General features: G+C 31.1%; 6 protein-coding genes across 40 annotated transcripts in view; 2 read left to right on the top strand and 4 right to left on the bottom strand.

The window, feature by feature from the left end:
• Positions 1-1,713, top strand: part of LOC129314112 (DNA-directed RNA polymerase V subunit 5C-like) — a 4,104-nt gene extending 2,391 nt beyond the window's left edge. Inside the window, exons 3-4 of the mRNA XM_054957482.1 lie at positions 788-901; positions 1,542-1,713. Of these exons, the coding sequence (XP_054813457.1) occupies positions 788-901; positions 1,542-1,667 (240 nt within the window). The 3' untranslated portion in view covers positions 1,668-1,713. The remainder of the gene's footprint in view (positions 1-787; positions 902-1,541) is intronic.
• Positions 1,714-13,591: 11,878 nt separating this feature from the next.
• Positions 13,592-19,244, bottom strand: LOC129314389 (putative disease resistance protein At3g14460). Of its 4 annotated transcripts, XM_054957825.1 has the most exons (4): positions 16,830-19,244; positions 15,236-15,427; positions 14,032-14,094; positions 13,592-13,874 (listed from the first exon to the last, which is right to left on the bottom strand). In XM_054957825.1, the coding sequence occupies exons 1-2, from the start codon at positions 19,242-19,244 to the stop codon at positions 15,326-15,328; spliced, it is 2,517 nt and encodes an 838-aa protein (XP_054813800.1). In that variant the 3' UTR covers positions 13,592-13,874; positions 14,032-14,094; positions 15,236-15,325. The 4 variants fall into 4 exon arrangements, with proteins under 4 accessions (XP_054813800.1, XP_054813801.1, XP_054813802.1 ...); XM_054957826.1 differs by having other exon boundaries at positions 14,032-15,427; positions 16,772-19,244; XM_054957827.1 differs by lacking the exon at positions 15,236-15,427 and having other exon boundaries at positions 16,772-19,244.
• Positions 19,245-19,315: 71 nt separating this feature from the next.
• Positions 19,316-20,268, bottom strand: LOC129314391 (putative disease resistance RPP13-like protein 1). The gene is made up of 2 exons (XM_054957828.1): positions 19,922-20,268; positions 19,316-19,819 (listed from the first exon to the last, which is right to left on the bottom strand). The coding sequence occupies exons 1-2, from the start codon at positions 20,243-20,245 to the stop codon at positions 19,316-19,318; spliced, it is 828 nt and encodes a 275-aa protein (XP_054813803.1). The 5' UTR covers positions 20,246-20,268.
• An 8,515-nt stretch (positions 20,269-28,783) lies between these two features.
• Positions 28,784-40,970, bottom strand: LOC129312405 (putative disease resistance protein At3g14460). 27 transcript variants are annotated; one of them, XM_054954998.1, is made up of 14 exons: positions 39,011-40,970; positions 38,301-38,389; positions 38,118-38,191; positions 37,018-37,130; positions 36,794-36,898; positions 36,209-36,550; positions 35,549-35,671; positions 34,959-35,051; positions 34,493-34,570; positions 33,245-33,809; positions 32,443-32,643; positions 31,618-31,732; positions 31,152-31,231; positions 28,784-31,046 (listed from the first exon to the last, which is right to left on the bottom strand). In XM_054954998.1, exon 1 carries the CDS (start codon positions 40,968-40,970, stop codon positions 39,033-39,035), a length of 1,938 nt encoding a protein of 645 aa, XP_054810973.1. In that variant the 3' UTR covers positions 28,784-31,046; positions 31,152-31,231; positions 31,618-31,732; positions 32,443-32,643; positions 33,245-33,809; positions 34,493-34,570; positions 34,959-35,051; positions 35,549-35,671; positions 36,209-36,550; positions 36,794-36,898; positions 37,018-37,130; positions 38,118-38,191; positions 38,301-38,389; positions 39,011-39,032. The 27 variants fall into 27 exon arrangements, with proteins under 27 accessions (XP_054810973.1, XP_054810977.1, XP_054810969.1 ...); XM_054955002.1 differs by having other exon boundaries at positions 32,443-32,516; XM_054954994.1 differs by having other exon boundaries at positions 32,443-32,715; positions 33,622-33,809.
• A 2-nt stretch (positions 40,971-40,972) lies between these two features.
• On the bottom strand, positions 40,973-42,575 carry LOC129312407 (putative disease resistance RPP13-like protein 1). Its single transcript, XM_054955019.1, has one exon. The coding sequence runs from the start codon at positions 42,461-42,463 to the stop codon at positions 40,973-40,975; it is 1,491 nt and encodes a 496-aa protein (XP_054810994.1). The 5' UTR covers positions 42,464-42,575.
• Positions 42,576-55,968: 13,393 nt separating this feature from the next.
• On the top strand, positions 55,969-60,556 carry LOC129312410 (uncharacterized). 6 transcript variants are annotated; one of them, XR_008593551.1, is made up of 4 exons: positions 55,969-56,327; positions 57,291-57,360; positions 58,464-58,619; positions 60,167-60,556. XR_008593551.1 is itself a non-coding variant. In XM_054955034.1 (2 exons), the coding sequence occupies exons 1-2, from the start codon at positions 55,991-55,993 to the stop codon at positions 59,230-59,232; spliced, it is 465 nt and encodes a 154-aa protein (XP_054811009.1). In that variant the 5' UTR covers positions 55,969-55,990; the 3' UTR covers positions 59,233-60,556. The 6 variants fall into 6 exon arrangements, 1 of the variants encoding a protein (XP_054811009.1); XR_008593549.1 differs by having other exon boundaries at positions 59,105-60,556; XR_008593548.1 differs by lacking the exons at positions 57,291-57,360; positions 58,464-58,619 and adding an exon at positions 59,105-59,651.
• The last annotated feature ends 11,533 nt before the right edge of the window (positions 60,557-72,089 follow it).

The raw sequence follows: 72,089 nt of genomic DNA, 5'->3' as shown, positions 1-72,089 counted from the left end.
CTTTTTTTTTTTTTTAATGCAAAGGAAGGCAGAGCCTTAAGAAGAAGAGGAAAAAGATTAACCTGTAAGGGCTAACACATTCCGGATCATTTCGATCCACGTAATGTCCGTGCGTTGTGGCAGTGGTTCTATAATGATCATCACTTCGCCGTTCATATGTCATGAACATTTTCCCCAACCAATCAGCATACCTATTTACTAATCTACTGATGATGTACTCATAGGATGTCATCAAGTCCCGCATGATTAGTCCTCTTATCTCATTAGCGAGATTTTGAACACCGGGTGATAACCATGGCTTTCATTTACTCAGATGTCCCTTTTGAGGGCAATTAACACACTATTCTGAGACCTAGTGTGCCGATCCGATCAGAAACTTAATTTGCCTCGTTTAATTCTTTCCCTTCCAGCAGTGAGCTACCATTGGAATAGGCCTTTTGGTGTCTTTAGAGAAATTGGGTGTCTCAGTAGAGAAAGTGAGTTACCACTTGGGATCAATTTCTCCAAATTCACTTCAAAGGATTTGGTAATAAGAAGGATGGCAAGACTTTTGTTACATTATGTCTCAGTACTTGGGATCAATTTCTCCAAATTCATTTCAAAGGATCTGGTTTTTTCAAGGGAATTCCTACTTCTGATATACATGGTTTGAACAGAATTCATCCACAAATTAACATTCCAGGCCTTGTGTTTATTTAGTTATAAAGTTCTTTTTTGGTCTCAAATATTTCTTATCCTTGATATTTTATTCCATCTTCTGCTCCTAATATAATATTCTTTTAAATAGATAAATGACTTGCTGGTGAATATCTCAAGGCACTTATTACAACCTAAGTATGAGGTATTGACCACAGATGGGAAGACAAAATTGCTTGAGAAGTACAAAATGGAAGCGAAGCAGGTATTAATTGTGTTTGCTTGCTATATTATAAGTCGATCACTGTATTAATATGCAAAATGTAGATACACATATAAGGTGGCAGCAAGAATGAGTATAAAAAGATTTAAAAACATTTAACTCATATACATTTTAGTGTCATTCATTCATTTATTGAAGGAGGAGTCCTTTGTCAGATGATTCAATGATAAATACAAGGATAAAAAAACCAGCGGCTAGTCTGATAAAAACAAAAACAATTGCTTGGCTGATGAATAAAGGCAATGTAATTCTGCAGTTTTTTTAGGGGAATTATGTTTAGGTCATCCGCATAACATCAATTAAATATCACAAGATCAATTGACAATTGAGTTGTCATTTTGTAATACTCAGAATTATTAATAGACCATATGATATTTAATTGTGTTGTGAGAAACTTGATTGTAATTATCTGTTTTTTTTTCCCCCCTTCCCCCATACGAAGAGAGACTGTGGAAACTGAAGAATGAGACTTTGCCCATAACTTGTGAACAAAGTGACTCTTAAGATTTTGTATATTACTATACACTGATTACATTTTTTTTTCTGGTCGTTGCGATCCCTATACATGTGGAGTAATTTTATGAACTCATTTAACTTCAATTGCAATTGATGTATATATCAGCTGCCAAGCTTGCGAGAAACTGATGCGACGGCACGCTACTATGGGCTAGAAAAAGGACCAGTGGTGAAGATCATTCACACTGTTGGGCGTGTTGATTCCTTTGTAACTTATCGTTGTGTAGTTTAATATTTTTATTTGTATTATGCTGTCTCAGGCAACAATGAGGACAAGATTTAGGAGAAATCTGAACAAAATAGGTATCTCTATTTGGTAAGTTCGAGGTTTCTAAATCCTTATAATCATCATGAGGCATGATGCTTCTCATCGCCTAGCAATTTATCTAGTTATCCATAATTTTAACGATGTCAATGCATCCTAGAAGCATGTTCCAATCAATTCTATTTGTAAGTGAGGGAGAATAGCATTCAGGGCCTTGGAAGAAAATTTATAATATGAAGAGCTCAATGCATTGTGAAATTACATGAAGGACCCAAAGACTTTAACTGTAATTAAATTATAGGAGTCATTCAATTATCTAAATAATGCTGTTGTTTTCTTTTTTTTCTTTTTTAAAATACAACCAGTAGTGCCGAAGCTCTGATATTGGCAATGTGATTGAGGGTGGTCAACCCTAAAAGGACCCGAGGGATTTGAATCCAAACCCAAGACCATTCCCCAAAACATTGAGGACCATTAAGCCAACTAATTCATTTAGTTATACAATATTAGGCTGTGTTTGCATGTTGTACTTAAGTTAGGAATTTAAATTTAAAATCTTATATTTGAAATCTCAAGTTTAAAATATAAATATTTCAAATTCTTTGTTTAGATGATATAAAAAATTTTAAATTATAATATTAAAATCTTTTCTTCGGATTTAAAGTAAAATTTCAAATTTCAAATTATATATTTGAATTTAAAAGAAACTTAGACAATGTCAATAGTCCGTTCCTGGTCAAAATTGATGGTCCGTATAGCCAACTTCTACCGAAACCAAACTGTGAACACTAACTGGGACTATAGCACCAGCGACAATTGGGATTGAATGGCTAACTTTTACTAGGAGCAGATCGACAATGATGATCGAGATTGGACAGTCGACTTCCATTAAGACTGGACCTATGATGATGACTGGGACCAGACAGTCGACTTCTATGGGATCGGATGGTCGAGTTTCACAGGATTGAATCGCCGACTTCAACCAAGAAGCGACCAAGACTGGATGGCCATCGTCAACTATGATTGTGCCTACAGCCAAGATTGAGTAACCTACTCCCACCATGACTAGGTCGACAACTTTGACTGAGACCACTGACGATTTGATCACGATTAGTGCTCATGGTTCAATCCTAGTCACAAGAGGTCGTTTGATCCCAATCAGCACAGGCCGCTCGATCTCGATGGAAGTTGGCCATCCGATCCTGATCATCGCCATAGTTTCGATCCCAATGAAAGTTAGTCATCTAGTCTCAATTTTCATTGTCAGTCTAGTCTCGGTGGAAGTTAGCCACCCAGTCTCAGTTGTCCTATTCGGTTTAATCCTAATGGAAGTCAACTTAGGGGAAGTTGGGGGCCTGATTGGGTCATCATCGATGGTCTAATCCTAGTGAAAGTTGGCCATTTGATCCAAATTGTCAACTGCACTCAGGTCCCTACTGGCATGGGCGATTCAATCCCAATAAAAGTCAACCATCTGGTCCTGATTGTCATTGGTAGTGCAATCCTAGTTGGCAGTGATGGTCCGATCCTAGTCAATGGTGGTAGCTTGGTTCCGTCAGTTTTAGCGGTCCGATCTAATTACCATTGATAGGCCGATCAAGTCTTTGTAGATTTGGGTCAAATTATCAAAGAGATTGAATTAAAATTTGAAATAATAGGAGTTTAGAAAGGATTTTAAATTACAAAGAGATTAGGGCCTAAATTTAAATCCAAATTCATATGTCCAAATCCAAATTCATATGTATCTAAACTTAGCATTAATGCAAATTGCAAAGCAATGCATGTATGCATGTATATATGTATGTTAGTTAGTTATAAGTTTCATTTTCAACCATTTGCATAGGCTCTTGTTAAGTTTGGATGAGTTGTTTGTTAATATTCGAACTTGATTTGTCGGTATTGAAAGAAGAAAAAAAACAAATTGTCAATTGCCAAAGACTAGTTACTTGATTATTGACTAGTTACTAATATTATACTAAATACAACAATATATATGTTATAAATTTAGTTTTTTAAATATTTTCATGATAATAGTTAATCCTAGATAAGTTGTTAATACATGAATATTTAGATATTAACAAGTCATGGAATTGGAACTGTGTTATATCGCAGAAAAAAGGTCATGGAATTGCTCAAACTAAATTTATAACATGTATGTTATTTTATGGGCAAAACTTATGTATTTAACCTTATATATTTAATGTATTTTTATCCAATTAAATCAAAACAAGTGGATTTTAATGTTTTAAAATATTTATTGCAAGAAATTATTACAAAATAAATAATATATAAATATAAATAATACATATGTCTTAATTTAATTGAAAACAAATATCTTAAATATATTAGGTTAAGTATATAAGGTTATTCCTTATTTTATTTAGCATAATATTAATACTTTATCAATAATTAGGAAACCAGTTAGTTTTCAGAAATTGACAACCTATTTTTGGAATATGGACAAATCAAATCCCAATATTAACAATAATTATCAATGGTCTTACAGCCTAATAGTATGTAAACTCTTTTGTAAGTAGGAGGTCACAAATTTGACTCCTTGTAACCTCATGTTGTTGGTACCTACTGTAACATTTCAATTTAAATTTTAATAGTTAATTTGGATTAATAGAAATTTTGAAAAATATTTAGAGGTAAGCAAATTAGTAGAAAATGATTATTAAATCTAACTTAGGATATAATTCTAAATTAATTTTTTTTAAAAAAAATATTAATTAATTAATTAAAAAATATTATTAAATTATTATTTATTATTATTAAAAAAAAGACAAAAGAAGAAAAGGTAAGAGAAAAAAAGAAGAAGAAGAAGAAGAGAAGCACTTTCAGCGTCCCCCGCGTGCTACAATCATTACGTATATATAATAATAATAAAAAAAGGGAGAGAGAGGAAAGAAGAAATAATAAAAAAATGTGGGACCCACTGAATTTTTATAAAAACTCACCTGTTTCCTTCGTTTCTTCATTCATTCCTTCGTGCGCGAGCTGAGGCAGAGTGAGCGTGAGTCGCCGATGCGAGAGATCTAAATTTTTAAGGTAAGAGTTTTTAATAGGATATTTAGGGTGTGATTTTAAGCTTTTCAAGACTAAGTAAGTGTTCTGAAAATTTTTCTTAGTCATCTTTCTTCTTTGGTTTCTGAGTTTGTAGTGGTAGAAAATTTAAGATCTAGAAGATGGATAAATTTATGTTGAATAAATATGATTTTTGAGGTTGTCAGTAGTATAATAAATGTTGTAGAATATAAATTTGTTGATGATCTTTGAATTTGTGGCTTATGGATCAAATTCTAAACTAGATCCGAAAATATATGTTGATTTATTGAGGTTTAGATGATTATTTGGGATGAGAAATGAATTATTATGGCTATAGGATTATGATTTTAAGCTAGAGACTCAATTTTTAATTTTTGAATATTTTAGGTGCGAATTTATGAAATAAAAAGAAAATTTGATAATAGAAATTAGTTTAGAAGTTAATTTTTAGATTATTAATGTTTATTGATAATTAAAAAAGGAGTTAAAAATTTTACTTAATAGTATTAACTCTAGATTTATATTAAGATTGAGATTAAGAATTATATTATATTTTTAATTCTATTATTAGAATTATTTTATTAGTTTCAAAAATTAAAACTAATATTTATAAATAATATGTTATTTGTAGATTGTGTTGTTGGTGAAGATTGTAGTGGGAGAGAAATTGTAAGGAATAATTTATTGAAAAGGCCACGAGGTAACCATACTTTTAATTTGTGATTAGTGTTACTTCATGTTAATTGGGTGATTATTGAGAAAATTATGAATTTTATAATATTGTATAATTGTGCAATATTATTTTGAATTTGTTTGATTATTGTGGGAGGTGTTGGGAGACTTGCTATTGTTATTGTATTTATGTGCCACGTGGTACGCCCCTGTTGAAGCTCAATAGGTGGTTTGTAAGGGCTCGGGTTAATCTACCTTTGGCCGGGTAATTTAGCACCGAGTGAGGGCTACGGCTCGAGGTTAATGGAGGGATATAAGGATGGTTGTTTGTGTGTATTATAATATTTCTTATATTTGTTGAAATTATATTATTTTTAATTCTCACTTAATAAGCACACACTTAACTGTTTGTATATACTATCATAAATTGACTATAGTTACTAGGACTTTTGAGTCTCATTATGTGGTTAACAATTTTCAGGAGAAAAGCCACGAGTGACACGTGGAGGAGTCCCAGAGGCTTAGTGGCATAGATCCACTGTCTCTTTTGGGTATTTGATTTATGATTTATAATGTGTTATATTGCCAATATTATGGCCTTTTGTTTATTGACAATTATATGAATATATAAATGTAATCATGCCTTTCAAACTATTTCTATTTTTAGTACAATTTGGATGACTGTAATTTTAATATTTGGTTTACTTTGGATTGGTTAAAATGGCATGATTATGAAGCCAAATAACTAGCTTGTGTTGAAAATTGACTAAATCGTTTATTTTTCTTGTTGGGAATATAAGGATGGACAAATGTGATTCAGTTTATTTGTTGGAAGTATAAGGATGGACAAATGTGATTTAGCCTAATGGCATATGGAAGGTAAAAATTTATTTGAAATGTTATATTGTGTGAGTTGAAGCTAATTATAAAATATTTTATATTAAAATTATTGATATAAAAATGTGTTGGGTGACTGTAATCCAATTATGATTGAGTTAAATTATTTAAAAAAATTTTGGTGTGTTACACCTACACCTCTAGTTCATATGTAAATGCTTGAAACCAAAACTTATAATATATATACATATATATATATATATATATATAAGAATTAGTTGGCTCCGCTATCAAAGAACATGGAAAATGCTATCAAACAATTTGTTGGCTCAATGATCTTTAATATTTTGGGGAATCAAGGGATTTTGAGTTCAGAACCGCCTTGACCCGTCTCTGGAGTTGACCACATCGCCATAACTTTGGTGGTTGGGATGATGGCTAGGCCGCTGATGATGGCTCTAATGATGTCGAGGGCCAGTGATATTTAAAAATAAATAAATAAAGAAAGGGTATTTAAGTAATTAACTCCTAGATTTTAATTATATTTAAGAACTATTGGACTATTCATATAATTTTAGAATGCACTGGGCCTTTCATGCTATAAATTGTGTAACATTCCAATTTTTATTGCTATAATTTAAGTAATACTAGGATATAATTTATTGCATAAATTAAGGTTTAAGATAACTAAATTTATGTTATTTGAGATATAAAGGCTCATATGTTTTTGATTCAATGAAATAGAATTGAAATTAGGGAAAAATTCTCATCGAGATGAATTTATTCTAACTATATTCTTAAAGCATTAAATTATTATTTTATGAAAAAACTACACAATTGAAGGTAATAAATATTTATCAATATTGATTTAAATTTAAAAAATTATTTCATGGTTATTGAATTTTATCATATAATTATCTGAGGGAAAAGAATTACTCGAGGGATGTTATATATTTTAAGTTGGAATTAAATAAAAATATATAAATTATCTCTAAATTTAAAAAATAAAAACAAACAAACAAATAGGAAGGGAATAGTGGTGGCCACGGCCCACTTATTAGCACTTCAAAAAGGCAATTTGTTCCCTGCCAACATATCACACGCGGACGAAATTATTTTAACACAACACACACGCGTGAACAGCTATGAGCTCCCTCGTGCCGCGAACAGATCACGAGTGAGGAGACCAGCGACTGCGACACAGAGATTTTAGTAGCGAGGCTTTATGTGATCGGATATTTTAAGAATGATTTGAAGATTTTTAAGATTAGGTAAATTTTCTAGATATTTTTTGTATTTATCTTTTTTCTGTCAGTTTTTTAATTTCTTGATGAAAAGAATTTAAGGTTTGTTAGATTTCGAATCTTTGGATACTTTTATTGACTATTTAGTTTTTATAGAACTAATAATATTAGAATAAGAGTTTGTATAGTTTAGTTTTGCTCAAATAGTTGATTTGAGGAATTTAAAGTTAGGTTTTAGTTGAAAAAATTGTGATTTATGAATATATTAGTGATTTATTTCGAATTTAATAAACTGATTAGGGGTGATTAGGGTTTATTTGGCTTTAGAAAAAAAATGTTTGTAAGGTATTGAGATGATGATTTGCAAGGTTTATTTTGAATTTAATAAATTGATTATGTTTATTGGGGGTTATATTGAGGATTAATCAATTTAATTTTTTTGGTGAAGGTTTGAATTCACAAAATGAATATTTTGGATAGAGTACTAAGTTTAGGAAGTTTGGAATTTGAGGTTTATTATTAGATGTGAATATTAGTGATTTGTGTGGATATGATAAATGTTTGAATTTTGAGATTATTGTTGTTTAATATTTTGGATAGAAGGAAATTATTGTTGTTTAGTAACTCTAATGAGTATAATGAGGTTATTGAATTATAGAAATATGATTGGGATGAAGAAATATATTTGCAGTGGTGGATTGGAGTTTTTTTTTTTTTTAAAGCAAAGTTTAGAGAAAATTTGGGGATCTTTGGATGATTAGGGTTTATTTGGGTTTAGGAAAACAATCTTTGTAAGGTATTGAGATGATGATTTGTGGCTTGAGGCAAGCCCTAGAATTTTTGAAGTTTAATAAATGCAAAATTAAGGCTTCCAAGAAGTTAATTATGTTAATGAGAGATTAAATGAGTACATTAGAAGTGAATTAACAATAGAGATGATTAAGGTTAAAGATTTAAAATGTATGGAAGGGTGTTGAGTTAATTAGATTAATTAATCTAAGCTTAGAATGATATTATAATTAGTGTTTAATCACTAATACTAAATATGTTTGGCATTAAATATTATGTAGAGTATGGTGTTCTCGTTGTTGGTGGCAGTAATTTCCTTATTTGGGGAAATTTGCTTGTTAGGAGCAAAAGTAACCTTTACTATTATATTGTGATGTGTGTTGGGTAATTAGTTGTGTGTATTTTATTTAAATTAAGTGTTGTTTAGAAACTATATACTTTAGAAATGTATAATTATTGTTTGAAAATAAATTGCTAGTGGGATGAAAAATATTGATATATATAATTATGTTTGGTATGGAATTTTCATGTTTGGAAGAATGTATCATTATTTGGAATTCATATTTGCTCAAAAATCATATATGCATGAATTGTTCTATTGTGGGAGGTTATTTCTGAGATTTATTGTTTAGAAATAAATATACCTCATGGTATGCTCTCCTCTAATCCATGACTAACACTTTATCACTTGAACTAGCTTATCTTTAGTTGAATGAGTTAGGCATTAGGTGTGCAGTTCAGTCCAAGATAAAGGAGGATATAAAGTGGTAGTCTTACATCTATTGTTCAATTATGTTTGGAATTGTTTGGAATTTGTTTGAATTAAATTGTTTTGAAAATTGTTTTGCATACCCCACTTAATGGTCACATAATTAGTTGCATGGCATGCATTATTGCATATAGTTTTGGTTATTGCAAGCTTTTTGTTTCATTTTCCATGATTAATATTTTTACAAGAGTGGGTCCAACTGGAGAAACACTATAGGCTTAGACTTGGTGTATGAAACACCGGTTTGTGTTGTTATGCCTCATTTTGCGATTGAATATATATCTGCCAACTTAAGAGAACTTTGAATGTAATTGAGCATGTAGACCCTAGTTTTTGATAGATTCTGTATGTATTAATAATGAGAATTATGTCTGACACTTATGGTCTTAATTTGTTATGTTCAAGAATTTATGTGTGTTTTGAGCATGAATTTAACTATGTTTAGCTTTATATAAATTATGTTGGGTAGTATATAAATTATATTGGGTAACTATAACTCAATTGTGAATTGTACATTTGTGTTTTGTTGATGATATGAATTGTATATGATGAAGTGGATAATTAGGTTATGGCAATTTGTTTATACTAAATGCTTGTATTGGTTTGTTTTGTGAAGTTTATTATTTAGGAACCATTTTTTAGGCCCTAAATGGGTTTATGGATGCAGTTTTTTTCCCCATATGAAAATGTTTGAGAATCAAGCTAAAGCCAGCAAATGGATTTTGTTGCATATTTTAAAGTGGACACTTGAATCATTCATTTAGATATCTTGAAAATAATCATGTTATGTTTTTGATTAACTTACACCTGTAAACTCTGATTTTTTTTACTGTTGTTTATATTTTATTATGATATTTAGATTTCAAACTTTGTTTTGAAAATGAGATCTCATTGGGTAGACCTTTTTATTTTAGTCAACTGCTATTTACCATGGGAGGTCTGTTGACTAAAGTTTAATTTTGTCTAATATGATAGAATCCTCTTTACCATGATAGTTAGCTTCAAAAATGGTTTTATTTAATAAAGGTAAATCTTTTTCTACATTGTATAGTATGCTTTAAGCATGTTTAATTCTTTTATATTAATGTAAACTCCTTTCTACCATGGTAACATTTCTAAAAAATAAGTTGTATTCTTAATTACCATGGTAGATATTTGATTACCATGATATGTTTAATAAATATTGCTTTTAAAAGTAAGATATTAAAATTTGTCTTCCAATAATACTAAATGTTATCCTATAAGTTATTTTTGATTGCTTTATTGGAATTAAGAAAAGATAATTGAATAATTGATGTTGTTTGAAGGAAAATATTTTTTTTTACATTTGTCCTTATTAAATAGCATATTACATTTAAAAGGGAAATTATAACAAAGGACCTGAAAAATTAATATTTATTGGAGAGGATCTTAAATATAGTTATTAGGGAGAATCACATTCAAAGATCACTTAAAAAAATTATTCACAAATAAGGATTAATATAGAATAAATTATTATTAAAATGAAAACGTGACTTATTTTTTATCAAATGAGAATTGCTGTTAGTCTTCATTTGTGAATAATTTGTTTGAGTGATTCTTAAATATGATTTTCCCTATTTATTATTTAGAAGGACCAAATATCAAAATATAATTTTAAAAGTACTAGATTGCCTCTAATCATATCTTCCTCACAACATCTTACGTGTTGTTTTTTATAATTACTAACAAGACAGATTATTTGAGAGAAAGCTATTTTTTTATATAACAGAAAACGAAAACAAAGCTAAATTAATACCTAGGAACCGTAATATGTTAAAAAATTATCTCTCTTAAAAATTCATGAGTCTAAAGATTGAGATAGGGCATTCTTGATCAAATTAAATAATTCTTTAAAATTATATTGATTTAATTTTTAAAGTAAAAGATTATAAAAAAAAATTATATTGATCCAATTCAGGTCTGGCAAAAAGTTTCATATAATTAAGCCTAACCATAACACTCTCAAGCTTCAAACTTATTTGGATCAACTTGAATATTTGAATAGAAAATTTTTTTTCATGTTATACATCAAATTTCAAATTTTATTTTAAAACTAGTTATTTTTGTTATTATAAAAAATATAAATATAATTTTTAGAATACTTAAAAAAATGTAGAAGACTGATTTTTTTAAAAAAAATTGTGGACCTTAGAATTTAAATATCAAGATTAGAATACATTTTTAAATATTATTTTAAAATATTTTATAAATTAAAATTAGTAAACATATAAAAATATTAATATTTTAAGATATTTTATATTTTAAGAACATGTCTGCAATATTGTAATCAAAGAATTAATATAAATCTCTGTTAATATAAAATAATTTAAATTTTAATTAATATTTTATATATTTCTTTTAAAAAAATCTATTCGGGAACTCAACTCAAGTGCAATCCTAATTTTTTTTTGGAACTTAGTTAGATTAACTCAAATTAATGGCTCCAAGTGGTAGAGTCTTATAATTTATAACTAATCAAGAAAAGGAACATTGAGAATATAACAAAGCTTACAGTGTTTGATGTTGATATGTACGAAGGCGTGCGAATATTTTGGTAACTTCAGTCAACTAAGAATTGTATAATTTGCTCGTTTATTGATTGCCGAATCAGAAATGGACATTTGTTCCTTTTAAATTTTATGCATAAAACTAGATTTTTTTTAAAATTTTTTTGGTATATAGGTATTAGAAAATCATTCTCAAGACGTTATTGTTATGTACTACATGTAGGATTTTTACATGTGGCTCTCATATTGGATTCAAAGAGGCAACACTACTTGTGATCTTCCCTTAATTAATGTGAGGGAAAACTTTGAGATTAGGCTAAAAAATTAATTTTTTATTAAGTTATACTCTTTATAATTAATTGAAAAAGAAAATTTACTCCACAACAAATATTTTAGATATTTCACTATTTGCTTCAATAAATTAAGAATTATAAAAAATTAACTTATTCTCACATCCTGCAAAATAAAATTAGCTTGTTTTATTCTCTTTCAGAATTTGTTGGCCAAGGCATAGAAAAATGAAACATGTAATATAATGAATCATGCGCTATAATTTATGTGATAATAATATTTATAGATTATAATTATAAGCAAAAGTAAAACTAATTATGAGATAATAATTTTAAATTAAGCACATAGAAAAATCGATGTTATGGTACTATTTGTTAATTATGATATGCCAATGAAAAGAAAAAACAATGACTAATTAATAGATACCTAGAATGCGTGCAATAGAAAAAAAATTCATGCATATGATTAATTTTGAAGCATATAATTGCAATAATATTTTTTTTATTATAAAGCCGTAGTTCACCTTTATATATTGATAACAAATTTCTTACTTTATGTATTCTTTTGCGTAAGTGTAAGGAGTAAATTTTGTCAGACAACAAAAATAATCTTTGTCAAGGTATTGAAGGCAAAAGATAGATTTCTTTTAACTAAGTTACTACATACTACATTAATGAAAATTCAACCAATATAATAAAAAGTTCTATTCTATTTTGTTGTTTAACTTCGTATTTTGTTTTCCAATTTATTATATTATACATACAAATATAAAATTCAATCAACACTCATTTATTTTTTATTGTGGTTACCACATAATTTTTCAATACACAGAATATTTTTTAAAAGTAATTACTACTGTTCATATAACTTTAGATGGACCATAACAATTATATGTTTTACAGTGATATAGATTCAGTTGTTTTCTGACGCAATAGTTTATGTTTAAGTTGATTACTTGGTGTTGGATCCACGAAATAAAAAAATTGATAAAAATAAAGAGAGCGGCTGAAATTTTTGAATTTACAATTATATTTGATGTGACAAGAAAAATCTTTTCTGAGGTGAAAGAAAGAATGAGGAAAAAAATCATTTAAATGATTACAGAACTCAAAAACAATTAGTTTAATTAGTAATAAATAATCTCAAATTTAATTTGGAGGTCTTAAATCCAAATGCTAACTATGAGGAAAAAAATCATTTAAATGATTACAGAACTCAAAAACAATTAGTTTAATTAATAATAAATAATCTCAAATTTAATTTGGAGGTCTTAAATCCAAATGCTAACTCAAGGAAGATGAACAAATCATTTTGAATTATCTGATCGGAATACAAATAATAAAATAATCCATTCTGAATGCCAAATAATGAAAGAAAAAACAATGATGTTTGTTTATAAATAAAAAAAAAAGATGCAAGGGCAGCACATAAAAATGTATTAAGAAAAATTATTTGATAAAGTAATAATTTTTAGTAAAAAATATATTTTAATAATAATAATAATAATAATAATAATAATAATAATAATAATAATAGTTTTCTAATTAATTATCAATGAGAGGCAAACACCTAAAAACATAATATTTTAAATAAAAAATTTAAAGAAGCATACAAAATAAATAAATAACAATAAAGCTAACCTCACATAGGAGAATCAATTCCAGTGTTCAGTTATAATTTCAAAATGACCAACATTATATATTCCAACTGGTATTAAAGCAGCAGAATCAATTTCAATACTTTTATAGAAGTCAGAGTTCTTACAACAACTAATAATTTATTAAGTTCTCATTACAAGAGTTTTTCATGTGCGCCTCTTAATCCAAGGCTTGTTCTCTAACATCATAATGTCCAATTTCTCAGCATCAGTACAAGTAGCACGGACAGGAAAGCCAGCAACACAATTTGCTGGCCATTGCAGATGGAACAAAATTCCGCTTTGGCTATGAATATGGTCTCCTATATAGTAGCATTGCTCTTCAACATTTCCAAGCAGCTGGAAAATTAGCAGATTTAAGAGATGGATTTAATACAACACCATAGAACTCAAAAGCCAGGAATGAAAATTTTCAGTTCAATAAAATTACATGATTAAGCTTCTTGTTTGAGGAATACAAAGTGCCTAGTAACTGCATGAAGGTTTACATACTCACCATGAATGAAAAAATGAGTACAGGGATTTTTGCTACTAGCTTTAACAAGCATCTCTAGCTTTCCTGCATAATACAGATAAAGGTCATCAACGTCCTCATCCAACCATGCAATCAAGCCATGGACGGTGCTGAACATTATTAAACACAGTCATGCACCAAAATATCTGACTTTCATGAGGAATTATGAAAAAAAAAAAGAATTCCAAAAGCCCAGGAATCAAATTTGGCATGACTAGTTGTAGTATTGGGAATAACGTGTCAAATTTCATAAAGAAAAATGTAATTAGCTTAGTCTCATACTATCATACTACTGGTACTGGGAATAACTTCATAGCATATATAATATTGGATTTTTTTTGCTACAAAGTCTACTTGTAACGGATTTGAATTTGGTGCACTTCTCTAGAGAAATGCACTAGAACCATTTCCTAATCGTAATACCTTAAACAAGATTTCTAGCTTGCCTGTAAATTCAACAAAGTATCAAATAGTTGTTGAAACATTGGTACTATTTCACTTATTCTGGCATATCAACCAGCTCTTCTATGCTCCAAATTGAAGACGTCAAGATAAGAACCATCCAAGCTCAAGAATCAAGCTAGGGATGGTGGTGGAGAGTATTAGATTTGAAAACTATGTAGGGAACCAAAGATAGGATTTTCACCATTGAACTGAGACTTTTGCTGACAATACAGAACAATGTAATCAGTTTAGTTTCATGCTTTTGTACAATGTTTTTAGGAACAACTTCACAGGCATATATATTGGTTATCTGTTCCTCTCTATAATGTTCTGAGGTTAGGACATTCATAAGCGTTGAAGAAACCAAGCTGCAGAAGGAGATACAGCACTATCGGACCTTTGACCATGAACAACTAATTCACAAATTTCACTATTGAGTGCAATCAGTTTTAGCCAATTTTTCACTCATTCCAACATCAATTGACAAGCTTTGTGGTTTCATTTCAGATACCAATTCAACAACAGAAAAGTAAATGGTAACGGATGATATAATAGAAGCAGATGAAGGACATAGTAAGATTCAGAGGCTTAATGTCAACTATAAATATTAAATTAAAACGACAGTCTGGGGTAAAAGAAGAGAAACTTTTGAAGACAATTGATCAATCATTTGATTGATTTCACAAAATCCTTGGTTTGTGCCATATAATATCACCTTCCTTCACAATGCAAATAAACAGACCTCAAATAGAATGAATGCCAAAGTGCAATACGACCAACCAGATTTTGAACAGGAACACTTCAAGGTCAATTGATTCATCACTTTACACATTTATAGATGCCAGTGAAAAGGCATTGAAGAAAATGACTCCATCCAACAGAAATAAATTGATCTCAGATAGAATGAATGAACAAGAATGGGGTCATAAACTTCCTGCAACCAGAAAAACTTCAAGGCCAATCAATTCATCACTTCCAACAGTTTTCAAAAGCCAGTACAAGGCATTGAGTAAAATAAGCAAAAATTCCCGCCCCTCCGTCAGGCCAATTGTGATTAAGTTCTCAAGCATGACAGAAAGTGAAATGTCAATATGTTAGACAATTGTGTTTCATGATTTATCACAATCCTTCTCATCAGAGAACCATTATTCAAGTTTTTATCCTCATTTACAAAACTTCTTTCCATATAAACAATATTCCATATATTAAACCATATCCATTTAGCACCATCTCCTATCATATCATATATTTATAATAGTCATAATCTCAGTATCATGGATTTAAAGTCCTTCATTCATTGACAAATGAAATTAAATGAAAAATCATGTTTGTTAGCATTTACTATAAATTTCTTCAAACTACATATAATTTTATCTTAAAAATCAAACCTCCAGAAAAGAAGCCAAGCAGAGAAGAATTTTATTCTTTTTTTAAAGAATGAAAAAAAGTATCATTAGTGAAAAACATGATAGAAACAGCATAAAGTAGGATAAATATCTTTTTTGAAGGGAATAACACCAACGAACTTACTGAATTCATTCTAACATAGACTCAAGATTACCAAGCTCAACATATAAGTGGGCCTTTGAAGAGTGATTTCTTTTGAACTTGGATTAGGAGGCTTACTTGAAGGGAGAGTGGATACTGAATTTTTGCATGAAGGAGATTCTGACAAATGTCTATCTATACGTTCCAGTTTATCAACCTCTTCGATTCCATTAATACTATTTGTTGGTGTTTTCTTATTTGAAGATGTGCCAAGATTCAATGATCCTATCGTAGAGAACCCATGACTAGATGGTGAATCCTTAGAAAACAACAATAAGCAAGAGCACAAAAGAACAACTGCACCCCTTTGATGGAAAATGATGGGTCCTCCTTTCTTGCCCTTGTTGAAGAGCCGAAGAAGAACCAAACTGAAGTATCTATCAAAGATAATCATCAAACTAAAAGCAATAATGTTCATTTGTACTTTTGACAACTTCCTTTTGGAAGCACCATCAGATGCTAAGGAAAATGAAGACAAAAACTAGGATTATCATCACATGAAATTGCAGAGGGCTTAGAGAGAAGATGCAGGTTGGATAGTGGAAGCTTCGAGCATGTGGTTCTGTGGACAAGATTTTAGGAGAGGATAAGATCATCACTAATTTGCTTACCATAGATTGAAACTCAGGATTGAGGTGCATATGTTGTTGTAATAAATATGATGCCCTTGCATGAAAAAGGGAAAACTTAATAATAAAGCAAACATGTTAGTATAAGGTAAAAGAAGTACCTATATAGGCTTTAGAAGCTAACAAAACTCTTGGAGCGGAGTATTAGCTAATGCATACCCAAGGAATGTGAGAAATTTTGTGCCACTCTTGTCCATTCTTTTGGTACCGTTGTGTCAAAAATGGACAATTCCCATCAATAACTAAATAGGAAATGGACCTTGATAAACCTTCCTCTGGCAAGCATAGGAGATTTGGGCAGTTATAGATTCTTAATCCTTGAAGAGATGTGAGGGGAAGAAGGCCACTGCTATTTATTCTGATCAAATTTGAAAATCCTTCAAATCGAATAACTTTGAGATTGGATGGCAGCAAGCCCTCTTCTGGGAAAGACTCCACAGTTTCAAAATTTTCACCAATAGAGAACTCATGCAGAGAATGAAGTCTATGCAAGCCCCAGCTCATACGAGAAGCAAAAAGTTTAGGACAATCATGGATTGAAACTTGGACAAGGCTCAAAGGCAACCCTTTCTGAGGAACTGACAGCAGCTGTGGGCAGTGAAATAGTGATAGAGAATGAACACAGGGAAGGAGTGTATGCATGTCTTCATGTAGTGACTTCAAATGGGTCAACCCAGCAAGATGGATAGATTCAAGTTTAGGAGTAGAGAATGCCTTGGTAGGGAATGATTCAAGTTCCAAATTTCCACATTGTTCAATCTCTAGCTTTTCTAAACATGGCATGTGGGGAGGAAGTGACTTTCTTAACCAGGGACAATATCTTATAACAATCTCTTTGAGGCAGGGGAAACATGCACCATCAAAATGAATCCATTCTTTCAATTCTAACATTCCAGCAATAAACAAATATTCAAGGGATGGGAAAGGAACACATGACAAATTATTATTCCCATAGAACTCTAGCCCAATCTTCTTCAATCCCTCTAATTTAGAAATATGAACTGACTTGAGAGAAGGTAGTTGCCCAAGTGGTGGTAAACAAAAACAATATTTACATGCTCGCAACACAAGAGATACTAAATTGGGCAAATAAGGAGCATCAAACCAGTCTGCAAATCTTGTACCACCAAAGTTTCTAATAGCAAGCTCTTTCAAGTTGACATGAGGTTGAAGACCTTCCAAGGTGAACCTTTCTCTCTGTGAATCCTCATTGTTTCCACTCCATTGCAGATCCAATTTATATAAGTACTTCTTATCATTGATATGGGCTTCCCTAGCATCTATAATGTCATTAATATTTTCCAATTTAGAGATCTCAAGACTGCCTTGAAGATAATTGAGTTTCCCTAACTCCTTCAAATTAGACCCACCGTGCTTTCCCACATAAAAGCTAGTCAATATTTGAAGATGTTTTAACCTTCCCATGTTGTTTGGCATCTCCCTTATGCTAGTCCAACTTATATCAAGATGATGGAGATTAATGAGATTCTGTAAACCAGGTGGCAATTCAACCAAATATTGACATGCCTGCAGTTTCAATGTTTGTAAATTATGCAGTTTAAAAAGCGAATCAGGTAACTTGCTGATCTTAGTTTTAGAAAGGTCAAGATAATGCAGGTCCACCAATTTGTGCAAATCTGGAGGTAACTCAACAACTTGAGTGCAGCCACACAATTTCAAAGTTTGCAAATTATACAGTTTGCAAATTGAACATGGTAATTTTTCAATTCTGGTGTCAGAAAGGTCTAAATAACGGAGGTGCTTTGAATTGTTCATACCAACACCTGATTTAGTAATATTTTCAAAACTTTTCAAGCTCAAAATTCTCAAGTACTTAAATTTTGATAATATTTCACCCTCATCCATTCCCTCTTTAAAGGAGAATGCTGCTCGTTTAAAAGACACAAAACATCGTAATTGCTTACACTCATAAAAAGGCTCCAGCAACATTTCATTGCTATCAAGTAAAGCTGAGTATGAGAGGTAGCGAATCCTTTTATGAATATTTTTCACTTTACCATCCTCAATCCTTAAACAAAATTCTTCAGATATTGATTTTGCAAGATCATTGATGAGATCATGCATGACATACCTATTATGAATTTTTGACTTTTGGAGAAACGACCTCAATTCTAGTTCAACCAGGATTTGACTTCCCATTTCTTCCACATTTTTATTTCCTTGATTGCAATGCAACAAATCTTCTGCCATCCACATTTGGATTAGAGAATCCTTCTCAATTTTGTGGTCTTTAGGAAATATAGAACAAAATGCAAAACACTGCTTCAAATTAGAAGGAAGGTAATGATAGCTTAATCTCAAAGCTGGTATTACATCACTCTCATCATCTAGCAATTGCCATATTTCACTATTAAGAATGTCATTCCATTGTTTCTCTGATGATTTTGTATGCAAGAGGCCACCCAATGTTTTTATAGCTAAAGGCAATCCTTTGCACTTTTCAACAATTTTTTTACCTATTGACTCAAGATTTGTCCACATGCTATCATCCTTATTTCTGAATGCATATTCTGCAAATAACTTCCAACCATCTTCTTCATTTAATAAAGTCATGCGGTACACTCTACTAGAGCACACAACTGATGCTACTTTTTCACTACGTGTTGTAACAATGATCTTACTTCCTAATGTCCCATAGAAAAAAGGAACTTGAAAGGCTTCCAATCAGATTGGCGCTCATTCCAAACATCATCAAGCACCAGCAAAAATTTCTTCCCCACCAATTTCTCTTTCAATTTCAACTGAAGCTGATTAAGGTCTTCATATGCAGTTACTAAGCATCCAAGTGCAGAAAGAATTGTTTGAGTAATTCTAACAACATCAAATTCTTCTGAAATACACACCCAAGCTTTGAGTTGAAACTGATTCTCCACCCTATTGTTGCTGTACACTAATTGAGCAAGGGTAGTCTTACCTAAACCACCCACACCCACTATAGAAATCACAGAAACTTGGTTCCTACTCAAATCATCATTAAGCAAAAGCTCAATCATTTTTTCTTTATCACCATCTCTACCATATATGCCGGACTCATCAGCCACCAAAGATGTAGTTGGCAATCTGTTGAAGACTTTCCTAATTCGAACTTCACTACCACCACAGGAACCTTCCTTCAATCCCAGAACATCCTTTTGTTTTGCAAGAAACTCCAAATCGTCAAGTACTTGTTGAACCCTAGACTCAATATGTTTGTCAAATGGATTAACAAAAGTAGTAAAGAAGCCTCGTACCTTACTGGTAGCAGTTTCATTCTCAGCTTCGAACTTCAACCTGGTTGCCTCAGTAGCAATCTCATCTAAGAGTTCATCGGCCACATACACAACATGTTTGAGCTCATGAAGCCACTTCTTGATATTGGGCTTTGTGTATTGCCTTGCTTCTGCATCATCAAGCACTTGATTCAATGAAATGAGAGTGATTTCAATTTTGCTGAACAAGCTATCCTTGAGCTTTCTTGATTGAAAATAGTTTGTGATGTCAGAAGACGCCAGCCTTTGAAAAGCAACTTGAACAGCGGCAGAGAGAAATGCTCCACCCACAAGCTCAGCAGCCATGGCTTCCGGTACGTAATCAGAGGAGACCCCGGGGGGGGGGGGGGGGAGTACACTGTGAGACTGAGAACTGAGATGACAGCTTCGTTATCTTTAAAGTGTTGTTTATTATAATGAGAGTCCCGTGAAGTCAAAAGAAATTAATTGATTTCGTGGGGAGAATAGGATATTGATAGGTTGATATGACCATTATCATCTTCCAAAAAACAATTAAATAAATTAATTTTAAATTTACAAGATTGACCTAAATATTTAAAGTCATTCACCGATTCAAATAATATAAGATTACAAATTAAATTTACATAGACTATTTTATTAATTTAATCGAGAGAATTTAATATTGGCATGTTAAATCTCATTCCGTAACTCTTCACTCCCATCAGTGATGATGGGCCCGGAAAAATAAGTTGATGGGGCGTATTTTATCTTAAAATAAATATTAATATTTTATTAAAAATATAAATTTAATTATTTATAAAATTATATTAAAGGTATAATTTAATAAAATTAAATATTAAAAACAATGCATAAATTATAAAATTATAATAAAAATTATCTTTATATAATTTTTTTTATTTCTATTAGTTTCATGTTTTTATTTTTATTAAATTAAATCTATATACCTATTTTGTATGAAAGAGAATTAATTTGTGATAAAATTTTTGTAAACAAAATATTTTATTAAATTATTACTCTTCTATTGTAAAACTATTTCTACTTAAGGCACAGCATATAGATAAGATTTAAAGTTATCAAATTTTTAATAAAATAAGTAAAATTTTTAAGAAGACAAATGAATTTTTTAAAATGATGGGAGCAATTGAAATTTTTTGAAGGGGCAACTAAAACTTTTTAGAGTCAATTTGCATAATTTTATCTTAGCTTGTGAGGGCAATTGCCCCTAGTACCTCCAGACTCTCATCCCATTGCTTCCCTCTTCCTACATTTGCCATCTTCCCATTTCAATAACTGGTATTGATTCACACTTAAAACTAGTTAAATATGGTGCATTGACAATAATTAAAATCTCACAACAAATCACACTCACCATAATGGTAAAAGAGAGAAACCTTTGATACAACAAGCATATTTTTTATATGTTATTTAATTAGGTCAAATTCAAGCATTGTAAAGCTCAAGCTAACTCTCTCAAACATGTTTTCCTTGTTCATATGAACTTAAACTCAAGCACATGTAAAGAATTATAACCTTTTCTACTAGAATCAATACCAATTAATATGGAGCAGGCATTACATGAGAGAAAACTTACAATGTATTGGAGAGGTGAAAGAGGAAAAGGTGAAAAGCAACAGAGAAAAGATATGTCATCTACTTTTTACTATGTATTTTCTATTTTAAAATTTGAAGTTCAAAACAAATAAAAGGCATAGAAATGAAAATAAGAATATTTGTATTATAAATTTTGAAACTTAAAAAATGGGGTAAAAAAGAAAATCAAAAAGTAATACGAAATTCAGGATGGAGTCTATACGGTTCACCGAGCCATTTAAGCTAAATAACTTAATGAATAATGATTTGTGAGATGAGATGATAAAGTCATCACTAATTTTAGGCTTAAAATAAATAAATCATAAAAATAAAAGTTCAACTTTGAAAGCAAGATAAAGAAAACTTGTCTATCTATAAAACATTTGGATAAGTCATTTGTGTAAGGAAAGTCAAAGTAAGAAAGCGAAGTATGATGAAAAGGAGAGGGGTGGTGAAGAGAGATAGTGATGTAAGTAAGGTATTAAAAATTGAACTAGTCATTGAACCAATTCAAATCAAAGGTCAAGAGTCAAGAGTTTAATTGAGATTAAATTGGAATCAAACTGGAGTCAAATCGATCAAAATAAAATAATAAATTTAAATAAAAACACATTAATCTTAAAATGATCTTCCAAATTCAAGATTATACAACATACCAATTCAATAATAAAAACATACTAATATATTATACAACATACAATCAATGTTTTTAGAACTATTGTACTATACAATAATAATAATATATAATATATAATATAATATGAATATTTCTTAATCTAATCAAGGCACTGTGTTCAAGTAAATAAAAATAGAGTAGCCAAAATCAAATAAAGAGCAATGACACACCTATGCTTTTTACTTTCTCCTTTTACCCAACTGGCAATTACTCTCCCTCCTTTTCTTCTCTTTATCATTCACTTTTCAAACACCATTTCCTCTCCTTCACATACCATTTCCTTTTCTGTTTTTTCACCTCACTCCCTCTCATTCAGATGCTATTTTCCCTCTTTCATCCTCTGTCTTCACATCTCAATGTCTCCTAACCTTCATTTTAAATGCATTCAGCACTCAATATGGGTTTTGGGTCAATGGCTAAGAATGCTGAGAAGAGAAGGGAATCGCATATGAGCAACATTGCCACTAATGAGGGGGAGGAAGAGCAAGAGACTCAACGGTGACGGCGAGAGCCGAGAAGGCAACATGAATCTAAAAGCAAGGCAAAGAAGTGAAGAAGGTCGCTAATCTGAGCTTCTAATTTAGTTGAGTCAATCATTTAGGGCATTTTTTTTATTTTTTTCAAGAGCTAAAAAAATTTGTCCGACTACCTGATAACTCATGCGGTTGAACGGGTTAAACCCAAGTCACTTAGGTTAACCCAAGTCAATTGGCTTCCAATGAAATCACAAAACCAAACTAGACATATGAATGGTTCACCAAGCTAGCCGGTTTGGTCCAATTTGATTTTACAAACCATAGTTGTGAGGAAGTGAGCAAGGAGCAGGAGAGAGGGAAGAGAAACGAGGAAAAGAAGAAGGAGAAAAGTGGCACAAGGGGGGAGAGAGAGTAAAAAGTAATTAATTTGATGTATTTTGTAATTTAAGTTTGAAATAAAATGTTCTCTTTCTGTTATCAATAAAAAGTTAATAGTTTGTAAAATGATGTCATACAACAAAACCTAGAATAGTTTCAGTACTTATATTCTTTTCTAATGTGGTAAACTAGACTAAATTGCAACCATAGAGTATATTCAGAACCAAAGCTTTAATACTACTTAGGATCTATATGCCAAAAAGACCCAAGATACCAAAAGAAATGAGAAGAGGAACTTTAATGAAGAAAAAAATTATTTCAAACTCAAATTACAAAATATTTCAAAATACTGACTATTTACTCTTTATCCCTCCTCATGCCACTTTTCTTCTTTTTTCTCATTCTCTTTCCTCTCTTCCTCTTCTTACTCGCTCACTCCCTGAGGACATCTTCTTTCCTCACCGTCTCTCTTCTTTTCACCACACTAGGCTTTCTTGCTTCCACTTTCTTTATGCAAATAACTTATCTAAGTGTCCTATTTATAGATGAAAAAAGTGCTTACTCAACAAGACACTCTTCTTACTTGAAAGTTTCGTTTATCTTGCTCTTCAAGTTGCATTTTTTTTTATTATTTATTTATAGTTGGCAAAGAGAGAAGATTTTTTGAGAGGGGGAGCAAGGAGTAATAGAGAAGAAAAAGGAAAACAAAAAGAAGAAAAGTGGGGTAAATGAGAGAAGTAAAAAGTTAGTAGTTTGGTGTATTTTGTATTTTGAGTTTAAAATAAATTTTTCTCTTTTAGTGAAGTCTCTTTTTTCATTTCTTCTAATATCTTGGGTCTTTTTCTACTCATAGATCTTATGGAAGCTTGTATTCAATATGTAGCTTGAATGAAATCTATTTATTTAAGATATATGGATGATGATTCCCCCATTCAAAATGTTACACTCTTGTTAGAGTTGGTGCTAACTCGGCAAATCGTGGAGGAGTGGGTTGGCAAAAATGAGTTCATTTATATGTGGGTCGGGTTTTGACTCGCACCATATAGTTTGAACCTACAACAGGCTAACCCATGGTGTCCTCTTATTTTTTATTAAAAAAAATATGACTCTACACAAAACCCTCATCATCTCCTCCTCATTCACATTAGCAATCAGCTTTACTCTTTGTCAACATCAACTTGTCCAATATAATTAACTAATGTTATTTGATTCATATTTATTATATGTTTCCCCCTAATTTTAATAACACAAGTATACAACCTAGTAACCATGCATCATGCATTAAAAGAAGAGAGGCTTACAAAGTATAATACATGTAAGAAAATATGCTTGACAACCTCACATATATGAAGGATTTTATAGTGTTATATACAACAAGCACAGCATATACATGATAATAATTAAGATTTTTCATGCATATATGAAAATAGTTATTAAAATTATTAGACCATGCTCCACAGCTGTGCGAATAATTGAACAAATTAAAATATAGCTGGTAGGCATTATAACCCTAAATATATGATAATAATTCAATTTTAACATTATATCTAACAATCTGGACAGAGCTTGAAATGCAGTGGACCAGTGGATTATGACAGAAAATTTCTCTAAGTGAGAATGACAATAAAGTCTCAAAAGGATTATTTAAACAAAATTTCTATAAAATAACTATAAATATCAATTCATACAATTATAAATAGGAATTCAAGTTGCAAATTAATTGTTATATTTAGAATTTAAATATTGTATTTCCAATTGAAAATTTTAAATTTGCAATAGAATTAACTATCATAAATTTTTTTTTTTTTGGATTTAACTGTCATTCTCCCTTTTTATAACCAATCACCTAGTGCTATGCTTGGTAGGAAATAAAGTAAAGGGGAGAGAAAATGGGAGGAAAAAGCAGGGGGGGAACAACACTTTTTCCTGCTTGACTATGGAGAAAAAAGTGAAGGGGAGTGAAAAGTGAAAGAAAAATAACATGTGAGCTCCACATATTATTTTTCTCCCACTTTTTTTCTCCAAATATGAGAAGATTTTGGAGAGAGAATTTTATTTTCAAATTTACCCAACAATTTTTGCATTGCTGCCTCTTGCTTCCTTTCATTTTTATCATAATATTTGTAGTGTAGTTATATTTTGATCATAAAATTTTATGAAACAAGCAATATATTTAATTTTTAGATTAATTAAATAAATTATAATTCTAAATTTTGAGGTTAATTTTAAGTTAAGTATTTTGTATTTAGTTGTAGTTTTAAATTTTAAGATTATTATATATTTAATAATTTAATAAATAGAATTTTAAATTAAATAAAATATTTTTTATCAGTATTGGATAAAATAATTTTTAATTATGTTTTTTGTTCAGTCAATAATATATGGTAGAAGTTATTATATATATAATATGTTAAAAGATTAAATTTTATTATTTAAATATTTTTATAATTATTGTCCGTATAAATAATAAGGTTATTACTTAGCAAAGCACAATGACTCTCCTCTCATTTTCTCTCATTCATATTTTTCTTCATGAGTCAAGCACATCACTAGAGTGTCTAACCTACTGAAAAGCACTAAAAGAGTATAATGGTCATACTAGCCAACTCCTCAGTTCAATCCCGGCCCAAAGCTATATGTAATTAATCAATATCACAAGAGCTAGCTTGCTATGTGTATTATTAGATCAATCAAGTAAAAGGTGATTAATTTTCCAACATAATTAATTATCACTGGAATTAATTAGTAGAAATGAAAGAGCATAAATAAAACCATAAATTAGAGAGGGAAGAAATTGAAATTAAGCATCAAACTAAGCCGCTCCATTAAGCTCTAGGTCCGAGTTTTCAATCATCAAATCCATGCTTGGAGCTGATTACCAAAAGAAATTTAAGTTTCACAACTATAAGAAATGAAGTATGGCGGAGATCAAGATAGACAACTGAGGAGAGAGATTAGAGAGAGAGAGAAAATATGGATAGACAATTGAAGGGGGGAGGAAATTTAAAATTATGTATCTTAAATTTGTAATGTGTTTTTTTAATGATTTAGGATGAGTTTTATTGGTATTTGAATAATTAGTTTTCAGGAAGAAAATATGAGTTTTTTTACAATAAAAATATATTGAAAAGAGGTTAATTTGTAATTTTTAAAATTGAAAAAAAATGTAATGTGTGTGTGTATGTGTGTTTAACTGACGAGTTAGCGGTGTTATAGGTTGTGGGATGGATAAAAATACAATTCATCAAGATACAAGTTATGCTAACTCACACTGCACAACCCACAACCTGTAGCCTTAGGGATGGATCTATGTGTAGCTTCATGGGGCAACTGCCCCCACTAAATCCAATGAAATCATGAAGGGAAAATTTCATTTGTGCCCTCCATAAAATTGTCATTTGCTTCCCCTCCCAAAAATTTTTTGCTCTGAACACTTCAGTTTTTTTTGTTAAAAAATTTTTAGTTTTTGTGCATGAAAACTGATCCAATCAAGGAAGCTAATGCTACTTGTATTGCTAATTTTATAGTATGTAGAGATATCAATTTTAGCAACTAATAAAAATGTTGGTTCATATTATATAAATATAACAATATACTAAATATTATACAATATTTTTCTACTTATCAAAATAAAATATTAATCTTTGTTTTTTAAGGGTTATTAAGGTCAGATTTTTTTTTAATTTTTAATTTTTACTCATTCATACTTAAAGTAACACTTTTTTATTAGTATAAGGAGTAAAGTTGAAGAACTATCTTTAATTCTTTATATTGAAAATATTTATTCAAAAAGAGTATGATTTTTTTATCGAGAAAGAGAATCAAAGTATGATATTAATAGCTATTCTATTTATCCTAATTTAAAAGACACTTTGAGAAAATCACATATATCAATAAAGGTCATTAAATAATTTTATAAACTTATTTTTTCAAAAAAAAATGTAAAACTTTTAAAAATGTCATTTATTTAAGGGAAAATGACAACAAAATCCCTTTAAAATATATAAATGATAATTTAATTTTTTAAAATGTCATAATTTTCCTGAAGTTCCTAGGAACTGTTCTATTATTAATGAATTTATATAAATTACTAATTACACTTGTTAAAAATAAATAATTTATAATTTTATTTTTTATATTTGTAACTTTCTTTCTTAATTCACAAAATGTAACAACAAATTATAACTTTGAATGTTTAATTCTTTGTTTGCTGTTGCATTATTGTGAATATAAGAAGGAAAGTTGTGAATCATTTATTTTTAATAAGGGCAATTTAATAATTTATATAAATTTCTTAATGACAGAAAAGTTCCTAATGACTTTAGGAAAATTATGACATTTTGAGGGACAAATTATCATTTATATATTTCAAAGGTATTTTATTATCATTTTTTCTTTATTTAATACTCCATTTGCGAAAGAATATTGCAGAAAAATATAATGGGAAGGTTAATATTAAAAAAGTATCATTGATGAAACTTTATTTTTATCAAATGTTTTATATTTTAGGATACCAAATCTCCTTAAAAAATGTAGTGTTTTATATTTTAAGACATTGAATCTCCCCTAAAAGTATATTATAATTTGAGACAGAGATACTATTAATTATTTTATCATTTACAATATATTGTTTGCTTGTATTAAGATGATTTTATTTTTTAAGCTATTATAATTTTGTAGCTATTTTATTGCTTCTTATGCATTTAATTTCATGATTTTATTTTTTTTATTAATTTAATAAATAATTAAAATATATTTCAAAATATTAATATTTATCTTATATAAATTTTGCCCCCAATGACAATTTTCTGGGTCCGTCACTATGCAGACTCATGTTACCAGCACTCTAACTCCTATTCAAGTACTTAAATTTAACAAAAATTCTAACAAATTTTTTTAATAAAATTAATTTTTTCATGCTGAAAAAGAATTAAAAGTAAAAATTAACTAATTTTTCTAAATTTTGAAATTTACTATGTTGAGTAGTCATCATGAGTAGTGTGATGTTACGCAATTATTTAACTCTTATTATTATTACTATGTATATATTAAAAAATTCACTTATTTTGATTTAGTTAGATATATATACATATATACATATATATATATATACATATATACATATATATATATATATATACATATATATATATATATATAAATGTTGTGCAATTATATATATAAGGTTAAGCATTTAAATCTTGCCCAACCTAAATAGAGCTATTAGAGCCATCTTTTGCAATATTATACTAATTATGATTTCTATTAACTGATGCCTTGTGTGAATACTTAGTATCTTTGTATTAGTATTGTTATGAATACATTGACTTTTTGCAATATCAGATTCAGAAGGAATCTTGCTGGTTTTTCCTTAATCACATTACCATATTTTTTAAGATTCCATTTTTACAATGCTAAGAGAGAATGTAATTGCCTTTCTACTTTTGGTCAGTTAAACTCCTTCCATAAGTCTCACATGATAAGTAAATTAAGGTATAGATGAATAATAAGTTGGAAGAGGAGAGACAGTGCCGTGCATAGCTCATAAGACCTGATTCAAGGAAAATGTAACATAAATGCAATAAAATATTAGATTTATGAGGCATCACAACCAAAATTAGTTGTATCAGCACATGATAAATCAGATTCATATGTAATGGTTGTTCAAAACCAACAATTTCCTTAGTTGTAGCAACCACAACACAAACCCTGGATTCTATATTCTATAAAAAAAAAAAATAATTTTGAGAATAACCAAAAACTCCATTTAAAAAAAACATAGAATTTGGTTACCATATGAAAGTTCTAATCTCTTAATGACCAATATACAAACAAACATTATCATAATCTCCAATGGACCCCTTCAATAGGTTTCTGTGGCCCCAGCTAGTACTGAAGCAATAACAACAACAACAAACCTTTATCCCACTAGGTGGGGTCGGCTACATGGATTGCAAGACGTCATTGTGCTCTATCATTTATCAAGCTTTTAGGAATATTATTAATTAAGAGATCGCGTTCAACAACTTCCAAGAGTGTTCTCTTAGGCCTTCCTCTACCTCTCTTAATCAGACTCAAAGTTATATGTTCCACTCTTCTCACTGGTGCCTCCCTTAGTCTTCTTTGTACATGCTCAAACTATCTCAACCGATTTTCTATCATTTTTTCCTCAATAGGTGCCACCCTCACTTTTTCGCGTACGTGCTCATTTCGAATTTTATCTTTACGTGTATGTCCGCACATCCATCGTAACATTCTCATCTCTGCTACTCCAACTTTATGCTCTTGCTGTCCCGTTAGAGCCCAGCATTCACTACTATATAACATTGCCGGTCTGATAGCAGTGCGATAAAACTTTCCTTTAAGTTTATTAGGCACCTTACGGTCGCAAATAACTCCTTTAGTTTTTCTCCAATTAAATCACCCAGCTTGAATTCTATATAAAATATCTCCACTGATTTCGCCATCATTTTGAATAATGGCTCCCAAATATCTAAACTTTTCCACTTGAGGTATAATTTGATCTCCCAATTTCACTTCCAAATTATTATTGAATATTCCTTTACCAAATTTATAATATAAATATTCCGTCTTACTTCTACTCAGACGAAAACCTTTCAACTCCAATGTCCTACTCCATAACTCAAGTTTACAATTAACCTCTTCTCTTGTCTCTGCTATAAGAACTATATCATCCGCGAAGAGCATACATTTCGGGATTTCCTCTTGAATATGTTCCGTCAAAACATTAAAAATCAAGTTGAACAAATAAGAACTCAGAGATGATCCCTGATGTAGTCCAATCTTTATAGGAAAATCCTTTGTTTGACCACTAGGTGTTCTTATACTAATTTTTACCCCCTCATACATATCTTGTATGGCTTTAATATAAGCAATCCGTACTCCCTTTTTTTCCAACGCTTTCCAAAGCACTTCTCTTGGTATACGGTCATAAGCTTTTTCCAAATTAATAAAAACCATATGTAGATCTTTATCTTTACAACGATACTTTTCCATTAATCCCCTTAGTAGATAAATCGCCTCTATAGTTGATCTACCTGGCATAAAACCAAATTGATTCTCAGAAATACTTGTCTCCAATCTTAACCTGTGCTCAATTACTTTCTCCCACAATTTCATTGTGTGGCTCATGAGTTTAATTCCTCTATAGTTAATACAATTCTGAATATCTCCTTTATTTTTATAAACAGGAATTAATGTACTTCTCCTCCACTCATCAGGCATTTTCTTGGACCGTAAAATCACATTAAATAACTTAGTTAACCATCTCACCCCTTCTTTACCTAAACATTTCCACGCTTCGATAGATATACAATCAGGTCCGTTGACTCTATCATTTGCCATTTTCTTAAGAGCTTTCTTTACCTCCTTATCACGTATTATTCGATAGAATGATAAATTTTGTTCTCCTTCACCAGTTACTAAATTCTCCAAGTTACTAGATGAATCCTCTCCATCATTGAAAAGTTTAGAAAAGTAAGTCTCCCATCTATTTTTAATTTCATCATCTGTAACTAAAATTCTCCCCTCTTCATCCTTAATACACCTTACCTGTTCTAGATCTCTTGATTTTCTTTCCCTACTCTTGGCAATCTTATAAATATTTTGCTCTCCTTCCTTCGTCTCAAGGTTCTTATAAAATTCTTCAAAAGCTTTAGAACGAGCTTCACCCACAGCTCTCTTAGTTCCAGCTAGTACTGAAGCAACATAACTAATTTCAAGTACTTAAAGTAATTGTTATACAAGAAATAGCATCAACAATTTACAAGCTCCCTACATTATAAAGGCACAATGTTTAACTTCTCTGCTTCAGTACAAGTAGCATCAACAACAAAGGTAGGGCCACTAAATCTATTGGCAATTGCAGGATGGAGCATGATTCTTCTTTGACTTTGAACATGATCTTCTCCTATATTATTTGTCAACATTTCCAACGTCTAGAAAATCAGTGAATGAACAGATCATTCAGCACAACACCATACAACTGAAAAGCAAGGATTGTAAATTCAGTTTCCTAAAATTACATAATGAAGCTTCTTGCTTGAGGGATAGACAAAGTCAAGAATTACATGAACAATAGCATACTCACCATGACTGAATGAAGATAATTAATGGGATTTGCTACAAAGCTTTTTCTTTTTAACAGCTTTGACAGCATTTCTGGGTTGCCTGCATATTCAGAAAAGTATAAAATGGTTAAAAGTTGAAACATTGGCTACTTCACTTATTCTGGGACCTCAACAAGATCATTTATTCTCCAAAAGACATCAAGATAAAAGCTACACACCCTCCTCTATCCAAACAAAAAAGAAAGGAAAAGAAAACTACACACCCTCTAGAATAAAAGACATGGTTGGTGGTGAACTTAATTATTAGAATTGAAAACCAAGCATATTAGGCACCAAAGTATCCAATTTTCACCACTCAACTGAGATTATAGCAACAGATGTAAACATGATGAAAATGAATGAATCCGTTTCTCTTTGCAATATTCTTGAAAATTTATCAATCTTAAAGAAACAAAGTCACAGAAGGAGATAAAAGGACTATAGTACCTTTGATTACGAGCAACTAATTCATAAATTTCAATGCCATTAGTCTTTGCCAGTAATTCACTTGTTGCAACGTTGATTGACAAGGTTGAAAGCTTTACTTCAGATTCAAATCCAACTACAAATTAAAAATAGTTAAAAGTGAACAGATGATACAGAGTCGTATATGCAGGACAAAGGGAGTTTTAAGTGTTTAATCTCAGTTAAATAAATTAGAACACTTGTCAACTGCTGAAGAAATAAACTAGTGAGGACTAAATGAAGAGAAACTTTTGAAGGCAATTGATCATTCACTTGATTGATATTCAAAATTCTTGAGAAGTGCCATATAACATCTTCCTTCATAGGACAAATAAATAGAAAGCAAAATATTCCGAAACTTTTATAGGGTGATTGATCATGATTCAATTCTCAAGCACAACGGAAAGTGAAATTTCAATGTGTTGGACAATTGTGTTTATTCCCAATTCATTTAAGCATAGTACCATTAGTCCCGTTATGATCCTCATTCAGCAAACTTCTTTGCATATAAACAAGATTCCATATCTTAAACTAATTTCACAGAGCACCATATACTATCATATATTGATAATAGTAAGAAGATCAGTATCATAGACTCATATATTTCAATTATCTAGCAAATGAACTGAAAAAAGACTATGGCTTTTCATATTTACTATCACATCCTTCAAACTAAAAAAAAAACATTATCCAGAAAGTCAAACCTCTAGGGGGAAAAACCGAACAGAGAAAAAGTTCATTTTCAAGAAAGGAAGGTTCTTACAGAACCTCATTGAGCAAGAGTACAATAAAAGAAACCGTGAGCACCTGTCTGATGTGAAAACGATGAGTCTTATAGTTCTTCCTCTCATGTTGAAGAGCTAACGGTGAACTTAACTAATCTGAAATAACCATGGAAAATTAAGAGCATATAGGTCTCTCAATCTTGCAAGAATATTCTCTAATTCTCTGCTTCAATCTAAGCGGCATGAATAGAAAAGCCAAGACCATAAGATTTGTTTGCCATTGCTGCGTGGAATATAATTCTTCTTTAGTTTTTTGAATATGGTCTCCAATTTTATTGATCAACATTTCCATCAGCTAGAAAATTAGCAGATGAACAGATCATTTAGTACAACATCATAGAACAGGAAAGCAAAGAACGTAAATTTCAAGTTGGGTAATATTACACAATGAAGCATGTGTGAGGAATAGACAGTGTCAAGAATTACATGAAGATTTACATTCTCATAATGGTTTAAGGTATTGAAATTTTCGTTACAATGCCTCTTCTTAATAGCCTTAACATCACTAGCTAGCCTTCAAATTCAAGAATATATATACCATGGTTGAATACATCAAGATAAAAGGCATTCAGCTCCACAATCAAGCCATGGATCGAGGTAGACATTCTTAAAATTGAAAACTAAGCTAGGCACCAACACATCAGATTGTTTCTACTGAACTAAGACTTTTTCATAGAAAATGCAGTCATCATGAAAACAAAGGAATCCCAAGCGACCAGCAATCAATTTTTGGCATGACACATTTTCATGGGGAATTATGGATTGTAGCAAAACATTAGTGGAAAAGAATCATGTTGAACAATATATTCAGTTTAGTTTCATACCATCATACAATACCATTGGCAATGTTCTAGGACAGTAATCAATCCTGAAAAAAGTCTCATAGAAGGACATAAATGCACTATAGATATCTTTGAATTGAGCAACTCATTCACAGATTTCAATGTTTTGAAACCAATCAATTTCAAACAGTTGCAGCAATAATACTCTTGCTTATGTTTCAGATTGAAATCAATTAACAAATAAATAAGATTAGAAGTAAATAGATGATGTAGAAGGGAATGCTAATGCAGAACAGATTACGCTTCAAGTGTTAAATGTCAGTTATGGATCACTAAGAAAGTTGTCAACTTCCATTGAAGAAACAAATAGTGCCTACAAAAGTTGTTTTGAAAAGGCTAAATGCATCCCTGGAAATTACCATTGAAGTAAGAGTAGTATCATAACTGGCATCACAAGTAAAATCCAACAATGCAGCTTATAGAAGTACCATGAGATGCCAAGGAAGATGAAAATCACAACTAGGATTGGCAGTATAAGGGATGGCATATGATTCTAAGAATCTCATCAGGATAGCCTAAAGACTTGGTATCTTCTGGCATAGCATTCCTACACAATGAACAAAACTGAGGTTAAGTCAAAGAGATAGCATCATGCTTAAACCTGTAAACCAAGCTTAAATTTTGCTGCAAAATTAGATAATACTAAAGTTCCTATGAATGACATTTGTCTATGTGATAGGAGTTTAGGTTGCCAAGTAACGAAACATGATGGAGGGGCGACTTGACAATAAATTTTAGATATTTTTATTATATTAAGGATTAGTACAAGTCTAGCTAGCTAAGCTTATACATTTATAAATTTTCCCAAGATAATCATGGAATTATGAAGGAAAATTTATTTACATGAAATTATTTTATACGAAGAAAACTCTTTTCAAATATGATTACTATTGTCAAACTATAATCTTAACATATACAATTTAAAATCGTCTAATTTCTAAGTTTTGTGGGCAATGATTATAATATGGCATAATTTATTAATGAGTTACACAAATTCACTTTGCCTTGCAAGAATTTTATTGCTTACAGATATTTTAACACTTGCACATTGTTTTTAATTTTTTTTTGGGTCTGCCATTCGAGCTTGCAATCTGTAGGTTGAGTGTGTAGCACACTAACCACCAAGCTACAAGTTTTCATGGCATTGTTTTTAATTTTTCAAGACAGAGAAACTGCAAAAAAAAAAAAATACGTTAAAGCCAAAAAACACAATGATATTAAAGTACTAACCTTTAATTGAGAAGGAAAAACGGTGCAAAAACTCCATATGCATCATAACTCCCGGATAGACGAATAAAGAACTACAAACTTCCAACAAGAGATGACAGGGAAGTAAAAGATCCAAACTTCCAACAAGAGCATTATGAAGAAAAGAAAACTACCAAGAGATTGGGATGAGGGAGACAAAAAAAGGAGAGATTTAGGAGAGAAGATAAGGAGAAGTTCTCATTCATTTCATTATCTCAAATAAGTGTACATCACCTCTATTTATAGGACCCGGCATTAAAAACTAACCCAAAGAGTTAAAAGTACATAAAGAAGAGAATCAAGAAACATAATTGCACTACCTTCTTTTTTCCTCTTTTTCATCTTGTTCGCAACAAGGATTGTAAATTCAGTCTTATAAAATTGCATAATGGAGATTCTTGTTTGAGGAATAGACTGATAAGAATTAGATGAAGAATTGCGTACTCACCATGACCCAATGAAGTTAATTATTCGGATTTGCCACAAAGCCTTTTTCCTTCTTTTGGTTGTTTTAATAGCTTTGACAGCATCTCTAGCTTGCCTGCAAATTCAAAAAAATATGAAATGGCGGTTGAAATATTCCACAACTTCACTTATTCTGATAAGTTAACAAGCTCATTTATACTCCAAAAGACATTAAGATAAAAGCCTTCCACCCTCAAGAATCAACCCGTGAATGGTGTTGAGCATTATTAGAATTGAAAATTAAATTATGTCAGGCACCGAAGTATCCAATTTTCACCACTCGACCGAGATTATAACAACAGACGCAGACATAATGAAAATGAATGAATCCCAAAAGCCCAGCAATCCATCGTGGCTTCACTAGATTTTTTGAGGAATAAGGATAAGTAATAAAACTCTTTAGTCTTAGCAAGAAAGAGTCATAATGAACAATGGAATCAATTAGTTTCATAAAATACTATTACGAATAACTTCATAGTTATACACTAGTTGTCCTTTTCTTTGAAATGTTACAGGACAAATTTCAATCTTAAAGAAACAAAGCAACAAAGGAAAATAAAGGACAATATCTACCATTGATCGTTTGCAACTAATCCATAAATTTGAATACTCAGCGTGCCATTAGCTTTTGTTAGTTGTCACTTGTTGCGACTTTCACAGACAAGCTTGGCAAACTTATTTCAGATGCAAATCCAACTACAAATAAAAATTCAAAAGTGAATAGAAGATACAAAGCAAGCTTCAGGTGCTTAGCATCAGTTATAAATAATTTAAAAGATTTATCAATTTCTGCTGAAGAAGCAAACCATGAGATAAAAGAAGAGTATATAAAGAAGTATAAAGGCATATATAAAGCTTTTCTATGGTGATCAATTATGATTCAATTCTCAAACATGCCTAAAACTGAACTTCAATATCTTCACAATTGTTGGCAGCAGGGTAGTCAGAGAAGTTCTAATCCTCATTTAGCAAACTTCTTTCTAAATAAACAAGATTCCATAGCTTAAACCAAATTCATATAGCTCTGTCTCCTATCACATATTTTGTCATTTTAATGTGGTTAGATTGGAAGTTTCCTATTATTGGACAATTGAAAGTAAAAAAGACTATAGATTTTTGACATTTTGCTATCAAATTCATCACAATAATAAGTAACTTTATCTAGGAATTCAAACCTCTAGAAATAGAAACCAAACAGAGCAAAACTTTAGTTCCAAGGAAGGTGATTCTTACAGAACCACGATAAGCAACTACAATAAATGGAAAATGATGGGTCCTCCTTTCTTCCTCTCAGTAGAAAATTAAGAGCAATATCACAACTAGGGTAGTGAATAGAATCCAACCCCACTGTTCATTTGCACTTTTGACAACTGTCTTATTGAACAATGCCTGCCGAGGTAGATGAAGACCACAACTAGGACTACCAGCACATGGGAAGATGAGGTTGGATAGAGGAAGGTTCGACCATGTGGTTCTGTGGACAAAATTTCATGTGAGGATGGGATCTTCACAAATTTACTTTTCACACCTTGACACTCAGGATAGTCCAAATCCATGGTATTTGGCTTAGCATTTCTGCACATGGAGAAAAATAAAAGCATGAGAAAGAATCATAACTACACTGGCAAAAATGTCGGTTTTGAAATTCAAAATATTGCTGATGTGCATTAGCTGCTAGATAAAACAAAAGTAAATTTTGTCACATGATGTGCATGAGTTTCTATGTAGCTGTGAGGGCATAATTAACGACATTTATCGTGGTTGTAGAATTATGAACACTCAATGAATGAATGAATAATGAAAAAGTTAAGGTGCTACCTGATAAAATTCTTGAGCTTGTTGTTAAGACAAGTATAAGGGTTATAGATTCATGAAACTTTGCATGATGATCATATTATCAGGATTTTCATCTCCAAGAAGAGCCTACAAAAGTGGACCCTAAAAGGTTAAAACACATCCTTGGAAACTACCAACAATGTAAGAGCAATATCATTACTGGAATCACAAGTAGAATCCAACCATGTTGCTTATAAGAGAAGTACCATGAGATGCCGAGGAAGATGAAGATCACAACAAGGATTGGCAATACATGGGATGGCATATGATTCTGGGAAACTCAGGATAGTCCAAAGACTTGGTATATCGCTAAGCATTCCTACACAAGTAAACGATGAGCTTTTAAGTAAATGGAGATAGCATCATAACTAAACATGTACACTGAGCTTAAATCTTGTTGTAAAATAAGATACTCCTTCCCATCCTCAATGAAAGAACTAGATAACTAATTCACATAGATTAAGGAAATCAATTAAGTTGGTTGTTGTAAAAATCGTGTTGATTTTCCTGAAATGCCCCTCCCTTTTAATCATTTACTCCCTTTGTTAAAAAAATATAAGGCATTTAGTCTTAGGTTAGATGTTAAAAAATAAAGGAATTTTTGTAGATATAATCTATGTTATATGACCAAACCAAGCAAATAGCCCAACATTTATTATATTTTGCATTATGGTCAGTTTATTATATTTGTCAATGATATACCATTGTATATTAATGATAAACCCCGATAAATTTTTAATAATGAAGCGCTTGTATATCAATGTAAATTGGCCATACTCTCAAATTTTAGGTCTTGGACATAAGATTTTTTTTTTTTTTTTTTGCTAGTGAGCCAATTTATCCAAAAATATAAGGCATTTTTAGTTTTCAATACATAATTAATGAGTTTTTCTTTAAAAAATCATAATAAATAAATCAATCAATCTTCAACTATCTTACAGACAGCTAGAGAAATTTTAAAGTGAAGAATTTTTTTCCTAAAATTAATAATCACTTTCATGACATTAGATGATATTAATAAAAAAGTTTCAAATATGATTTTTTTTTTTTGACAAATGATTATTATTGTTAAAATACAATCTGAACACATGCAATTTAAAATCATCTAATTTCAAAATTTGGTTGAACAAGTAGCAACAATAACATGTCATCATTTATTAATGATTCGTACCCGTTCACGTTTTTTCTGCAGTAACTTTGCAGCTCACAAATACTTTTAACAATTGCACGTCATTTTCAATTTTATTAAAGATAGAGAAAGTGAAAAAAAAAAATACAAGAAACGCTATAATATTAAAGTTCTAACCTTTAATGAAGAAAGAATATTAGTAACGAAACTCAATATATGCATCATGACTCCCGGGTGAATGAACGAAGGAACTGCCAGCAAGAGATGAAAGAAAGGAAAAATATTAAAAATTTAAATTTAAGTATTATTTAAAAAATCATGGTAGAAACAATATTTTATTGGGAAGGGATTCGATTGTACAAAGCTTCTTATTTATGGGTAGGTTTGTGCACATTGTCCGAAAGCCTGATCAACCCTGCCCTGTCCGAGCCATTCAAGCGTACTCCAACCTGAACAAATGCCATTTTTTATTTTTTTTTAAAATTATATTTATTTTATGATATTATTTTTTATTGACAATTATCATGAACTATAATATTTTTACGAACTTTTTAGACATTTACAATTTTTTAAATCCCTTTCAAAATTTAAAATTTATTTTTAAATTGATATAATGTAAAAATAATTGATAGTTTTTTTTTGGGCAACTATAATTGATAATTATTGATCATATGCAATTTTTAAAAATTACTTTTGATTCTAATATTAATTTTACAAAGAATATATTTTCAATGATAATAATTATATATTTTTTTCAAAGAATTCTTTTAATACATTTTTCAAAAAATAAGTTTCAACTTAATAAAGAACAAAAAAAAAAACAAAAAGTAAATAGATGGAACCAAACAAGTAATTTAAAGTCCCAAAAAAAAAATAAACGCTATAATTTTTAATCCTAGGATTAAAACTAGGCGACTGGGTGTGGGTGCTTCTTGAGTCTAAGATTCCTATGTAAAAAATATTTTACAATGATAATTTCACGGATTTTGAGTATTTTTGTAAAAAGAAAGTGAAAATGTCAAAACAATGAAATCAACTTATTAATGGAAGGTTAAAATAAAATAAAATACCTGTAAGGGAATGCAGTTCCATCTAATCTATACGCACGTCTGTAATGTGAGAAATTTTATGCCAGCCTGGTCCATCCACTTTTTGGTACCGCTGCTTTAGTAATGGACTATTTCCACTAATCCATATTGAAGAAAGGGAGTTGGGTAAACCTTCCTCTGGCAAGCACTCGAGATTTGGGCAATCCCTAATCTTTAGCCATTTAAAAGATGTGAGGGAGAGAAGGCCATTGTTGTTTATTTTTGTCAAATTTGAACATCCATAAAGAATAAGAGATGTAAGATTGGGCGGCAAATGTTGCTCTTCTAAGAAAGACTCGGCATTTTCAAAATCATGATTACCCACTTCTAACTCTTTTAGAGAATGAAGCCTGTGCAAGCCCCAGCACATACGAGAATCAATGAGTTTCGGACAATCATATATTGCAATTCCGATAAGGCTTGAAGGAAAACCTCTTTGAGGAACCAATTGCAGCTGTGGACATCTCTTCAGCTCTAAAGAACGAAGGCAGGGGAATAGTGCATGCATGTCTTCATGAAGTGACTTCAGTTGGGTCATGCCAGCAAGGATGATCACTTCAAGTTTCGGATAGGAGGAATCTTTCATAGGGAATGATTCAAGTTCCAAGCCTTCACATCCTCTAATCTCTAGACATTCCAAACATGGAAGGCATAAAGGAAGGGATTTCCTTAATTTCGGACAGCTTCTTATAAACATGTGTTTAAGGCGAGGAAAACATTCCCCTTCAAAATGCTTCCATTCTTCCAATTCCCCCATATCTTCAATTTCCAAATATTCAAGGGATGGAAACGGAGCAATTGACAAATTCTCCCCGTAAAAATCTGACCCAATCTCCCTTATTCCTTTTAATCCCCAAATCGAAAGCCTATTTAGACAGGGCAGCTGCCCAAGTGGTGGTAAACAAAAGCAATATTTACAATTGTACAACCAAAGAGATACTAAATTAGGTAGATAAGGAGCATCCATCCAGTCCACAAACCTTGTGCCACCATAGTTTCTAATACCAAGACCTTTCAAGCTGATATGAGGTTGAAGAGCCTCCAAAACGGACCTTTCATTTTGTAAATCCTCATTGTTTCCACTCCATCCCAAAGTCAATTCATTCAAGTAATTCTTCTCTTTCATCTTGGCCTCCCCCGCGTCCATTGGATCATTGATGTTATACAACTGAAAAATCTCAAGCCTGCCTCGAAGATAATTGAGTTTTCCTAACTCCTTAATATTAGATCCCCTTTGCTTTCCCACACAGAACCTTGTCAATACCTGAAGATATTTCATCCTTCCCATGTTCATTGGCATCTCCCTTATACAAGTCCCAACCAAATCAAGATGTCGAAGATTGATGAGATTGGACAAATCTGGTGGCAATTCAGCCAAAGACCCACACCCTCGCAATTTCAACGTTTGCAAACTGCGCACCTTACAAATTGAATCAGGTAACTTGCTGATCCCAGTACAAGAAAGGTCTAAATAATGCAAATTGATTAATTTGTACAAATCTTTAGGTAACTGAACAAGCTTATGGCACCCGTTCAATTTCAAAGTTTGCAAATTATACATAGTGCAGATTGAATCCGGTAACTTTCCAAACTCAGTACCAGAGAGGTCTAAATAACGAAGGCAATTTAAATTCCTTACACCATCACTTAATTCAGTGTTAGTATAAACTTCCTTCAAGGTCAAAATTCGCAGGTGCTTAAATCTTGAAAACGTTTCAACCTGACCACCAATACGACCATATCCTTGTAGTTGAGCAAAACAACGTAACTGCTTGCACACATAAATAGGTTCCAATGATATTTCATCACCCCGCAGGAACCCACCTGAGCAGGAACAATAGCGTATCCATTCATTAATATTATTTTGCACCTTATCACCTTCCATCCTCAAACAAAATCCTTCGGAGACTGAATTTGCTAAATCATTTACAAGGTCATGCATGATTAATTTGTCATTATTTCTTCTGATTTCTCAACAAATGACCTTGATTCTAGTTCATCCAAAATTCCATTCCCCAATTCCCCCACACTTTTATTTCCTTGGTTGCAATGTATCAAATCCTCTGCCATCCACATTTGGATTAGAGACACCTTGTCAATTTCAAAGTCTTTAGGAAATATAGAACAGAACGCAAAACACCTCTTCAAATGAGAAGGAAGATAATGATAGCTTAGCCGTAGAGCTGGCATTATATTACTCTTTGGTAACTTCCATATCTCACTCTCAAGAATTTCATTCCAATATTTCTCTGAAAATTTTGTTTGCAAGAGGCCACCCAATGATTTTATGGCTAGAGGCAACCCGTCGCACTTTTCAACAATTTTTTTGCCAATTGCCTGTAGGCTTGAACAAGAGCTAGCATCGTTGTTTTTGAACGCATGTTCCTCAAATAACTTCCAACCATCTTCTTCATTTAGTAAAGCTATGCGATGCACTTCAACAGAGACCATGGCTGATGCTACCTTTTTATCACGTGTTGTAACAAGGATCTTACTTCCAGAAGCCCCAGAACGAAAAGGAACTTGTAATGATTCCAAATCGGATTTCTGGTCATTCCAGACATCATCGAGAACCAGCAACAATTTCTTCCCCGTCAATTTCTCTTGCAATTTCAATTGAAGCTGATTTAGATCTTCATGTCCTGTTATTGGACAGTGAAGTGCAGAAAGTATTGTTTTTGTAATTCCGAAAACATCAAATTCTTCGGAAACACACACCCAAGCTTTGAGCTGAAATTGATCCTTCATCCTCCGATCATTGTACACCAGTTGAGCAAGAGTGGTTTTCCCCAAGCCACCCATACCCACTACAGAAATCACAGATACTGGGTCCCTGCTCAGATTTTCATCAAGTAAAAGACGAATTATTTTTTCTTTATCACCATCTCTGCCATAAATGCCGGACTCATCAGGAAGCAGAGATGTCGTTGGCAATCTAGAGGATACTTTCCCACCAACTCCAACTTCGCTACCACCACCAGAGCCTTCCTTCAATCCCAGAGCATCCTTTTGTTTTACAAGGAACTCCAGGACGTCAAGCGCTTCCTGGATTCTAGCTTCCATGCGTTTGTCAAATGGATTAACAAAACAATTAAAGAAGCACCGTACCTTACTGGTAGCAGGTTGAGTCTCAGCTTCGATCTTCAACCTGGTTGCCTTCGTAGCAATCTTATCTAAGAGGTCATCAGCCACATAAACAGCATGTTTGAGCTTCTGAAGCCACTCCTTGACATGGGAATTTGTGTACTGCCTTGCTTCTGCATCATCAAGCACTTTATTCACAGAGATGAGGGTGATATGGAGGTTTTCCAGCAATCGATCCTCGAGCTTTCTTGATCGGAAGTAGTTGTATATGGTAGAAGTAGGACCCAGTCTATCAAAAATGACTTGAAGAAAAGCAGAGAGAAAAGCTCCACCCACAACCTCAGCAGCCATTGTTTCTGGTATGCTTATCAGAGGAGATCAGCCGAAGAAATCAAGAAAGCTTTTTGGGAATGAGAGTGCAGAAGAACGTAGTGTTGAATAATAATAGAGCTTCTTTTCTTTTTCCCCATGGAAATAATCTCAAAGCCGCGTGAATGGATAATAAAGTTGGAAGCTTCAATTTAATTGGTTTGGTAGATTTTCTTGTCGGTCAATGCCTGCAGCGAAGGACAATAATGTAGATTCCTCTAATTGCTTTTACTTGCTTTGCAAGTAGTCGGAGTATGGACACTGACCGTTTGGCTCTTTCTTTCAAAAAAATTTTGCCTTTTTGAATTGATAAATGACGTTAGCATCGTTGGACATTAGTTGCATATTCATTGATAAGTTAAGAAAACCGCGATGATTTTTTTTTTTTTTAAAACTACCGTCATGATTTTTAAAACAGTGATTTAAAACAAACTTTTCATGTATTTGCCTTTAGGCAGACCTCTTGTAGAATATTTTTTTTCTTATTTTTATAACTAATAACCTGCATTATTTTTTGTTTTTATAATTAATTGCCCACATTGTTAATTATATATTCACTTCATCAAAAAATATGAGGCATTTTTAATAGAATCTTATTTCTAATAAAATAATTACTTATCTTTAAATTAATATCATCTTTTCATACTTACCATTATTTAATAGGGTATTTTATTTTAAAATAAATATAAAATGACTTATTTGTTATGGGTACTTTTAAAAAAAGCACATTAAGTATTGCTAAAGATACTTTATTTTTTTTTAGTATCTACTCCTAAAAAAAAACCCTTATATATTATTATTAAAGACATAACCTTAACCTGTATTTTTTGTCAGGATTTCTTCAGAAATTTAACAATCAAATATTCAGTTTTTAACAACAACATATACATATTTTCACATGTCAATATCCAATGCAAAACTTATAGATGTCATTCTCCCATAAATTAATTTTTAAACTCGTTTAACCCCAAAAAAAAAAATCAACTTGTTTTAAGTGTTTCTAATCTTATCAACTTAAGTGTTTCTAATCAACTTGTTTTAACTCCTAAAAAAAATTAGTTTTTAACAATAACATATACATATTTTCACATGTTAATATCCAATGCAAAATTTATAGATATCATTCTCCCATAAATTAATTTTTAAACTCAACTTGTTTAACAAAAAAAAAAAAATCAACTTGTTTTAAGTGCTTCTAATCTTATTGGAGTCCATATCATTTTATGAATATATTATTGATTGATAGGGAACACAATGAACCATTCCCAGGAGAAGCAATCATGTACTTATACCTAGTTAAAGTTTATTAAAATTATTAAGTTTATTTCAAACTCATTCTCTCCTGTAATATGGTAAGCACATTTTTGCATATAATTGTGTTTGCCTTAAGAAAATATAAATTCATTCTTAATACAGAACTCCTTTTGGATAGTTGTACAGTGTAATTGAAGTTAATTAAGCTTCTAATATAGACTCTTTAGAATAAATAATTGGTTATCGATCATTGAAAACTGAAGCAATTTTTTGAAGCAATCTAAATTATGAAAAATATTACCTAGGAACCCTGTAGCTTTTAATAGCAAAAAAGTATCCCATAATTATGAAATATCATTGCACCTGGAGATATAATTGAAAAAAAGATTGCGGGAAGAAAGACATCATTACCCTCTTGCTGATTTCCTACAGTAATAATCACTTCTCAATATCCGCGAATGCTTTGTTGTTACATGCGTAGTGTGCTTTCAATGATTTGGAATCAAGACAACTTTACTTTCTTTTGATTATTTTGTCAATTTTATTTCTGGTTAAAAAAAAAAAAACGATTGGAGGCAGCCCCCCCAAGGGGGAATTTTCACACACACTTGGAAGACTTGCTGCCATTGACTAAAAAGCAAGAGTTTCATTTTGGAAAAATGAGTAAGAATATTAATGATAATTATACGTATTAAATTATTAAAATTTCAATAAAAAGACCATGATCCTTACACGTAATTACAAAAATGTGAATATTTAGTTGAAAAATTTACTAACTACATTTAAAATTATTTATAATGTCAATTGAAAATTTTTGAAAGATAGCTAGAAATTTTATTTTTTTATTATGAATATACAGATAAACCACTTGAAAAATTAAATAAATATATTTGAGATTATTTATAACATTAATTTGAAATTTACAAAAGTTAGTAGTAAATTGTAAGCCAATTACTTATAATTTTTTTCTTTTAATATATAAATAAATTACTTGAAAAATTTACTAAATACGCTTGAAATTATTTGTAATGTTAGTTAGAAATTTACGAAAGTCAATTGTCAATTGCAAGTCAATAACTTGTGATTTTTTGCTATTTCTTAAAAAATCAATAAAAGATAGTTAAAAATCTTTGTAACTTTAGTAGAAAATTTGTTAAAGTATGTTGTGAATTTCAAGCCAATTAAAAAAAATAATTTATTACAAGTATGGATCATGATTTATTATTAGAATATTAATATTTTAATATCTGTAATTGTCATTAATGATTTTATAAGCTCTTTTATTGTTATTTTCCCTTTCATTTTTGTTATTTTTTAGGAAATTAATTAATAGTGATGAATTCTTTTCTTTTTCAAAAGAAAAAATTTGAATGCGTTGGGTTTTAGTGGTGGGGGTAGTTAGGATATGTCTAGGGGCTCAAACAACACTTATTACATATATAATGGATTAAATTATAACTCCTTAATTAAAAGAAATAAATTACAAGGACTTAATTTAAAATTAAGAAAAATTAAAAAAAATTAGTGAATTAATCTTCTCTTTTAAAGTGAAAATCTCATATTTAAAATTTATATATTTAACCAATAGGAGTTGGGGCTAATAGAAAGGGCTAGTCCCTTACAACATAAGGACATATTTAATTCAGTACTTTAAATATAATTACTTTTAATTGAAGGATATATGTAAAGAATAAAAAAATTTATGTGTTTAAGATCCTTTTATTTGATGGTGTAAAAAATATTAAAAGTAGAAAAAAGATGAATTAAAATTTAAAAGAAAAAAAAAGGAGATTTGGAAAGATAAACTTATCTTCATTCTTCAATAGATCATAAATGAGATGAGAGATGAATAATGGAGATAACGTGTGTAAAAAAGTGAAGAAAAGGAGAGGGTTGGAAATTGGAATAGTATGTGTATCCTGGCTGGTAGGCCCCTTGATTCTTAATCAAGTCATTATTAATGCTAACAAGAGTCCCCACACACAATTGAAGATAATGCCATGTTGAAATACATCCCTGTTTTTTTTTTTTTTATTTTGTCAAGGAAATTACACACAAGGAATTAAACACATACTAATTCTTGCCCTGTTAAGCTTTTTGTTTTTTTTTTTAATATCAGATTAAAAAAGAGACATTGTGCATTACGTAGTTCACAAGTCATGTATTCAAGGAAATTATAAGATTTTGTGATACATCAGAACAAATTTTGCTTAGGTGTATTAGCACATAAAAAATCAGAGTCATCGATGGTTGACTGGTTTTTTAAAACTAGCAAATTTTGCTTAGGTTTAGCAACCTCTGCGCTAATAACTCTGAACATTAACATATGTTTAATAGAACTCTTTTCAGTATGTATTATATACTGTCTAATTTTTATAACAAATTAATATAGACACTGTCAATTCCTTTTTGTAGTCCTTTAAATTTCAAAATATAAGTATACTCTCAAATTAATCTAATGTATAAAATATTTTAATAATTTAAATTAACATGTATATGTGCCTAAATAAAAAAATTATAATCCTCAAATCAATTTAATTTTTTTTTAATTTAGCCCCTTACATTTCCACATATTCTGTAGTTGTCGTTGGCATTATGTTTCGTAGAGAGCCATGGTGGCTCCAAACTCATGGGTTCATTTATCTATGATATGCATTTGGTACTTTTGATGAGCACTGAGTGATCATCATTCCCCTTAGCCTTTCATTTCACTTTGAAATAATCTCTTCTATTTATTTAAATTATTTTTTTGGAATTTTTATCATTGTATTTATTAAAATAAAATAATAAAAGTAATATTAAAAATATCTAAAAATTAATTTAAATAAATGGGAAAAATCATTTCAAAGTCAAATGAAAATCCAAGATGAGCCTATAAGTGATATGCATTGAATATGGACTCCATTTATCCTTAAATCATAATCATATTAATTAGGTAAGATGTAATCCATCAATGCTAGCAAGAGTCCCCACTAATGAAAATAATGCCTTGTTTGAAACGCATCCTTTTTTTTTTCAAGGAAATTATACCTAAGGATTTAAAATTCAAAAATAATGATTGCATTGCAAAACTCATCGTATATTTTTTTTTTGGGCAAAAAAACTCATTGTATATTAGGTTGAAGAAATAAGACATTGGGCATCATCATTTGCCTCATATTTCATAAATTCAAGGAAAATAGTTCTTTTGATATTAAATGTAATGTCCAACAGTCAATTTGGAAGGCTATCATTCATCATCATCCATAAATGTGACCTCCGTCAGTCAGTCATGGCTGCCATGAACCTTCAACTTATTTCCCTTTGATTTGAAATAAATTAAGAGAAAATGACAATTAACATCCTCTCAATTAAATTTATTGCAACAAAGACCTATAAGTTTTATATCTTGTAAAAACACACAGTTATTATCATTAAAAGCTGAAACTTAACTTTATTTTTTGTTAATATCTTCTTAAAAATTTAACAAGTGAATATTCAACTTTCAATAATAACATGTACATATTTTATAAGTCATTATCCAATACAAAACTCATAAATGTCATTCTCCCATAAATTAATTTGTAAATTCAACTTGTTTAACCCAACAAATAATAATAATAGTAATCAACTTGTTTCATGTATTTCTAATCTTATCAGAGTCCATATTATTTTATCAATATATCGTTGATTGACAGGGCAACAGGGAATACAATGAACCATTCCCATGAGAAGCAGTCATGTACTAATTACCTCTAGTTAGAGTTTATTAAAATTAATATGTTTATTTCAAACTCAGTCTCTCATAAAATATGATAGGCATATTTCTCGATAGTTGTGCTTGTCTTAAAAAAATATAAACTCATTCTTAATAGACAACTCTTTCTCGATAGTTGTATAATATAGTTGAAGTTAATTAAACTTTTAATAAACTCTCTTAAATAAATAAGAGTTAAAATACAATTTAGACTCTTAACTATTAGTTCGGGGGTAATTTAAATCCTAAATTATTATTTGATAGATTTTAAATCTTAAACAATTAAAATTGGTGCAAATTCACTCTATCATTAAATTAAAATAAACGTCCATTATTTTTTTTAAAAAATGGGGCATAACGTGCAACTTTTCTCAAAGAATGGTAGAAGAAGGAGGGAGAGTGAAATTTGATGAAAATCGCACATTAAGTCCCATTTTTAAAAAATAGCATGTATTTGCTTTAATTTAATGGTATGGGCAAAATTGTATCAACTTTAATTGTTTAAGATTTAAAATATATCAAATAAGAGTTTAGAATTCAAATCATCTCTAGACTTATAGTTCATGACCCAAATTGCATATTAATTCAATAAATAATTGGTTATTGATCACTGAAGCAATTTTTGGAAGCAATTTTTAGGGAAAATATTACCTAAGGACCCTTGTTGCTTTTTTAATAGCAAAGACGGATCATATAAGTATGAAATATGATTGCACCCCCTGAGACATAATTGAAAAAAGATTGAGGGGGAAAAGAGTTACTTGATTACTTTGTTACTGATTTCCTACAAGTTGTAATTGATATTATCTATATGTTAATAGTCACTTGTCAATATCTACGAACGCTTTAATGTTACATAAATACTGTGCTTACAATAATTTGGAATCAAGATAACTTTACTTTCTTTTGATTATTTTGTCAATTTATTTTTTATTATATGATAAAATTATATCTTTGATGGAATTTTATTTAAGTGTGGTGTTTTATGATGATAATAATTCAAAATTCATTAAAATGAACCAGTAACTAAGAAACAAATGCAACTCTTATCACAAATATAATGAAGCCAAGTTAATAATGCTTTAAACTATGGTATAGTTTTTTATAATCAGAATGAAGACAAGAGACTGTGCGCATCACATAGCCCTTATTAATTAACTCATAATTCAAGAAATATTTAAAGGTATTAGATTTATGAGAACAAATTTCACTAGAAGTGGTATCAGCATATGATCAATACGATTCATATAGTAGGGTTGTTTAACAATTTTCTTCCTGATTTCAAGCGTGTGCATGTTGTAAGACACACAAGTTTTAATCATCATAAGTAGCAGATTTCTCTATTCCAAAAGTACAAAAAGGAACAAAAATTGAGAATAGGAAAATTTTCTATTTGAAAGGATTTGGAATCCTTCTACAACTTGTGTAGTTGTATTTTCTAAATGAACAAAACCAATACATATGCAAATATATCATAATCTCCATTACACCTTGAACAGGTTTCTGTGCACATACAGCAATTAACAAGCTCTTCTAGTTCAGAGATTTTCCACGTGTGCCACTCTCAGTCTTTGATTATGAACATATGATCTCCATTGCTTTTGTTCAACGCTCTCACAGCTAGAAAATTAGCAGATGAGGAACAAATCATTTCAGCGAAACGACATTCTGGTGTGATGAATACAATTGTCAAGAAGAGCATGAAGATTTACATGCTCACCGTGGCTTGGGTGAATAAAGTTGAGCTTTGGGACTTTTGCTATACACAGCATCTCTGGCTTTCCTGTATCTTCACAAAAATAAGTATCCAATAGTTGAAATATTGGCATTGCTTCAATCATTGGAATTGATCAAGATTCAAGACCAAGTTGATAGGCTTTTACCAATTCACTTATTCATATTGAATCACCAGTCAAATCAGCCAATCCTATCTTATTTTTAACACATTATAAGTTGTATTTTTTTTTATCATTTCTTATTAATGTATCACTTCCCACTTTTTCAAATAAAGCAAGTGCAAATAAATGGAAATGAAGAAAGTAGGCAAGAATAACAATTAATATGTCCAGAGACATACTTCCACTTGCCGCCATTCCAACAGAAAAGGTGCCTTAAGACAAAGAGGAAGTTTTTCTGTAGCGATGGATCATGATGATTCCATTTTCAAGCATGAATGAAAATTTTCTATTGAGGCAGAAATTAATCCTCATATCTTAAACCAAATCATATAGCAGCATCTCCTCTCATTTATTTATACAAGTAGTCACATGACTTGTATTGTACTTTCAAAGTTTTCTGTTTTCATTTCCAACAAATGAAAAGAAATGCATGCGCGCACACAAACACATACAGTTACAATCAAATATTGGGTTCTGTATTTAGATATTCTTGTCACAGTGCAAGGAAAAATTAAGAAAAGTGCACTATGGTGTTCTATTTATGATAAATGAGAAAGAAATTCCTTTAGTTATATCAGCATATGATATATCAGATTCATATGGAATGGTTGTTTAAAGCCAAACAAATTGGTTAGTTGCAGCAACCTCAACACAAACCCTTGGCTCTACATTGCATAAATTAAAAAATAGAGAATAATCAAAAGGCATTTGAAGGAACATATGAATTCGGTTACCACGTGGAGAGTTGTAATTTCTAAGTGACCAATATACATAGAAACGTATCAGCTCATAATCTATAATACCCTTTGAATAGGTCTTTGTGGACCAACTAGTGTAAGTTGAACCGAAACAAAACAATTTGCAAGCTTTGTAAGCTCTTTCTAAAACAGATTTCCTGGTGTGTGCCGGCTCAATCCCACATGGAGTGCTCTCTTGTCCAATTTCTAAACAACAACAAACAGGTTTTTCCTACAGTCCAATTCATTAGTGTAAGTAGAATCAACAACAAAGGAAGGACAACTAAATTAGTTGACAATTGCAGAAACATGATTCTTCCTTGACTATGAATATGATCTCTTACATTGTTCATCAGAGGAAGGGATCATTTAGCACAACACTGTAGAAATGAAACGTAACGATTGTAAATTCAGTCTTGTTAAATTGCATAATGGGCTTCTTGTTTGAGAAACAGAGACCGCATCAAGAGTTAGATGAAGAATTGCATACTCACCCTTGACTAAATGAAGTTAGAATTACAAAGCCTTTTTTTTCCTTTCATTTGTTGTTGTTGTTTTAATAGCTTTGACAACATCTCTAGCTTTCTTGCAAATTCAGAAAAACATTAGCACTAGTTTACTTTTGTTTTTTTTAAACAAATCAATAAGTTCATCTATCCTCCCAAAGATATCAATAAAAAAGCCTTCCACCCTTAAGAATCAAGCCATGAATGGTACTGAGCATTATTAGAATTGAAGATGCAGTATGCTAGGCACCAAAGAATTTGGTTTTTACCACTTGACTGAGACTATAACAACAAATTCAGACATAATGAAAATGAATGAATCCAAAAAGCCCAACAATCAATCTTGGGTTTGCTACTTTTCTTGGAGAATAATGAACAGTAATAAAACTCTCAAGTCTTGATAAGAAAGAGTCAAATTGAACAGTGGAATCAATTAGTTTCATAAAGTACTATCTCGAATAACTTCATATGTATATTATCCTTTTCTTTGAAATGTTCTAGGACAAATATTAAAAAGGCAGAGCCATAATGCCAGATTGCAATCTCATAAAGTACCTGCAACTAGAAAAGATTCCAATTAATATCTCCAGAACCATATTCCTATTGTATGTGTGTCAAAAGTGTGTGTGTGTGTTAAAGTCCCACATTGACTAAAAGAAGGACTCTCCTAGTGTATATATACTAAGGAATGAAGTGGGCTGGTAAAATGAGTTTAGAGAAGAAGTGGCCTTGCGCACATGAGATAGGCCAACACAGGACAATTGCAGTTGAAATCAGTCAATTCGTCCCCCTGCACGTAAGTTCAAGAGGCAATGGATTCCTTTTACTGGGTTATTCTCTCCTCCCTCTGCCTTCTGCTCTTATGTTCCTCTGTGTTTGCTTTTTAGTCTCTGTTGTTCTATTCCCTTGCTCCGCCGTAGGAAGTGCTTCTTTAATCCTGAGGAACTGCCAATCCATCGTTTCGGTGTGCCGAAATAGTTCTTAAGGACAATATCCTTTCAGGCACGACTCAAGCAGCTTGTAATTCGCTATTCATATCTGCCGCCGGTGCTACCAATAATCTTAAGAACTATTTAACCCAATAGCAACCAACAGTACTGAGAATGTCACTCCTGAAGGTGTGCCCAGTGGTTCGGCTGGAGGTCAGTACGTCCCTGCCGTTGTTGCCGTCCCCCTACTAAGGCCATTCCCAGACATATCGAAGGTAGAAGTCTTTGATGGCAGGAACTTCAAATGGTGGCAGGAACGAGTCTTCACCGTTCTTGACATGCATGGTGTGGCTGCTGATCTTGCTCAATCCAAGCCTCCTGCTGCTATTGATCAAGCCCAGAGAGTTGCATGGACTCATGCAAACAAGGTATGTCGATACACTATCATTAGCACTTTATCTAATGATTTGTTTGATGTCTACTGTGTCTATAAGGAAGCTTGTAAGATATGGGAGTCCTTGGTGACAAAGTACACTGCTGAGGATACTGGCAAACAAAAGTTCATTATAGGCAACTACTACAAATGGGAGATGACTGAGAACAAGGATGTGAAGGAGCAAATCAACAAATATCATAAGCTATTGGAGGAGCTTCGTGCTATAAACATCAACCTTCCAGATGAGTTTGTTGCTGGGATCCTGATTGAGAAGCTGCCAGAATCTTGGACTGATTATAAATAGTAGCTGAAACACAAACAGAAGCAGCTATCCTTGACTAACCTGATCACTCACATCATCATTGAAGACACCAATCACAAGGCAATACGCACAGCTCGAACTAAAGAAATGACATCCAAAGCCAACTTGGTGGAGACAAAGCCTCACAACAAGAGGTATGATTCTAAAACTAAAGACAAGAAGAATAGGAAATCTGATTACAAACCCAATGCTTCTAACCCCTCTTTTAAAAAGAAAAGAGACTGTTTTGTTTGTGGTAAACCAGGACACTATGCAGCACAGTGTAGGAAGAGAGCAAACCGTGATAAGCCTCGGAAGCCAAAGGTAAATTTAGTACAACGAGATGGTGACAGTGATGATGACATCATTGCTGTAGTGGTGTCACAAGCTCTCTTGATTTCTGATGTGAAGAAATAGGTGGTAGACTCTGAGGCTACCAGGCACATATGTGCTAGCTAAGAGATGTTTACCTCCTATAATCCTGTAAAGTAAGGGGAAGACATGTTAACCTTGCTAATTTCCAAACTGTCAAAATTCAAGGAAAAGGGAAAGTGGTCTTAAAGCTCACATCAGGAAAGACTTTGGCTCTGAACGACGTTCTGCATGTGCCTGAAGTTAGAGCAAACTTAGTGTCAGTTGCTCTTTTAGGGAAAGCTGGGGTTAAAATGTCATTTGAATCTGACAAGATTGTAATGACAAAAAATAATGTGTTTGTAGGCAAAGGGTATTGTAATCAAGGACTGTTTGTTTTGAATATTGATGACATGAATAAGATTGAATCTTCTGAGTATATGTCTATTTATGGTTGATTCCTTTGATCTATGGCATGCTAGACTAGGTCATGCTAGTAAAGGTTATATAAATAGGATGCGACAACTCAGACTACTTTCTGAAATTAAAAATAATGATTTTGGAAAATGTGAAGTATGTGCAAAAACTAAAAAAAGTAAAAAAAAAATCTCATTTTTCTAGTCAAAGAGAATCTAAATTACTGTCTTTAATTCACACAGATTTAGGTGATTTAAAACAAACCATGACTAGAGGTGGTAAAAACTATTATATCACTTTTATTGATGATTTTTCAAGATATACTAAGGTATACTTGTTAAGAAACAAAGATGAGACTTTTGAAAAAATTTCTTTTATATAAAGCAGAGGTTGAGAATCAGTTAAACAAAAGAATTAAAAAGGTTAGATTTGATATAGGTGGAGAATATGTTTTGTTAAATGATTTTTGTGAAAAAGAAGGAATTATACATGAGATAACACCTCCTTATTTTCCCGAGTCTAATGGTGTTGCAGAAAGAAAAAATAGAACATTAAAAGAAACGATGAATGCTTTGCTTGTGAGTTTTTATGCACCTGAGAACTTGTGGGGTGAAGCTATTTTGTCTACATGTTTTTTACAAAATAGGATACCTTATAAGAAAACAAAGAAAACACCTTATGAGTTATGGAAAGGGTTTACTCGAAATTTAAAATATTTGAAAGTTTTATTACCTGACCTTAAAAAGAGAAAAATTGGTTTTAAAACTTTTAATTGTATGTTTATTGGGTATGCTGAACAAAGTGCAGCATATCATTTTTTATTTTTAAAAAGTAATATTTTAGACCAAAACACAATTGTAGAGACTAAGGATGCTAAATTTTTTGAACATATTTTTTCCTTAAAAATTAATCATATTTCTAAACTTGTTGAGAATTCAGAGTTTGAACAAAATTTAAATGAGAATTTGGTTTTAAGGAGAAGTAAAAGGCAAAGGAAAGAAACAAGTTTTGGAGATGATTTTTACACTTATTTAGTACAAGATGAACCGTTAAATTTTTACGAAGCTATTTCTTCTCCTGATGCCAAATTTTGGAAAGAAGCAATAGAAATTGAAATTGATTCTTTAAGGAAAAATAAAACTTAAATTTTAGCAGATTTTCCCCAAGGAGCTAAGGCTATTGGGTATAAATAGATTTTTAAGAAAAAATATTTTCCAGACAGTTCAATTGATAAATATAAAGTAAGGCTTGTGGCCAAGGGTTTTACTCAAAAAGAAAATATAGATTGTTTTGACACATTTTCTCCTGTGACTAAAATCTCTTCTATAAGAGTTCTTATTGCTTTGGCTTCAATTTACAAACTTTTTGTTCACCAAATGGATGTTAAAACTGCTTTTTTAAATGGTGATTTGGAAAAAGAAACTTACAATGTACAGCCTGAGGGATGTGTGATTCCTGGGCAAAAAAGTAAAGTTTGTAAACTTGTCAAGTCTTTGTATGGCTTAAAACAAGCGCCTAAGCAATGGCATGAGAAGCTTGATCAAGTTTTGACAACTGGTGGATTTTCTACTGTTGAAGTAGAAAGATGTGTTTATACAAAACTAGTGAATAATGATTGTGTGATTATATGCTTGTATGTGGATGATATGCTAATTTTTGACTCTAGTATGTGTGTTGTTAATGAAACAAAAAAATTTTCTTTCCTCAAATTTTGACATGAAAGATATGGGTGAAGCCAAGGTAATCTTGGGTGTAAAAATCATAAGGAATGAAAATGGAATCTTGCTTTCCCAAGAACATTATGTTGAGAAAATTTTCAGAAAGTTTGGACATCTTGAAGATGCTCCTCTGAGTACTCCTTATGATTCGAGTGTGCAATTAAAAAAGCACAAGGGTGACCCAGTTGCTCAATCTGAGTATGCACAGATTATTGGGAGTCTATTGCATTTGATGAATTTTACTAGGCCGATATAGCTTATGCTGTAGGCATATTGAGTAGATATACCCACTGTCTAGGCAGTAAACACTGGGAGGCTTTGGTGAGAGTCTTGAGATATTTGAAAGGTACTATGAATTATGGTATATTGTATAGTAGATTTTTTGTTGTATTGGAAGGATACAGTGATGCTAATTGGATTTCAGATTTAGAAGAGACAAAATCCATTAGTGGTTATATATTCACTCTTAATGGTGGTGCAATAACCTGGAAGTCTGCAAAACAGACAATCAACACAAAATCCTCAAGGGATTCTGAGTTCATTGCCATGGAGCTGGCTGGGACTGAGGTTGAGTGGTTGAAAAACTTCTTAGCAAGTATTCCAATAGGTGAAAAGCTCACACCATCAGTGTCTTTACATTATGATAGCCAGTCTGCAATAGCAACAGCTAAATATAAGACCTTCAATGGCAAAAGTAGACATATTCGATTGAGACATAATATTATAAGGCAGCTGCTTAAAGACGAAGTCATCTCAATCGATTATGTGAGATCATAGTTAAATTTGGTGGATCCGTTAACTAACCCCTAGGGAAGAAATTTATTATTAAAACGTCGAGGGGAGTAGGACTGTAATGACCTAAAATTTACAAAATAATAATAATAATAATAACAATAATAATAAAAAATATTCTTCTAATTTATATGTTTAGATAAATTTTATGGTAAATAGAGAATGGTGACTTAGTGAAACTTATACTAATAGTTTATTTAAAGATTCAGAATTTGAATTCTTTTAAGTAATGGGTTAAATTCTATTAGTTTAAAATTTTGGGAAAATTATAAAAGTGCCCGTGTTTGTTATGTTATTATAGGAAAATGTTGTGGCCTCTTTTGTAATTTTCACAATTTCCTAATATCCAGATCTTTATTTTCCTCCCTCTCGGTCAGACGCACGCATAGATATAACACCATTTTCTGGATCCTTCGACTGGGGGGGTTTTGCTGATGCCGTCTCCATCTGTTCCTCTTCGATTTTTCCGATTTGATTTTTCCGGTGAGTTCTCGTTGTTTTGCCTCCAGCCAAGTCTTCCGCATTTTTCCTCTTCTTTTCTTCTCTTTTCGGCGGTGCATACGCGTTCTGGAGTAGAGGAACAGAGTTGGAGATTTTTCTTGGTTCCAGTAACTTCGAGATCTTTGTCTTCCGCCCTCATCCCTGTTACTCGTCCAGTCGCCAGCAACCTTGAGAACGCCGGAATCCTTACTGTGGGTAGTGCACAGTACTTCATCCAGCTCTCCCCTGTTCCGTATCATTTTTCTTTCTTCAGCATCTGTGCAAATATGTGTAAGTGATCTAGCTTTCCTCTCCTTTCATCTTTATTTTTCGCCCGCCACTAGTGACCATAGAAAAAAAAAATCAGAATTTGTCTTCTTCGATTGTGCTGTGCTGTGGTTTTATCGAGCTCCCTCTCCCCTATATAGCTCATGAAAATTTTCTTCTTCCTTGCTGCGTTGTGTGTGATTAAGGTTAGAAGTATTGAGCTCTTCTTCCTAATGGTACTAAGTGCGTGAGTGTGTAATGTATTGGTCGAAATTGTAAGCTTTTCCCTTGTGCTGTTGCTGCCGTGATGAACAGGTAAGGGGATGCTAAATTAAGATTAAAAAAATTATTAAGAGTAGGATGAGGATATGTATGGGATTGAGCTTTTGAGTTAAAATGATTTTCTTTTAAATGGGTTGATGTTGAAGAAATGATTGAAATGAGCTTTGGATAAAGAACCAAAATTTAAAAGTTAAATGTTAGTGCCTATAAAATGTTCGATGAAATGTTTATTAGAGAGGGAGTTGCTTGAGTTTGTGTTTTTCAAAGCTTATTAAATCTCTATGGAGATATAACTGACTTGGATGCTAGTATTTTGTGAATTAAGCTTGGTATTGTGTAGAAATTGGTTTGTGTAAGCTATTTGTAAACTATTTGAATTCTTGGGAATGGTATGGTTAGCAGTAACTTGTGGACAAGAGATTGAATATTAGAAAGTGTTAATTGAGTGATTAGAAATAATGTATCTAAGACGTTGGATGCAAAGCTAGAGAGAGTTTTATATCTCAAGTAAATAAATTGGCATGGTTAAAGCGACATGGAGAAAATTGGTGATATAAATGATGACAACGAGACAAAAATTTAAGATATGAATTTCAGTTTTGGAATTTTAAATAGTGGAAGTTAATTGGGATTGTGTTAGAAGTAGAAGGAAACCTTTGTAATTTATAGAAGGTGTAATAAAGTCTTATATATCATATATTATAGGATGTTTGGAAAGAGGGAAGCTCAAATAAGAGTCATACGAAATGAGTTTGGAGCCTTGAGGATATTACAGGTAAGTGGATAGCGTCCCAACTGATTTTTTTTTATTCAAAATTTCCTTTACTAGAATATTATTTTTTTCTGGAAATCATTTTAATAGCATTGATGCAATTATTAAATATTTGTTGATTAACATTACTTTATTTTGAGAAATGTGTTTTATTAAATTTGAAATGTTATTTGATCAACTAAGTCAAGTTTGAACTTTGATTATGAGATTTTTTTTATCAAATATTGGATTGATACAGAGAATGATTCATGCGAGTTTGAAGTTGAATTTTTTTTTATTCAGTAAATGCACGCATGAGCATTGGATATGAAATTTTATACTGGCAAGTTTTAATGCTTAAAAGTATTCATGCGAGTTTGATTTTGAGAATGAGAACTGTATCTTGAAAGTGATGATTTTCTTTCATGTTTGAAAAATGGTTTTAAAAAGGGACTTTTTATAGAACACTGATTGCTAACGGCAGTTCCGTTAGCCCTTGGCGCGCCATGGTACACCTAGCTAGCAGGGTGTTCATAGGAGGTGCTAGCGCCGTGCGATGGCCAACGCACGTGGAACGGAGGGATGGTTATTCGTGAGCATCGTACTCACGTTTGTTTTCGTGGCATAAGCCGCGTTTGGTTACTTACCCTCGTGGATTGTGTGTCCACGTTTGTTTCGTGGCTTCGGCCGCGTTTGATTATTTGCCCTTGTGGATTGTGTGTCCACGTTTGTTTTCGTGGCATAAGCCGCATTTGGTTATTTATCCCCGTGGACTGTGTGTCCACATTTGTTAATTGTTCTGATAAGTCCCTATAATTATGAATCCAATTATTTGATGATTTTATATTCCATTAATTTTTATTCAGTAATTTGTTTATAAATATTTATTTCATTTACGTGCTTTTTTTTTAAAAAAAAATCAAGTGATATTATCAGTTGCTATGATAGTTCAATGATTTGAGATTTTCTTTGAATTTTTATAGAGACATTTTATTTTGAAGTTTATTGAATTTTTCAGAAATTTTTGTTTCTTTAACTTACATATCCATTTTGAACTTTTCATTTTATTTATGTTTTATTATTTATTGTTGGGACGTTATTCACTGGAAAATAAATTTTGGTCTCAGGTAGTATAAATTGGGCTTGTATATCAAGGTGTTACTTGAGGCATTTTATCACTAAAGTGGAGTGGAAGAATTATTTCGAACAAGTTTTGCTTGATGAAAATTTGAACCCTGTATTAATTTCATGGCCTGGTCCTAATTGCTCCACATATAATGTAGGTAGGATTCTCGTCTTTCTTTAAGACTGTATATATTTTAGTAGGGAGCGAGATCCTTTTATTTGATTATTATTGTTCTTTGTCATACATTTAAGAAGTCTTATTTATATGAAAGTTTTCTAAAAAAAATAAAAAAATAAAAAAAATAAAAATATGCCTATAGTTTTGCATGGACCAAAGTATATTTGTTCAAGGCTTAAGGGATATGGGTTTTATACACATATTTCGTGCCGGTCACGCCTTAAATTTTTGGGGCGTGACAAGGACTTAAGCCTGTTTAAAATTAGCGTTGATGGCAACCCAACCTTTGTGATTGGAGACCCTATAAAGAAGGTTCAATGGGTAAGAACAAGTCGCTTGTTAGTTCTGCTAGCACTGAATTTTGTCCCTTCCTATGGCTGAGAAAGTGTTAGAATGCATTGAACGGAGGCTGAGTGAAAGCTCTTAATGTTTTCATAATCCTTATGGATGGTATATTCATTGCAGATACACTTGATGAAAACACCTATACAAATGTAGAGTGGGGCCGCTCCTATGAGATCGTGGCGAAATCTCTACAGCATTTGTTAAAACCAAGCGCGCGTATGGTAGATAATGTGCAAAACCGTCGTTAACAGTAAAGACTGTGGGGGTATAATCCGATTAATAAGACCTTTAGCACACGCTCAAGATCTGTTGGTTCAATAATAAAGTTACACCGACTTTTCTATGTGCTAAGTTTTATTAGTCTAGGTTTAGTTCAAGTCGACAGATACCAAATTCGAAGTGATTGTTCTCCGTGTGAATAACACAAACGAACATAGATCCTTTTGACACATGTGGGGGATTGTTGTATGTGTGTCAAAAGAGTGTGTGTGTCAAAGTCCCACAATGACTAAAAGAAGGACTTTCCTAGTGTATATATACTAAGGAATGAAGTGGGTTAGTAAAATGGGTTTGGAGGAGAAGTGGCCTCGCGCACATGAGATAGGCCAACATAGGGCAATTGCAGTTGAAATTAGCCAATTCGCCCCCCTGCGCGCGAGTTCAAGAGGTAATGGATTCCTTTTACCGGGTTATTTTTACAAAAATAATTAAATAAATAATTATTTTTAGCTTACTCGAAAACCTCTAGTTTTGCTGTTTTGAATTTGAACTTGAAGCCTTGGCAGTTTTTTAGCATTAAACCTCTTTTGAAAACTGATTTTGTGACTTAATGTTTTGTCTGCCAAAGTCTCTAGATAAATCGATTTTGTGAAGTTAATATCTTATACGTTTTGTCTGCCAACATTTCCAGACAGAGGCTTAACTGTGATTTATGTTTGTGTAACCCCCAGACAAGTGCTTAAATGTGATTTATGAGAGTGTAACCGAAGCTTTAATCCAGTGATTATGAGCCAACCTTCATGTCTCCTTCCTCAAGCTATATGTAGCTATGGCTATAGACAGAACAGGGCACCAGCCTTTTGAGTTTTCGGGGCAATTCTTTCCTCCCTCTGCCTTCTGCTCTTGTGTTCATCTGTGTTTTCTTTTTAATTTCTATTGTTTTGTTCCCTTGCTCTACTGCAGGAAGTGCTTGTTTAATCCTGAAGAACTGCTAGTCCGTTGTTCCAGTGTGCTTCCAGGCACGACTCAAGTAGTTTGTAGTTCGTTGTTCACATCTGCCATCGGTGCCACCAACAATTCCCACTCTATCCAAACCGATTATATTGTTCATCTACAGTTTGACAACTTTCACAAGCATACCATCAAATGCTGTGGAAGATAAAGACCAGAATTAGGAATAGTAGCATATGGGAAGATGAGGTTGGAGATTTTGGAAGCTTCAAGCATGTGGTTTTGTGGACAAGATTTCTTGAGAGGATGAGATCATCACAAACTTAAAATAGAAGCATGAGAAAGAATCATAACTACTCACGCAAACATGTCTTTTTTGAAATTCAAAATATTGTCGAGGTGCATTGGATGTTACGATAACTCAATGAAGGAATGCTGAAAAAGCAAAGCCGCTGCGTGACAAAATTCTTAAGCCTGTTGTTAAGGATGAAGACAAGTATAAGGATTAAAGATTCATGAAACTTTGCATGACAATCATATTATTAGGATTTTCATCTCCAAACTTGAAGAAAAATATCTTTTCCATCCTTAGAGACATACTTTAGTGGAATTTTTATTGAGTCACCATTTGAGAGTCATTTATTAGAAGCAAAATTTGAAATGATCAATCTTTTATATTAAATTGTTATTTATTTATATGAAATTGTTCACTAAAACAATTTTAATTATTTATAATATCACACTAAAATATTTTATTTTCGTGGCAAATCATAATACAATATAGTTTAAGAGTTTGGCTGAGTAAGTCACCATTAATTAGTATATGCAATCATATATGAACACAAGGGAATCCCAGAGGCGCAACTATCAATTTTGGCATGACTACATTTCATGAGGAACTATATATTTGATCGGGTTTTGTTTAAGAGTGGCCTTTACAGTAATAATAATTTAGAATTCATCAAGATAAAACAATAAACAAAAAAAAGAAAAAGAAAATAAAAGGCATTGGATAGAAGGATCGAAATTGATGGACCATTAACATCAATTAGAATCCCAAGTTATTGATGCTTTAAATTAAGGTATAGTTGAATAATCAGAATGAAGAGAAGAGAGTGTGCAGCATATAGCTCTTATTAATCAAGTTATAATTCATGAAAAAAATTAACATGAAGGTACAAAGGTATTAGATTTATGGGACATTAGAATAAATTTCACATGAAGTGGTATCAGCATATGAGGGATCAGATTCATATGCAAGAGGTGTTTGAAATTTTTTTTTAGTACATCCTGATTGCAAGAGTGCATCTTTTAAGACACCCAAAAAAAAATTGAGAATAGATAGAATCTATATTTGAAAGGATTTTGAATTCTTCTATCACTTGTAGAGTTCTATTTTCTAAATAACCAAAACCAATGTACATAAAAACATCTCATAATCTCCAATACAAATTGAAAAAGTCTTTGTGCCCTAGCTGGTGTTGGAGTGACAGAACTAATTCCAAATACTTATAGAAGATCTCACAGAAGATGTAGATCAGCAATTTTCGAGCTCTTTAAGTTCAGAAATTTTCGGATATGTGCCACTCAATCTTTGATCATGAACATGACCTTCAATGCTATTGTTAATCAAAACTTCCCCCAGCTAGAAAATCAGCAAATGAACAGGTCATTTAGAACATCACAATGAAATCAGAACACAAGGATTGTAAATTCTCAGTTCAACAAAGCGAAATTCTGAAGCTTCTAGCATGATGAACACAAGTGTCAAGAATCGTATGAAGATTTACATGCCCACCATGGCTCGGCTAAATAAAGTTGAGCTTTGTGACTTTTGCTATAAAGCCTTTTGTAGCTAGCCTTTAACCACATCTCTGGTATTCTTACATCATCACTAATATATATATATATATATAATGGTTGAAACATTGGCAATGCTTCACTTATTCTAAGACATATTCAACATTCTAATCTATGCTTCAAACTAAATACATCAAGATAAAACCATCCATGATGGTGGTGACATTATTAGAATTGAACATTTAATCAGTATGTTAGGCATCAAAATATCCAATTACTAAACTGAGACTATGATAGAAAATAATGCAGACATCATGAAAATGAATGAATCCCAGAAGCACCAGCATTGAATTTTGGCGTGACTACATTTCGCTAGGAATTATGACAGTATAAAACTCTTACCAAAAGAGAGAGTCATATAGAATAATGTAACTTCATAGGCATATATCAGTTATCTATTGAAGAAACAAGGTAATGGAAAGAGATAAAAGGACTGTGCGGTATCTTTGATCATGGGATTAATTCAACAATTTCAATTTTCCCTTGTGCTGTTAGTTTTTTGGCAATTGTTTCTTTTGTTGCTAAGTTGATTGACAAGCTTGGTAGTTTTGTTCCACATTCAAATCCAGCTACAAATAAAGAATTGAAAAATGAAACAAATGATACAAAAAGGAGAAGTAGATGCAGGACAAAGTAAGCTTAGGTGTTTAATTGTCAGTCTCAACTTCCACAGAAGAAACACACCCATGGCTAAAAGAAGAGAAAATTTTGCAGGCAATTAATCATTCATTTGATTCATATCACATATAAACTGATCTCAGATAGAATCAATGCTCTGTGTTTCACTTCAATAAGACTAACTAGAGTCTAGCTGCACTTGCAACCATCAAAACTTCAAGACCAATTAATTTTTCAATTCACACACTTTCACAAAGCCAACGCAAGGGTATAGAAGAAAATCTATAAAATTTACAATTAATGTGTCCAGAAACATATTCTTATGATAAATAATCCATGAAGTCAAAGAGTTTTACTGTCAAATTCTTAAAACAACAAATAACTTCATCTAGGAATTCAAACTTCTAGAAAAAGAAACCAAAACATAGCAAAGCTTTTTTTTTTTTCAGGAAGGGACTCTTAAAAAACCAAAATGAGCCAGAGCAGAATAAGAACATCCACACCCCTCTGATGGAAAATGATAGGTCCTCCTTACTTCGTCGCATGTCAATCAAGCATTTTATCCAAATTTTCATCAATTTACACATTAATTAGAAAATAAAGGAGTAGTAAGTATATGTTAATTTAAGTAAAATATCCACTTATCACTCATTTAGATATTAGAATTCTTCATGTGGTAATCAAATTCAATATTCTTTTAAATGGAGTTATTGTTTTACTCTCAAATTCTTTTTTTCTTTAACTATCAAATTTATTGTATCTATAAAATATTCCCAAAGATTTAGTTGATATTTTAGCACAATGACTTCATGCAATTTATGTAACCGATCCCACTTAGTGGAATAATATTTGTTATAGTTGTTGTTGTTATAAAATATAAAGGCTAGGGTTTGTGTTGAGGTTGCTACAACTAAGGAAATTGTTGGTTTTGAACAACCACTACATTTGAATCTGATCTATCAAATGCTGATAAAACTAAGTAAATTTTGTCCTAATGCCTCATAAATCTAATACTTGAGTGCATTTATGTTACATTTTCCTTGAATTATGGCTTATGAGCTATGTGTTGCACATTGTCTCTTCTCTTCAATCTGACTACCTTACTTTACTTGATCATGCAAGACTTATTGAATGAGTTTAACAATGCAAAAACAGAATGAATGTTCTCTCTTAGCATTGTAAAAATTAAAAAATGGAATCTTAGAAAAACATGGTTATGTGATTAAGGAGAAACCAACAAGATTCCTTTTGAATCTGATATTGAAAAAAATTAATGAATTCATAACAATACTAATACAAAGGTAATGAGTGTCAACACAAGACATCATTTAATAGAATTCATAACTAGTGTAATATTGTAAAATATGCCTCCACTGACTCATTTTGTTCATTTGATGCTTGTTTAATGTTCTGCTCGATTTTCACAATCAATTTTGGATGTCTTAGGCTACTCGGTGCTTCATTATATATAAATACATCCTTATGACCAATTCTTTTTACTAATGGGTATGCTGTATTTGAGAAAATTTTAATGTTGTGATATGTAACAAACACAAGTTCAAAGGACGAGCCCATCCTAGAAAACTAGCCTATTAGGAGGGAAAGTCTCTTGAACTTATAAACCCCACATCACTTGTGAGGCTCCCTGATGTGGGACTCGTGACAATGTCACCTCTTTAAAAGCCGATGTCCTCGGTGGCTTTACTCCATGACACTTCACTTGGCCTTCTACTAGTCAAAGCCCTCTATAAGTAGCCCTTTTTGTGATACTGACATTTTAATGAAAGCACCAATGTAACGAGTATAAGTCTAAAGGAAAAACCTATCCCAAAAGACTAGCTTGCTAGGTGAGAGAACTCTTCACACTTATAAACTCCACAACACTTGTGAGGCTCCTCGATATAGGACTTTTGACATGATATTCGTGCATTTCAGATGTGGCTTGTTCTAAGCTTTTAGATTTTTTTTCAATTTTCTCTTACATAATAGTGGTATATGATTTTCCTAACATGATGAGCACACAAATTTCCATTCATGTTGATGCAGTAGATTATTGAGGTGATCTGTCTTTTTAAAATGTCAGTCAAGTACTCATTTTATAATGTATGCTATGCATATGCACGCTTTGAAATCTTCATATATTTGCGTATATATATGCGTGTGTGTGTGTGTGTGTCGTGTATGAGAGTCTATTTTTATAGCTTCAATCAAAATTTATTGATGAATACTAATGCTCGTGTTGTTTGAAATGCTAGCAGGTTTTGCCCTTTTCAATTCTAATATTAAAATCCTAATATTATAATCCTAAAAAATTTTAGTTTTCCCTATTAAAAAATTTCAATTGCCCCCATCATTTCAAAAATATTCACATGTTCCCTTAAAACATGAAACTAATACAATGCTTGGCTCAGGAAAATATATGAAGAAAAGAAAATCAAAGGAGAGAAAGTGGAAAAAAGAAAAAGTAAAAGGATATAATTTTTTCTCTTTATGCTTGGTTAAGTAAAAGAAAATGGGAGAAAAGAAAAATATTTGATTTCATATGAAAAATAATAACCTTATTATTTAAAACAAATATTTATATATAATGAAATTTGATGTTTTAACATGCTATTTATATAACTGTAGTAACTTTCCTGTGCACGGGATATATAAAAGTAGTTTTTATTAGCATAAGTTGTGAATAATTAATTATTATTACACATGTAATGGTATAGCACAGTTTAATATATTTTATTTTTATTGAGGCAATTTTTATTTATCTTTTTTTATAGAAATAGATCAATTATTGGACATATAACTATAAGACAGTGTTATTTAAATTTTAAAGACACTACTTTCAATGACAGGAATATTTTCATTTTATTTATCTTTTATTGCACTTCGTTATGCATGTCAAATTATTTATTGAAAGGTAAAATTATTTTGTTAAGACTTTAATTTTTGAAACACTATTTATTTGAATCAAAGAGAATTACATATTAATATTTTTCAAATAAAATACATCAACCCATTTATATTTTACCTTGATTGTCCTTTATTCTATTTATAAAACCTATATCTGAGGATTTTATTTTCAGTTACTCAGCTATTAATTAACCAATAAGTTACATAAGTTTAACTAAATACTACTCATTTTTAAACATAATCGTTGTGTAAAATTCATTTAAGCTATCCAGAAAATAAAATTCGTATATATGTTTAAAATTTTTAAATTCATATTATAATTTTTTTAGCTATGTAAACTTATTTATTTAGTAATTTGTAAAAACTTAAATATATAAGTTGGCTAAAATAATATTTTAAATACATATATAAAAATTTAATTAATATAATTTAATGAAATAAGGATTTAGTACAATAAGAGATAAATTTTCAATATAATAAGAGATTTAACATAATAAAATTGTCATTCAAATTATTAATTATTTGAAACAGCATTTGCACCAAAACTAAACATCTATTACCTACTTTTCAATAAATAAGAAACTAACAATCAGGTCAAAATAGATGCAAAAGAATACATAACAGGATTGATGTGAATAACAAAACAATAATCAAAATATATCTTGATAGATATTTCAATAGATGCTTATATAAAAGATTTGCTTGAAGTTTCCATACTCTCTCTTTCTCTCTCTTCACCTCTTTGCAAAACAAAACCATGTTCAAAACTAAATTCTCACAAGTTAAAAAGTTTAAAAGTTAAAACCAACTAAAATTAGTCAATATTATTTTTATTTTGTATAGAAAGGAAAGGAGAGCAACATAACTCTTGCACGCAATAATATTACTGGTGTCTCAGAAATTTCAATCAACTCATTAGGCGCCACTATGAGAATTTCAGCAATTGACTGCTTCTTGGAGCACGCTCCTGCTTTTAAGTGTGGGTTCATGAAGGTTATTTAGTTTTTTAATGGGGCCCAACTTTTGTCTGGGAAAAATATATAAATGGAATCAAATCCTACATAGCTTCATAAAATTGAAGATCACGCAAGGTCCCAATTCAAATGTCTTTCAAAATTCATATTTGCTTTCTAAAGATCATAAATAATAATAACAAAGAGACGCAGGTATTGCAAATGTGAAATTCAAAAGTGATAGACAAAAAGTTTATCTATAATGAAAATGTCATCTTGGTGTGAACGTTCAAGTATCATTAAAGTAAATTATAATTGTAAATTGCTAATAAAGTAATTATAAATTAATTATTAATTGATATAATATATGTTTAATAAGGGTATTGTTGTCTTTACAGCTTAATTTTAAATTACACTTAGATCCCAAGGAACTTGATTTTGATTTTTGAATTTTGTAGGATTTATTGATAAATAAGTCTATTCCACGGGACTTATATTTTTTCTATTTTTATTATATAAATCTTCTCTATTTGAAAAAAAAACTACATTCAAGTGTAATATGTTAATTATGTTAAAAATAATCTTCTAATTAAAATTCCAAAACATATTTAGTAATAAAAATTATAATAATGCAAATCATGTTTATCAATTTCCCCCCTCATTATTTTAAAATATTAATTAATAGAGAAGTTTGAAAAAAAATTTTTAAGAAATTTTAATGTATAATATTAATATCAACTTTATAATATCATAAAATTTTTAATAACATAAGTCTTATCAATTTTAAAGACGTATATCTTTTGTTTAAAATATTAATACCGTTGAAACAAAATAGGACATATTGGTCCATTGACAAAAAAAAAAAAATCTTATGCCAAGAAAAGATGGACTAAATTTTTGAAATTTAAGAATGTGGTTAGTATACATTAATATACAATGATTTTACTATTAAAAATTTAAAATTTATAAGGGGTTTATCATTAACATGCAATCGTATATCATTGACAAATATAACAAATTAGTCATAATATAAAATATAATAAATATTGGATTGTTTATTAGTTTGGTCTTATAACATGAGTTATATCTCCAAAAGGCCCGTGACAATATTCTTTACAAAATTTAAAAGTTAATATTTATTGATTAAAAATTATATTAACACAAATCATATTTACCGATTTACTCTTTATTATCTTCAAATATTACTTAATAAATAAGTTTAAATAATTGTGTTTAAAATTTTAAAATTATAAAATCAATCAACTTTATGACATGGTCAAATGAAAACAAAAAAGAAATCAATTTTTCACAAGGAAAAACTTATGCACCCCACTTTATATATTCAAGATGTTTAAAGATATCTTATAAAATATATATTCCATAACAAACTTTTATAATTAATATTATTAACATATTAAAATTTTCTTGTCTTGATTTAATTTGATAGAAGTATATTAAGTATATAAAGCTAAGCATATAAGACTTTTCATTTTTATAATATCATAAAAATATGTTGAATAAACATAGTGCTGTATTAAAACTATTTTTTGAATTTTTTAGAAAAAATTAACTGTTTAGTCCTTGTGGTTTTGACTCAATTATAACTCAATCGTTAAATTTTAACTTATTGTAACTCAGTCTATATAATTTGACTGTAACTTGATCCATAAATTTTATCTTTTGCAATTTAGTTCCTATATTTTAAAAAATAAAATTATAAAGATTAAAAATATTTTAAAATTTTCAGATTTATAATATTTATGAAGATTAAAGGGGTAAGTAATTTAAAATGTTAGTCGTAAAATTTAACATAAATTTTATTTTTAAAATTTTATTTTTAAGATTTAGGGACAAATATTTAAATAATTAAAAATATAAAGATTGAGTTGCAAGACTCAAAATTTAAGGATTAAGTTATAACTAAGTCAAAACTTTAAAAATTGAGTTACAACCAATGTTTTTAGAACCGGACCGGATATTGAACTAAAAAAATCAGCGGTTTACGGTTTGTATGGTTTAACCGGGTTGGACTAATGGTCCAATCGGTGACGTAATAATTAAAGTAAAAAAAATTATATATGTATATAATAATCTAAATATAAGAAATACATATGAAATTGTTATTTAACTTAAAAAATTAAATATTTTAAGTTTATCATGATTTAACAAGCCACATGATACAACATAATATCAAATGATTAAAAAAATTAATCATTTTTTTAAAAAATTGATAAAAAATAAAAAAAAAGGTTTTTTTGAACAGTCTGGTTTTTGAAAACCGGATTCGGTTCCCGGCTTGATTCTAGTTCCTGGTTCGACTGCCAGTTTGAAACGGCTCAACTCGGCTCAACCCCTAAAATGGCTTTTTCCTTTGAACTAGACCGAAAACCAGACCGGTCGACGGTCGAACCGGTCCGACCGTCCAGTCCGGTCCGGTTTTAAAAACACTGGTTACAACAAATTAAAGTTGAAGGATTGAATTATAACTAAGTTAAAAGTACAAGCATTAAATGATTAATTTTCCCTTTTCAAAATAATGACAAGAAAATTAAAGAAATGCTATACTTAGGTTAGAGGTGCCAGCCAATCAAGTTAGCTCCTTGAGACAGAGCCCACCTTTATTTCTGCAACTTGTCATCAATATTGTCTCCCAATAATCTTTCTTCGAAATAAGTTGCTAAAGCTTCTCCAAAAGCCCCTCTCTAATGTCTCACCTCTTATGGATCCACGTGATAAGACACCGAATACATCAACCGACCTTCTTCTTTGAAGCACTCAACAATCTCTTCAAGTTCATCTAGACAGAATGTTGAGGATGCATAACTTTTGGAGGAAACTATGATAGCAATCCTCAATCCTTTGATGGCTTTGAATAGAGATGGTCAAATTTCTTCTCCTGTATGGAAGGATTCATCATCAATGATGGAATGAATTCCTATCTGATGCAAAGAATCGTAAAGATGGCCGACGAAAGCGAGGCGAGTATCTTCACTGTGAAAGCTAAGAAACACGTCATAAGTCCATCTGTAAGTGATAAAAGAGGATCTTAATCATTGAGCCATGATACAATGATGGCTTGCGTCGTTGATCTTACCAAACTCAAACCTCAAAAATGATAAAATGTACTAGTTGCATATGCACTAAATTAAACTAAGTAGATACCCTAATGTGTATGAGGAGCAACCTAAGTCAAATCTTATAGTGAGTTGGATTTTAAATTGACTAACAATGATTATTAAACATATTATAAATAACAAGAGAAATTGATTTGATTAATTGTCTAGGAATTCAATTAAAACTCTACCTAATGTTTATGAAATTTTAGTTTTGAGAGAAAATGAGTGGACAAATAAAAATGTGTTTGCAACAATGGATGAAAGTGATCCCTTGAGTGTGATGGTGAGAAAATCCTCATTTAACAAATTAAATTGGTAAGCAAATGCTCTCATTGGCCAAATGTAGTTCAAGACTATCCCAAGTATAATTAACAAAGCTACACACACAAGTCTAACCATTAGTACTCATATAGTGAACTAAATTAGCTTTATTAAGCTGCTAATGTATTATTAGTTGATTAATTGGCTTAGAACAGTACCTAAAACAATTCTTAACCAATAATTAATTCTAATTTATCCTCAATTAGAATTTCTTAAAGCCTCACAATGTAACTATACAATTGCCAATGCCAAGAACACTCAATAATTCATCACAACTATACATTAAACTATTAAATTTAAAAACTAAACAACAATTTTAGTAACCAATTAACTCAATAATAAGTATCCTCAATCAAAATGGCAAAGGCATTTAATTAAACACCTTGAGTATAACATTACAAAATGGCAAAGGCATTTAATTAAACACCTTGAGTATAACATTACAACTTCACTACTTTAACTATGAAAAGAAAAATTGCAAGTAAAAAAAATATCAAGAGGAACTAGAGTCTAGAAATTCTTAGCTATTGAAGTTGATGAATTCAATCTTCAGTCCATCAATTCCTTAAGAATCAATAAGCTCCTAGTCACGCATCTTTAATCCCAAACCACCTCCAAGCATTGCCGAACAATCGGCCATGGTGAGAGAAATTGATAATGTGCGATCTTTAGGGGATGAAATAGAAGGTGAATCCGACTGGTTAGCATTGAATTTTGCACAGATTAGAATCTGGAAGATGGAAGAGAATAAGGAAAAGCCCAATGAGGAATGGCCCACGCGAGAAAAGAGAGAAAGAGATGATGAAATGAGCCAGGCGGAGAGCACGATACCTGTGATTGAGATTCTGAAGTTAAGATTTAAGGGCAATCGCACATGGCTTCCCCCCCCCCCCCCCCCCCCCAAGAGGAATATGGCATGTCCTCAATTAAAATTGGAATACTCAATGAATAATGCAATTAGAGTGAAGAGCATGTGATTCTTGAATTCAAAAAGGAGAGAAGAAGCGGTCACATGGATTGGAATGATTTGTGATCCCTTTTTTTCCCTTGCTGGAAATTAATTCCAAATCTAAAAATTAACTTAAAGGATGATAATTCCAACATTTATTGAATGGAAAATGAATTTTCATGTAAAAAAAAATTAGAAGAGTGGAAAGAAAAATTAGCTAGCAATTGTGAGAAGATAGAATTAGAGTTCAAGGGAATCAAGAATGGTTTAAAAAATTAAAAAAAATGGAGAAGAAAGTAAAACAAGATAAGGAAAATTTTCTAATTTATCCTCTTTCTTTTTCTCTTTTCCATATAGCCACGTACATATAAAATAATAAAATTAATAAAAAAGAATTTTAGGAAATTAAAAAAAATATTCAAAAAATTTGGAAAAATATGCAATAAATTTCAAAAATTTCCTAAAAATATTTCTTTGCCCTTTAACTAGAAAGATTACTTGTTTATTTCAAATTATATCAAAACAAGTGTTAAAAGCTAAAATAAGAGAGGTAAAAATGTGTAAATATAAGAATTGTCAAATGATAGAGATTAGAGCCAAGCAATAAGGTCTGCGAAGATTGGAAGATGACTGGTAGGTTTAAATTCTTATCAAAACACTGATTACATACCTCAAAGTTTAGCGAAGATTCAAATCCTATTTCAAAGGGTTTTGTTTTCTTTTGCCAAAAAAGAGTCATATGAGTATAAGGTAACATTTTGATTGTTTATAGTTAATATTTTCGTTAATTATTTTTAAACTTTAAGTTTCTAGTTGCAAAAATAAAAACAAGTTTAATTTTGCTAAATAAGATTTTGGTATTTAAAAAATATTTTGTTAGGATTTGAGTTTTGAATGTTTCATATCCTCTCATCCAGTGAGTATCCACACTAAAGTTGTAGGATTTTAATGTTTGAAAATTCATGCTTGATCAAAAATAAATGAAACAAAAGTTAAAGGGCAGTTTTGTGAGAGTTCATTTCAATTTTTTCTTTGCAACCATATAAATCATGGGATTAAGGTATAGGGTATAATAAATGACAGAGCTTTTTATGATTTTGGTGTTCTTTCTATACTTTGTACCAAGTTAGGAATCATGGATGACAAGTCCACAAGTGATGCAAGTCCAAATCATTGGGGTTGTGTGGTGGAAATGGTGAAGGAGGAGATGG

Source organism: Prosopis cineraria, unplaced genomic scaffold (assembly GCF_029017545.1).
Source record: "Prosopis cineraria cultivar Desert tree isolate PC_DT_omini unplaced genomic scaffold, ASM2901754v1 PC6, whole genome shotgun sequence".
Classification (NCBI taxonomy): Eukaryota; Viridiplantae; Streptophyta; class Magnoliopsida; order Fabales; family Fabaceae; genus Prosopis; species Prosopis cineraria.
The sequence above is the reverse complement of the archived record's forward strand: the minus strand, read 5'-3'. Positions and strand labels throughout refer to the sequence as shown.

Excerpts from the sequence above, each read along its gene's own strand:
- LOC129312407 (XM_054955019.1), bottom strand. The coding sequence starts at position 42,463 with ATGGCTGCTGAGGTTGTGGGTGGAGCTTTTCTCTCTGCTTTTCTTCAA.
- LOC129312405 (XM_054955006.1), bottom strand. The coding sequence starts at position 40,970 with ATGCATGACCTTGTAAATGATTTAGCAAATTCAGTCTCCGAAGGATTT.
- LOC129314391 (XM_054957828.1), bottom strand. The coding sequence starts at position 20,245 with ATGGCTGCTGAGCTTGTGGGTGGAGCATTTCTCTCTGCCGCTGTTCAA. Across the intron at positions 19,820-19,921 it reads ATGAAACTGCTACCAGTAAG|GATGTTCTGGGATTGAAGGA; the intron begins GTACGAGGCTTC and ends GCAAAACAAAAG.
- LOC129312410 (XM_054955034.1), top strand. The coding sequence starts at position 55,991 with ATGCCGTCTCCATCTGTTCCTCTTCGATTTTTCCGATTTGATTTTTCC. Across the intron at positions 56,328-59,104 it reads CAGCATCTGTGCAAATATGT|ATACACTTGATGAAAACACC; the intron begins GTAAGTGATCTA and ends TATTCATTGCAG.
- LOC129314389 (XM_054957824.1), bottom strand. The coding sequence starts at position 19,244 with ATGACTTTATTAAATGAAGAAGATGGTTGGAAGTTATTTGCAGAATAT. Across the intron at positions 15,428-16,829 it reads AAATTTCTCACATTCCTTGG|GAAGTTTATGACCCCATTCT; the intron begins GTATGCATTAGC and ends TTCTGGTTGCAG.